Here is a 72,089-nt window from a genome sequence, read left to right as displayed (position 1 = left end):
TGTTGCAACTTGCTGAAAACTGTCCACAGTGTTCCTAACATCCTGATTAAACAGTACTGAAAAAAAATTAACTTCCAGAGTGCATCAAACATGATTTAGAGCTTGTTTATGGAAAAGTGTTTATTTCTGTATTTCAACATGATTTGGAGCTTGTTTTTGGAAAAGTGTCAATTTCTGTATTTCAACATGATTTGAAGCTTGTTTTTGGAAAAGTGTTTATTTCTGTATTTCAATGTTGCAACTTTCTGAAAACTGTCCTTAGTGTTCCTAACATCCTGATTAAACAGTACTGAAAAAAAATTAACTTCCAGAGTGCATCAAACATGATTTAGAGCTTGTTTATGGAAAAGTTTTTATTTCTGTATTTCAACATGATTTGGAGCTTGTTTTTGGAAAAGTGTTTATTTCTGTATTTCAATGTTGCAACTTGCTGAAAACTGTCCACAGTGTTCCTAACATCCTGATTAAACAGTACTGAAAAAAAATTAACTTCCAGAGTGCATCAAACATGATTTAGAGCTTGTTTATGGAAAAGTGTTTATTTTTGTATTTCAACATGATTTGGAGCTTGTTTTTGGAAAAGTGTCAATTTCTGTATTTCAACATGATTTGAAGCTTGTTTTTGAAAAGTGCTTATTTCTGTTTTTCAACATGATTTAGAGCTTGTTTTTGGAAAAGTGTCAATTTCTGTATTTCAACATGATTTGAAGCTTGTTTTTGAAAAGTGCTTATTTCTGTTTTTCAACATGATTTAGAGCATGTTTTTGGAAAAGTGTTTATTTCTGTATTTCAATGTTGCAACTTGCTGAAAACTGTCCACAGTGTTCCTAACATCCTGATTAAACAGTACTGAAAAAAAATAACTTCCAGAGTGCATCAAACATGATTTAGAGCTTGTTTATGGAAAAGTGTCAATTTCTGTATTTCAACATGATTTGGAGCTTGTTTTTGGAAAAGTGTTAATTTCTGTATTTCAACATGATTTAGAGCTTGTTTTTGGAAAAGTGTTTATTTCTGTATTTCAATGTTGCAACTTGCTGAAAACTGTCCACAGTGTTCCTAACATCCTGATTAAACAGTACTGAAAAAAAATTAACTTCCAGAGTGCATCAAACATGATTTAGAGCTTGTTTATGGAAAAGTGTCAATTTCTGTATTTCAACATGATTTGGAGCTTGTTTTTGGAAAAGTGTTAATTTCTGTATTTCAACATGATTTAGAGCTTGTTTTTGGAAAAGTGTTTATTTCTGTATTTCAACATGATTTAGAGCTTGTTTTTGGAAAAGTGTTTATTTCTGTATTTCAATGTTGCAACTTGCTGAAAACTGTCCACAGTGTTCCTAACATCCTGATTAAACAGTACTGAAAAAAAATTAACTTCCAGAGTGCATCAAACATGATTTAGAGCTTGTTTATGGAAAAGTTTTTATTTCTGTATTTCAACATGATTTGGAGCTTGTTTTTGGAAAAGTGTTTATTTCTGTATTTCAATGTTGCAACTTGCTGAAAACTGTCCACAGTGTTCCTAACATCCTGATTAAACAGTACTGAAAAAAAATTAACTTCCAGAGTGCATCAAACATGATTTAGAGCTTGTTTATGGAAAAGTGTTTATTTTTGTATTTCAACATGATTTGGAGCTTGTTTTTGGAAAAGTGTTTATTTCTGTATTTCAACATGATTTGAAGCTTGTTTTTGAAAAGTGCTTATTTCTGTATTTCAACATGATTTAGAGCTTGTTTTTGGAAAAGTGTTTATTTCTGTATTTCAATGTTGCAACTTGCTGAAAACTGTCCACAGTGTTCCTAACATCCTGATTAAACAGTACTGAAAAAAAATTAACTTCCAGAGTGCATCAAACATGATTTAGAGCTTGTTTATGGAAAAGTGTTTATTTCTGTATTTCAACATGATTTGGAGCTTGTTTTTGGAAAAGTGTCAATTTCTGTATTTCAACATGATTTGAAGCTTGTTTTTGGAAAAGTGTTTATTTCTGTATTTCAATGTTGCAACTTTCTGAAAACTGTCCTTAGTGTTCCTAACATCCTGATTAAACAGTACTGAAAAAAAATTAACTTCCAGAGTGCATCAAACATGATTTAGAGCTTGTTTATGGAAAAGTTTTTATTTCTGTATTTCAACATGATTTGGAGCTTGTTTTTGGAAAAGTGCTTATTTCTGTATTTCAATGTTGCAACTTGCTGAAAACTGTCCACAGTGTTCCTAACATCCTGATTAAACAGTACTGAAAAAAAATTAACTTCCAGAGTGCATCAAACATGATTTAGAGCTTGTTTATGGAAAAGTGTTTATTTTTGTATTTCAACATGATTTGGAGCTTGTTTTTGGAAAAGTGTCAATTTCTGTATTTCAACATGATTTGAAGCTTGTTTTTGAAAAGTGCTTATTTCTGTTTTTCAACATGATTTAGAGCTTGTTTTTGGAAAAGTGTCAATTTCTGTATTTCAACATGATTTGAAGCTTGTTTTTGAAAAGTGCTTATTTCTGTTTTTCAACATGATTTAGAGCATGTTTTTGGAAAAGTGTTTATTTCTGTATTTCAATGTTGGAACTTGCTAAAAACTGTCCACAGTGTTCCTAACATCCTGATTAAACAGTACTGAAAAAAAATAACTTCCAGAGTGCATCAAACATGATTTAGAGCTTGTTTATGGAAAAGTGTCAATTTCTGTATTTCAACATGATTTGGAGCTTGTTTTTGGAAAAGTGTTAATTTCTGTATTTCAACATGATTTAGAGCTTGTTTTTGGAAAAGTGTTTATTTCTGTATTTCAACATGATTTAGAGCTTGTTTTTGGAAAAGTGTTTATTTCTGTATTTCAATGTTGCAACTTGCTGAAAACTGTCCACAGTGTTCCTAACATCCTGATTAAACAGTACTGAAAAAAAATTAACTTCCAGAGTGCATCAAACATGATTTAGAGCTTGTTTATGGAAAAGTGTTTATTTTTGTATTTCAACATGATTTGGAGCTTGTTTTTGGAAAAGTGTCAATTTCTGTATTTCAACATGATTTGAAACTTGTTTTTGAAAAGTGCTTATTTCTGTTTTTCAACATGATTTAGAGCTTGTTTTTGGAAAAGTGTTTATTGCTGTATTTCAATGTTGCAACTTGCTGAAAACTGTCCACGGTGTTCCTAACATCCTGATTAAACAGTACTGGAAAAAAATAACTTCCAGAGTGCATCAAACATGATTTAGAGCTTGTTTATGGAAAAGTGTCAATTTCTGTATTTCAACATGATTTGGAGCTTGTTTTTGGAAAAGTGTTAATTTCTGTATTTCAACATGATTTAGAGCTTGTTTTTGGAAAAGTGTTTATTTCTGTATTTCAACATGATTTAGAGCTTGTTTTTGGAAAAGTGTTTATTTCTGTATTTCAATGTTGCAACTTGCTGAAAACTGTCCACAGTGTTCCTAACATCCTGATTAAACAGTACTGAAAAAAAATTAACTTCCAGAGTGCATCAAACATGATTTAGAGCTTGTTTATGGAAAAGTGTTTATTTTTGTATTTCAACATGATTTGGAGCTTGTTTTTGGAAAAGTGTCAATTTCTGTATTTCAACATGATTTGAAGCTTGTTTTTGAAAAGTGCTTATTTCTGTATTTCAACATGATTTAGAGCTTGTTTTTGGAAAAGTGTTTATTTCTGTATTTCAATGTTGCAACTTGCTGAAAACTGTCCACAGTGTTCCTAACATCCTGATTAAACAGTACTGAAAAAAAATTAACTTCCAGAGTGCATCAAACATGATTTAGAGCTTGTTTATGGAAAAGTGTTTATTTCTGTATTTCAACATGATTTGGAGCTTGTTTTTGGAAAAGTGTCAATTTCTGTATTTCAACATGATTTGAAGCTTGTTTTTGGAAAAGTGTTTATTTCTGTATTTCAATGTTGCAACTTGCTGAAAACTGTCCACAGTGTTCCTAACATCCTGATTAAACAGTACTGAAAAAAAATTAACTTCCAGAGTGCATCAAACATGATTTAGAGCTTGTTTATGGAAAAGTGTTTATTTCTGTATTTCAACATGATTTGGAGCTTGTTTTTGGAAAAGTGTCAATTTCTGTATTTCAACATGATTTGAAGCTTGTTTTTGAAAAGTGCTTATTTCTGTTTTTCAACATGATTTAGAGCTTGTTTTTGGAAAAGTGTTTATTTCTGTATTTCAATGTTGCAACTTGCTGAAAACTGTCCACAGTGTTCCTAACATCCTGATTAAACAGTACTGAAAAAAAATTAACTTCCAGAGTGCATCAAACATGATTTAGAGCTTGTTTATGGAAAAGTGTTTATTTCTGTATTTCAACATGATTTGGAGCTTGTTTTTGGAAAAGTGTTAATTTCTGTATTTCAACATGATTTAGAGCTTGTTTTTGGAAAAGTGTTTATTTCTGTATTTCAATGTTGCAACTTGCTGAAAACTGTCCACAGTGTTCCTAACATCCTGATTAAACAGTACTGAAAAAAAATTAACTTCCAGAGTGCATCAAACATGATTTAGAGCTTGTTTATGGAAAAGTGTTTATTTCTGTATTTCAACATGATTTGGAGCTTGTTTTTGGAAAAGTGCTTATTTCTGTATTTCAATGTTGCAACTTGCTGAAAACTGTCCACAGTGTTCCTAACATCCTGATTAAACAGTACTGAAAAAAAATTAACTTCCAGAGTGCATCAAACATGATTTAGAGATTGTTTATGGAAAAGTGTTTATTTTTGTATTTCAACATGATTTGAAGCTTGTTTTTGAAAAGTGCTTATTTCTGTTTTTCAACATGATTTAGAGCTTGTTTTTGGAAAAGTGTTTATTTCTGTATTTCAATGTTGCAACTTGCTGAAAACTGTCCACAGTGTTCCTAACATCCTGATTAAACAGTACTGAAAAAAATTAACTTCCAGAGTGCATCAAACATGATTTAGAGCTTGTTTATGGAAAAGTGTTTATTTCTGTATTTCAACATGATTTGGAGCTTGTTTTTGGAAAAGTGTCAATTTCTGTATTTCAACATGATTTGAAGCTTGTTTTTGAAAAGTGCTTATTTCTGTTATTTCAACATGATTTAGAGCTTGTTTTTGGAAAAGTGTTTATTTCTGTATTTCAATGTTGCAACTTGCTGAAAACTGTCCACAGTGTTCCTAACATCCTGATTAAACAGTACTGAAAAAAATTAACTTCCAGAGTGCATCAAACATGATTTAGAGCTTGTTTATGGAAAAGTGTTTATTTCTGTATTTCAACATGATTTAGAGCTTGTTTTTGGAAAAGTGTTTATTTCTGTATTTCAACATGATTTAGAGCTTGTTTTTGGAAAAGTGTTTATTTCTGTATTTCAATGTTGCAACTTGCTGAAAACTGTCCACAGTGTTCCTAACATCCTGATTAAACAGTACTGAAAAAAAATTAACTTCCAGAGTGCATCAAACATGATTTAGAGCTTGTTTATGGAAAAGTGTTTATTTCTGTATTTCAACATGATTTGGAGCTTGTTTTTGGAAAAGTGTCAATTTCTGTATTTCAACATGATTTGAAGCTTGTTTTTGAAAAGTGCTTATTTCTGTTTTTCAACATGATTTAGAGCTTGTTTTTGGAAAAGTGTTTATTTCTGTATTTCAATGTTGCAACTTGCTGAAAACTGTCCACAGTGTTCCTAACATCCTGATTAAACAGTACTGAAAAAAAATTAACTTCCAGAGTGCATCAAACATGATTTAGAGCTTGTTTATGGAAAAGTGTTTATTTCTGTATTTCAACATGATTTGGAGCTTGTTTTTGGAAAAGTGTTAATTTCTGTATTTCAACATGATTTAGAGCTTGTTTTTGGAAAAGTGTTTATTTCTGTATTTCAACATGATTTAGAGCTTGTTTTTGGAAAAGTGTTTATTTCTGTATTTCAATGTTGCAACTTGCTGAAAACTGTCCACAGTGTTCCTAACATCCTGATTAAACAGTACTGAAAAAAAATTAACTTCCAGAGTGCATCAAACATGATTTAGAGCTTGTTTATGGAAAAGTTTTTATTTCTGTATTTCAACATGATTTGGAGCTTGTTTTTGGAAAAGTGTTTATTTCTGTATTTCAATGTTGCAACTTGCTGAAAACTGTCCACAGTGTTCCTAACATCCTGATTAAACAGTACTGAAAAAAAATTAACTTCCAGAGTGCATCAAACATGATTTAGAGCTTGTTTATGGAAAAGTTTTTATTTCTGTATTTCAACATGATTTGGAGCTTGTTTTTGAAAAGTGTTTATTTCTGTATTTCAACATGATTTAGAGCTTGTTTTTGGAAAAGTGTTTATTTCTGTATTTCAATGTTGCAACTTGCTGAAAACTGTCCACAGTGTTCCTATCATCCTGATTAAACAGTACTGAAATAAAATTAACTTACAGAGTGCATCAAACATGATTTAGAGCTTGTTTATGGAAAAGTGTTTATTTCTGTATTTCAACATGATTTGGAGCTTGTTTTTGAAAAGTGTTTATTTCTGTTTTTCAACATGATTTAGAGCTTGTTTTTGGAAAAGTGTTTATTTCTGTATTCCAATGTTGCAACTTGCTGAAAACCGTCCACAGTGTTCCTATCATCCTGATTAAACAGTACTGAAATAAAATTAACTTACAGAGTGCATCAAACATGATTTAGAGCTTGTTTATGGAAAAGTGTTTATTTCTGTATTTCAACATGATTTGGAGCTTGTTTTTGAAAAGTGTTTATTTCTGTTTTTCAACATGATTTAGAGCTTGTTTTTGGAAAAGTGTTTATTTCTGTATTTCAATGTTGCAACTTGCTGAAAACTGTCCACAGTGTTCCTATCATCCTGATTAAACAGTACTGAAATAAAATTAACTTACAGAGTGCATCAAACATGATTTAGAGCTTGTTTATGGAAAAGTGTTTATTTCTGTATTTCAACATGATTTGGAGCTTGTTTTTGAAAAGTGCTTATTTCTGTATTTCAACATGATTTAGAGCTTGTTTTTGGAAAAGTGTTTATTTCTGTATTCCAATGTTGCAACTTGCTGAAAACCGTCCACAGTGTTACTATCATCCTGATTAAACAGTACTGAAATAAAATTAACTTACAGAGTGCATCAAACATGATTTAGAGCTTGTTTATGGAAAAGTGTTTATTTCTGTATTTCAACATGATTTGGAGCTTGTTTTTGAAAAGTGTTTATTTCTGTATTTCAACATGATTTAGAGCTTGTTTTTGGAAAAGTGTTTATTTCTGTATTTCAATGTTGCAACTTGCTGAAAACTGTCCACAGTGTTCCTATCATCCTGATTAAACAGTACTGAAATAAAATTAACTTACAGAGTGCATCAAACATGATTTAGAGCTTGTTTATGGAAAAGTGTTTATTTCTGTATTTCAACACTGATTTGGAGCTTGTTTTTGGAAAAGTGTTTATTTCTGTATTCCAATGTTGCAACTTGCTGAAAACTGTCCACAGTGTTCCTATCATCCTGATTAAACAGTACTGAAAAAAAATTAACTTCCAGAGTGCATCAAACATGATTTAGAGCTTGTTTATGGAAAAGTGTTTATTTCTGTATTTCAACATGATTTGGAGCTTGTTTTTGGAAAAGTGTTAATTTCTGTATTTCAACATGATTTAGAGCTTGTTTTTGGAAAAGTGTTTATTTCTGTATTTCAACATGATTTAGAGCTTGTTTTTGGAAAAGTGTTTATTTCTGTATTTCAATGTTGCAACTTGCTGAAAACTGTCCACAGTGTTCCTAACATCCTGATTAAACAGTACTGAAATAAAATTAACTTCCAGAGTGCATCAAACATGATTTAGAGCTTGTTTATGGAAAAGTGTTTATTTCTGTATTTCAACATGATTTGGAGCTTGTTTTTGAAAAGTGTTTATTTCTGTATTTCAACATGATTTAGAGCTTGTTTTTGGAAAAGTGTTTATTTCTGTATTCCAATGTTGCAACTTGCTGAAAACTGTCCACAGTGTTCCTATCATCCTGATTAAACAGTACTGAAATAAAATTAACTTACAGAGAGCATCAAACATGATTTAGAGCTTGTTTATGGAAAAGTGTTTATTTCTGTATTTCAACCTGATTTGGAGCTTGTTTTTGAAAAGTGTTTATTTCTGTTTTTCAACATGATTTAGAGCTTGTTTTTGGAAAAGTGTTTATTTCTGTATTCCAATGTTGCAACTTGCTGAAAACCGTCCACAGTGTTCCTATCATCCTGATTAAACAGTACTGAAATAAAATTAACTTACAGAGTGCATCAAACATGATTTAGAGCTTGTTTATGGAAAAGTGTTTATTTCTGTATTTCAACATGATTTGGAGCTTGTTTTTGAAAAGTGTTTATTTCTGTTTTTCAACATGATTTAGAGCTTGTTTTTGGAAAAGTGTTTATTTCTGTATTCCAATGTTGCAACTTGCTGAAAACCGTCCACAGTGTTCCTATCATCCTGATTAAACAGTACTGAAATAAAATTAACTTACAGAGTGCATCAAACATGATTTAGAGCTTGTTTATGGAAAAGTGTTTATTTCTGTATTTCAACATGATTTGGAGCTTGTTTTTGAAAAGTGCTTATTTCTGTATTTCAACATGATTTAGAGCTTGTTTTTGGAAAAGTGTTTATTTCTGTATTCCAATGTTGCAACTTGCTGAAAACCGTCCACAGTGTTACTATCATCCTGATTAAACAGTACTGAAATAAAATTAACTTACAGAGTGCATCAAACATGATTTAGAGCTTGTTTATGGAAAAGTGTTTATTTCTGTATTTCAACATGATTTGGAGCTTGTTTTTGAAAAGTGCTTATTTCTGTATTTCAACATGATTTGGAGCTTGTTTTTGAAAAGTGTTTATTTCTGTATTTCAACATGATTTAGAGCTTGTTTTTGGAAAAGTGTTTATTTCTGTATTTCAATGTTGCAACTTGCTGAAAACTGTCCACAGTGTTCCTATCATCCTGATTAAACAGTACTGAAATAAAATTAACTTACAGAGAGCATCAAACATGATTTAGAGCTTGTTTATGGAAAAGTGTTTATTTCTGTATTTCAACATGATTTGGAGCTTGTTTTTGAAAAGTGTTTATTTCTGTATTCCAATGTTGCAACTTGCTGAAAACTGTCCACAGTGTTCCTATCATCCTGATTAAACAGTACTGAAAAAAAATTAACTTCCAGAGTGCATCAAACATGATTTAGAGCTTGTTTATGGAAAAGTGTCTATTTCTGTATTTCAACATGATTTGGAGCTTGTTTTTGGAAAAGTGTTAATTTCTGTATTTCAACATGATTTGGAGCTTGTTTTTGAAAAGTGTTTATTTCTGTATTTCAACATGATTTAGAGCTTGTTTTTGGAAAAGTGTTTATTTCTGTATTTCAATGTTGCAACTTGCTGAAAACTGTCCACAGTGTTCCTATCATCCTGATTAAACAGTACTGAAATAAAATTAACTTACAGAGAGCATCAAACATGATTTAGAGCTTGTTTATGGAAAAGTGTTTATTTCTGTATTTCAACATGATTTGGAGCTTGTTTTTGGAAAAGTGCTTATTTCTGTATTTCAATGTTGCAACTTGCTGAAAACTGTCCACAGTGTTCCTAACATCCTGATTAAACAGTACTGAAAAAAAATTAACTTCCAGAGTGCATCAAACATGATTTAGAGCTTGTTTATGGAAAAGTTTTTATTTCTGTATTTCAACATGATTTGGAGCTTGTTTTTGAAAAGTGTTTATTTCTGTATTTCAACATGATTTAGAGCTTGTTTTTGGAAAAGTGTTTATTTCTGTATTCCAATGTTGCAACTTGCTGAAAACTGTCCACAGTGTTCCTATCATCCTGATTAAACAGTACTGAAATAAAATTAACTTACAGAGAGCATCAAACATGATTTAGAGCTTGTTTATGGAAAAGTGTTTATTTCTGTATTTCAACATGATTTGGAGCTTGTTTTTGAAAAGTGTTTATTTCTGTTTTTCAACATGATTTAGAGCTTGTTTTTGGAAAAGTGTTTATTTCTGTATTCCAATGTTGCAACTTGCTGAAAACCGTCCACAGTGTTCCTATCATCCTGATTAAACAGTACTGAAATAAAATTAACTTACAGAGAGCATCAAACATGATTTAGAGCTTGTTTATGGAAAAGTGTTTATTTCTGTATTTCAACCTGATTTGGAGCTTGTTTTTGAAAAGTGTTTATTTCTGTTTTTCAACATGATTTAGAGCTTGTTTTTGGAAAAGTGTTTATTTCTGTATTCCAATGTTGCAACTTGCTGAAAACCGTCCACAGTGTTCCTATCATCCTGATTAAACAGTACTGAAATAAAATTAACTTACAGAGTGCATCAAACATGATTTAGAGCTTGTTTATGGAAAAGTGTTTATTTCTGTATTTCAACATGATTTGGAGCTTGTTTTTGAAAAGTGCTTATTTCTGTATTTCAACATGATTTGGAGCTTGTTTTTGAAAAGTGTTTATTTCTGTTTTTCAACATGATTTAGAGCTTGTTTTTGGAAAAGTGTTTATTTCTGTATTCCAATGTTGCAACTTGCTGAAAACTGTCCACAGTGTTCCTATCATCCTGATTAAACAGTACTGAAATAAAATTAACTTACAGAGAGCATCAAACATGATTTAGAGCTTGTTTATGGAAAAGTGTTTATTTCTGTATTTCAACATGATTTGGAGCTTGTTTTTGAAAAGTGCTTATTTCTGTTTTTCAACATGATTTAGAGCTTGTTTTTGGAAAAGTGTTTATTTCTGTATTCCAATGTTGCAACTTGCTGAAAACCGTTCACAGTGTTACTATCATCCTGATTAAACAGTACTGAAATAAAATTAACTTACAGAGAGCATCAAACATGATTTAGAGCTTGTTTATGGAAAAGTGTTTATTTCTGTATTTCAACATGATTTGGAGCTTGTTTTTGAAAAGTGCTTATTTCTGTATTTCAACATGATTTGGAGCTTGTTTTTGAAAAGTGTTTATTTCTGTATTTCAACATGATTTAGAGCTTGTTTTTGGAAAAGTGTTTATTTCTGTATTTCAATGTTGCAACTTGCTGAAAACTGTCCACAGTGTTCCTATCATCCTGATTAAACAGTACTGAAATAAAATTAACTTACAGAGAGCATCAAACATGATTTAGAGCTTGTTTATGGAAAAGTGTTTATTTCTGTATTTCAACATGATTTGGAGCTTGTTTTTGGAAAAGTGTTTATTTCTGTATTTCAATGTTGCAACTTGCTGAAAACTGTCCACAGTGTTCCTAACATCCTGATTAAACAGTACTGAAAAAAAATTAACTTCCAGAGTGCATCAAACATGATTTAGAGCTTGTTTATGGAAAAGTTTTTATTTCTGTATTTCAACATGATTTGGAGCTTGTTTTTGAAAAGTGTTTATTTCTGTATTTCAACATGATTTAGAGCTTGTTTTTGGAAAAGTGTTTATTTCTGTATTCCAATGTTGCAACTTGCTGAAAACTGTCCACAGTGTTCCTATCATCCTGATTAAACAGTACTGAAATAAAATTAACTTACAGAGAGCATCAAACATGATTTAGAGCTTGTTTATGGAAAAGTGTTTATTTCTGTATTTCAACCTGATTTGGAGCTTGTTTTTGAAAAGTGTTTATTTCTGTTTTTCAACATGATTTAGAGCTTGTTTTTGGAAAAGTGTTTATTTCTGTATTCCAATGTTGCAACTTGCTGAAAACCGTCCACAGTGTTCCTATCATCCTGATTAAACAGTACTGAAATAAAATTAACTTACAGAGTGCATCAAACATGATTTAGAGCTTGTTTATGGAAAAGTGTTTATTTCTGTATTTCAACATGATTTGGAGCTTGTTTTTGAAAAGTGTTTATTTCTGTTTTTCAACATGATTTAGAGCTTGTTTTTGGAAAAGTGTTTATTTCTGTATTCCAATGTTGCAACTTGCTGAAAACCGTCCACAGTGTTCCTATCATCCTGATTAAACAGTACTGAAATAAAATTAACTTACAGAGAGCATCAAACATGATTTAGAGCTTGTTTATGGAAAAGTGTTTATTTCTGTATTTCAACATGATTTGGAGCTTGTTTTTGAAAAGTGCTTATTTCTGTATTTCAACATGATTTAGAGCTTGTTTTTGGAAAAGTGTTTATTTCTGTATTCCAATGTTGCAACTTGCTGAAAACCGTCCACAGTGTTACTATCATCCTGATTAAACAGTACTGAAATAAAATTAACTTACAGAGAGCATCAAACATGATTTAGAGCTTGTTTATGGAAAAGTGTTTATTTCTGTATTTCAACATGATTTGGAGCTTGTTTTTGAAAAGTGTTTATTTCTGTATTTCAACATGATTTGGAGCTTGTTTTTGAAAAGTGTTTATTTCTGTTTTTCAACATGATTTAGAGCTTGTTTTTGGAAAAGTGTTTATTTCTGTATTCCAATGTTGCAACTTGCTGAAAACTGTCCACAGTGTTCCTATCATCCTGATTAAACAGTACTGAAATAAAATTAACTTACAGAGAGCATCAAACATGATTTAGAGCTTGTTTATGGAAAAGTGTTTATTTCTGTATTTCAACATGATTTGGAGCTTGTTTTTGAAAAGTGTTTATTTCTGTGATAAAGTGCTTATTTCTGTATTTCAACATGATTTGGAGCTTGTTTTTGAAAAGTGTTTATTTCTGTATTTCAACATGATTTAGAGCTTGTTTTTGGAAAAGTGTTTATTTCTGTATTCCAATGTTGCAACTTGCTGAAAACCGTCCACAGTGTTACTATCATCCTGATTAAACAGTACTGAAATAAAATTAACTTACAGAGAGCATCAAACATGATTTAGAGCTTGTTTTTGAAAAGTGTTTATTTCTGTATTTCAACATGATTTAGAGCTTGTTTTTGGAAAAGTGTTTATTTCTGTATTCCAATGTTGCAACTTGCTGAAAACTGTCCACAGTGTTCCTATCATCCTGATTAAACAGTACTGAAATAAAATTAACTTACAGAGAGCATCAAACATGATTTAGAGCTTGTTTATGGAAAAGTGTTTATTTCTGTATTTCAACATGATTTGGAGCTCGTTTTTGAAAAGTGCTTATTTCTGTATTTCAACCTGATTTGGAGCTTGTTTTTGAAAAGTGTTTATTTCTGTATTTCAACATGATTTAGAGCTTGTTTTTGGAAAAGTGTTTATTTCTGTATTCCAATGTTGCAACTTGATGAAAACTGTCCACAGTGTTCCTATCATCCTGATTAAACAGTACTGAAATAAAATTAACTTACAGAGTGCATCAAACATGATTTAGAGCTTGTTTATGGAAAAGTGTTTATTTCTGTATTTCAACATGATTTGGAGCTTGTTTTTGGAAAAGTGTTTATTTCTGTATTCCAATGTTGCAACTTGCTGAAAACCGTCCACAGTGTTACTATCATCCTGATTAAACAGTACTGAAATAAAATTAACTTACAGAGTGCATCAAACATGATTTAGAGCTTGTTTATGGAAAAGTGTTTATTTCTGTATTTCAACATGATTTGGAGCTTGTTTTTGAAAAGTGCTTATTTCTGTATTTCAACATGATTTGGAGCTTGTTTTTGAAAAGTGTTTATTTCTGTATTCCAATGTTGCAACTTGCTGAAAACTGTCCACAGTGTTCCTATCATCCTGATTAAACAGTACTGAAATAAAATTAACTTACAGAGAGCATCAAACATGATTTAGAGCTTGTTTATGGAAAAGTGTTTATTTCTGTATTTCAACATGATTTGGAGTTTGTTTTTGGAAAAGTGTTTATTTCTGTATTCCAATGTTGCAACTTGCTGAAAACCGTCCACAGTGTTGCTATCATCCTGATTAAACAGTACTGAAATAAAATTAACTTACAGAGTGCATCAAACATGATTTAGAGCTTGTTTATGGAAAAGTGTTTATTTCTGTATTTCAACATGATTTGGAGCTTGTTTTTGAAAAGTGCTTATTTCTGTATTTCAACATGATTTGGAGCTTGTTTTTGGAAAAGTGTTTATTTCTGTATTCCAATGTTGCAACTTGCTGAAAACCGTCCACAGTGTTACTATCATCCTGATTAAACAGTACTGAAATAAAATTAACTTACAGAGAGCATCAAACATGATTTAGAGCTTGTTTATGGAAAAGTGTTTATTTCTGTATTTCAACATGATTTGGAGCTTGTTTTTGAAAAGTGCTTATTTCTGTATTTCAACATGATTTGGAGCTTGTTTTTGAAAAGTGTTTATTTCTGTATTTCAACATGATTTAGAGCTTGTTTTTGGAAAAGTGTTTATTTCTGTATTTCAATGTTGCAACTTGCTGAAAACTGTCCACAGTGTTCCTATCATCCTGATTAAACAGTACTGAAATAAAATTAACTTACAGAGAGCATCAAACATGATTTAGAGCTTGTTTATGGAAAAGTGTTTATTTCTGTATTTCAACTTGATTTGGAGCTTGTTTTTGGAAAAGTGTTTATTTCTGTATTCCAATGTTGCAACTTGCTGAAAACCGTCCACAGTGTTGCTATCATCCTGATTAAACAGTACTGAAATAAAATTAACTTACAGAGTGCTTCAAACATGATTTAGAGCTTGTTTATGGAAAAGTGTTTATTTCTGTATTTCAACATGATTTGGAGCTTGTTTTTGAAAAGTGCTTATTTCTGTATTTCAACATGATTTAGAGCTTGTTTTTGGAAAAGTGTTTATTTCTGTATTCCAATGTTGCAACTTGCTGAAAACCGTCCACAGTGTTACTATCATCCTGATTAAACAGTACTGAAATAAAATTAACTTACAGAGTGCATCAAACATGATTTAGAGCTTGTTTATGGAAAAGTGTTTATTTCTGTATTTCAACATGATTTGGAGCTTGTTTTTGAAAAGTGCTTATTTCTGTATTTCAACATGATTTGGAGCTTGTTTTTGAAAAGTGTTTATTTCTGTATTTCAACATGATTTAGAGCTTGTTTTTGGAAAAGTGTTTATTTCTGTATTCCAATGTTGCAACTTGCTGAAAACTGTCCACAGTGTTCCTATCATCCTGATTAAACAGTACTGAAATAAAATTAACTTACAGAGAGCATCAAACATGATTTAGAGCTTGTTTATGGAAAAGTGTTTATTTCTGTATTTCAACCTGATTTGGAGCTTGTTTTTGGAAAAGTGTTTATTTCTGTATTCCAATGTTGCAACTTGCTGAAAACCGTCCACAGTGTTACTATCATCCTGATTAAACAGTACTGAAATAAAATTAACTTACAGAGTGCGTCAAACATGATTTAGAGCTTGTTTATGGAAAAGTGTTTATTTCTGTATTTCAACATGATTTGGAGCTTGTTTTTGAAAAGTGCTTATTTCTGTATTTCAACATGATTTGGAGCTTGTTTTTGAAAAGTGTTTATTTCTGTTTTTCAACATGATTTAGAGCTTGTTTTTGGAAAAGTGTTTATTTCTGTATTCCAATGTTGCAACTTGCTGAAAACCGTCCACAGTGTTACTATCATCCTGATTAAACAGTACTGAAATAAAATTAACTTACAGAGTGCATCAAACATGATTTAGAGCTTGTTTATGGAAAAGTGTTTATTTCTGTATTTCAACATGATTTGGAGCTTGTTTTTGAAAAGTGCTTATTTCTGTATTTCAACATGATTTGGAGCTTGTTTTTGAAAAGTGTTTATTTCTGTTTTTCAACATGATTTAGAGCTTGTTTTTGGAAAAGTGTTTATTTCTGTATTCCAATGTTGCAACTTGATGAAAACTGTCCACAGTGTTCCTATCATCCTGATTAAACAGTACTGAAATAAAATAAAATTACAGAGTGCATCAAACATGATTTAGAGCTTGTTTATGGAAAAGTGTTTCTTTCTGTATTTCAACCTGATTTGGAGTTTGTTTTTGGAAAAGTGTTTATTTCTGTATTCCAATGTTGCAACTTGCTGAAAACCGTCCACAGTGTTGCTATCATTCTGATTAAACAGTACTGAAATAAAATTAACTTACAGAGAGCATCAAACATGATTTAGAGCTTGTTTATGGAAAAGTGTTTATTTCTGTATTTCAACATGATTTGGAGCTTGTTTTTGAAAAGTGCTTATTTCTGTATTTCAACATGATTTGGAGCTTGTTTTTGGAAAGTGTTTATTTCTGTATTCCAATGTTGCAACTTGCTGAAAACCGTCCACAGTGTTACTATCATCCTGATTAAACAGTACTGAAATAAAATTAACTTACAGAGTGCGTCAAACATGATTTAGAGCTTGTTTATGGAACAGTGTTTATTTCTGTATTACAACATGATTTGGAGCTTGTTTTTGAAAAGTGCTTATTTCTGTATTTCAACATGATTTGGAGCTTGTTTTTGAAAAGTGTTTATTTCTGTTTTTCAACATGATTTAGAGCTTTTTTTTGGAAAAGTGTTTATTTCTGTATTACAATGTTGCAACTTGATGAAAACTGTCCACAACGTTCCTATCATCCTGATTAAACAGTACTGAAATAAAATAAAATTACAGAGTGCATCAAACGTGATTTAGAGCTTGTTTATGGAAAAGTGTTTATTTCTGTATTTCAACCTGATTTGGAGTTTGTTTTTGGAAAAGTGTTTATTTCTGTATTCCAATGTTGCAACTTGCTGAAAACCGTCCACAGTGTTGCTATCATTCTGATTAAACAGTACTGAAATAAAATTAACTTACAGAGTGCGTCAAACATGATTTAGAGCTTGTTTATGGAACAGTGTTTATTTCTGTATTTCAACATGATTTGGAGCTTGTTTTTGAAAAGTGCTTATTTCTGTATTTCAACATGATTTAGAGCTTGTTTTTGGAAAAGTGTTTATTTCTGTATTCCAATGTTGCAACTTGCTGAAAACCGTCCACAGTGTTACTATCATCCTGATTAAACAGTACTGAAATAAAATTAACTTACAGAGAGCATCAAACATGATTTAGAGCTTGTTTATGGAAAAGTGTTTATTTCTGTATTTCAACATGATTTGGAGCTTGTTTTTGAAAAGTGCTTATTTCTGTATTTCAACATGATTTGGAGCTTGTTTTTGAAAAGTGTTTATTTCTGTTTTTCAACATGATTTAGAGCTTGTTTTTGGAAAAGTGTTTATTTCTGTATTCCAATGTTGCAACTTGCTGAAAACTGTCCACAGTGTTCCTATCATCCTGATTAAACAGTACTGAAATAAAATTAACTTACAGAGAGCATCAAACATGATTTAGAGCTTGTTTATGGAAAAGTGTTTATTTCTGTATTTCAACCTGATTTGGAGCTTGTTTTTGGAAAAGTGTTTATTTCTGTATTCCAATGTTGCAACTTGCTGAAAACCGTCCACAGTGTTGCTATCATCCTGATTAAACAGTACTGAAATAAAATTAACTTACAGAGTGCTTCAAACATGATTTAGAGCTTGTTTATGGAACAGTGTTTATTTCTGTATTTCAACATGATTTGGAGCTTGTTTTTGAAAAGTGCTTATTTCTGTATTTCAACATGATTTGGAGCTTGTTTTTGGAAAGTGTTTATTTCTGTATTTCAACATGATTTAGAGCTTTTTTTTGGAAAAGTGTTTATTTCTGTATTCCAATGTTGCAACTTGATGAAAACTGTCCACAATGTTCCTATCATCCTGATTAAACAGTACTGAAATAAAATTAAATTACAGAGTGCATCAAACATGATTTAGAGCTTGTTTATGGAAAAGTGTTTATTTCTGTATTTCAACCTGATTTGGAGCTTGTTTTTGGAAAAGTGTTTATTTATGTAATCCAATGTTGCAACTTGCTGAAAACCGTCCACAGTGTTGCTGTCATCCTGATTAAACAGTACTGAAATAAAATTAACTTACAGAGTGCGTCAAACATGATTTAGAGCTTGTTAATGGAACAGTGTTTATTTCTGTATTTCAACATGATTTGGAGCTTGTTTTTGAAAAGTGCTTATTTCTGTATTTCAACATGATTTGGAGCTTGTTTTTGAAAAGTGTTTATTTCTGTATTCCAATGTTGCAACTTGCTGAAAACCGTCCACAGTGTTGCTATCATCCTGATTAAACAGTACTGAAATAAAATTAACTTACAGAGTGCGTCAAACATGATTTAGAGCTTGTTTATGGAACAGTGTTTATTTCTGTATTACAACATGATTTGGAGCTTGTTTTTGAAAAGTGCTTATTTCTGTATTTCAACATGATTTGGAGCTTGTTTTTGAAAAGTGTTTTTTTTCTGTTTTTCAACATGATTTAGAGCTTGTTTTTGGAAAAGTGTTTATTTCTGTATTCCAATGTTGCAAATTGATGAAAACTGTCCACGGTGTTCCTATCATCCTGATTAAACAGTACTGAAATAAAATTAAATTAAAGAGTGCATCAAACATGATTTAGAGCTTGTTTATGGAAAAGTGTTTATTTCTGTATTTCAACCTGATTTGGAGCTTGTTTTTGGAAAAGTGTTTATTTCTGTATTCCAATGTTGCAACTTGCTGAAAACCGTCCACAGTGTTGCTATCATCCTGATTAAACAGTACTGAAATAAAATTAACTTACAGAGTGCTTCAAACATGATTTAGAGCTTGTTTATGGAACAGTGTTTATTTCTGTATTTCAACATGATTTGGAGCTTGTTTTTGAAAAGTGCTTATTTCTGTATTTCAACATGATTTGGAGCTTGTTTTTGGAAAGTGTTTATTTCTGTTTTTCAACATGATTTAGAGCTTTTTTTTGGAAAAGTGTTTATTTCTGTATTCCAATGTTGCAACTTGATGAAAACTGTCCACAATGTTCCTATCATCCTGATTAAACAGTACTGAAATAAAATTAAATTACAGAGTGCATCAAACATGATTTAGAGCTTGTTTATGGAAAAGTGTTTATTTCTGTATTTCAACCTGATTTGGAGCTTGTTTTTGGAAAAGTGTTTATTTATGTAATCCAATGTTGCAACTTGCTGAAAACCGTCCACAGTGTTGCTGTCATCCTGATTAAACAGTACTGAAATAAAATTAACTTACAGAGTGCGTCAAACATGATTTAGAGCTTGTTAATGGAACAGTGTTTATTTCTGTATTTCAACATGATTTGGAGCTTGTTTTTGAAAAGTGCTTATTTCTGTATTTCAACATGATTTGGAGCTTGTTTTTGAAAAGTGTTTATTTCTGTATTCCAATGTTGCAACTTGCTGAAAACCGTCCACAGTGTTGCTATCATCCTGATTAAACAGTACTGAAATAAAATTAACTTACAGAGTGCGTCAAACATGATTTAGAGCTTGTTTATGGAACAGTGTTTATTTCTGTATTACAACATGATTTGGAGCTTGTTGTCAGAGCTTCTAGGAGTGTTGGGTGGAATGGAGTCAAACGCAGAGAGCACAGTTAAGGTACGTGGATTTATTTTCCAATACACGGGAAATCCTGCCCTAACACATACGGGCACATCAGAAAAGTCCAACTAACACCAGACTAAACTGTTCCGAGGAAACTAATAAAATCCACTACAAGAATCCTACACCAACGTAACAGTAAGTAAGCCCGCACAACAGCCAGCGGGCTACCTAACCTTATATATCCTACCCAACCAACCTAAACTAAAACAGGTGCACCCAATCAACCCAAATTAACAGAAACCAAAACGAAAGAAACGATGGCAGCTAGTAGGCCGGTGACGACGACCGCCGAGCCCCGCCCGAACAGGAAGAGGCACCATCCTCGGCGGGATTCGTGACAGTACCCCCCCCCTGACGCGCGGCTCCCGCAGCGCGCCGACCCCGGCCTCGAGGACGACCCGGAGGGCGAGGCGCAGGACAATCCGGGTGGCGACGGTGGAAATCAGCCAAGAGGGAAGGATCTAAAATATCCTTCCCAGGTACCCAGCACCTCTCCTCCGGACCGTACCCCTGCCAGTCAACGAGGTACTGCAGGCCCCTCACCCGGCGTCTCGAGTCCAGAATAGCTCGTACAGCGTACGCCGGGGACCCCTCGATATCCAGAGGGGGCGGAGGGACCTCCGGCACCTCACCTTCCTGAAGGGGACCAGCTACCACCGGCCTGAGGAGAGACACATGAAACGAGGGGTTAATACGATAATAAGAGGGGAGTTGTAATCTATAACACACCTCGTTTATCCTCCTCAGGACTTTAAATGGCCCTACACACTGCGGCCCCAGCTTCCGGCAGGGCAGGCGGAGGGGCAGGTTTCGGGTCGAGAGCCAGACCCTGTCCCCTGGTGCGAACACAGGGGCCTCACTGCGGTGGCGGTCAGCGCTCCTCTTCTGACGCTCACTGGCCTGCCTGAGAGAGGCCTGGACTGCCCGCCAGGTCTCTCTAGAGCGCTGGACCCACTCCTCCACCGCAGGAGCTTCGGTCTGGCTCTGATGCCACGGAGCCAGGACCGGCTGGTACCCCAATACGCACTCGAATGGCGACATGTTAGTTGAGGAGTGGCGGAGTGAATTCTGGGCCAACTCCGCCCACGGAACATACCTTGCCCATTCTCCAGGCCGGTCCTGGCAATACGACCTCAGAAACCTACCCACTTCCTGGTTCACCCGTTCTACCTGCCCATTACTTTCAGGGTGATACCCAGAGGTAAGGCTGACCGAGACCCCCAGACGCTCCATAAACGCCCTCCATACCCGGGACGTGAACTGGGGACCTCGATCAGATACGATGTCCTCTGGCACCCCGTAATGCCGGAAGACATGAGTAAAAAGAGCCTCCGCAGTCTGTAGGGCCGTAGGGAGACCAGGCAATGGAAGGAGACGACAGGACTTAGAAAACCGATCCACAACGACCAAAACGGTAGTGTTCCCCTGAGAAGGAGGAAGATCAGTCAGGAAATCTACCGATAAATGAGACCATGGCCGTTGTGGAACCGGGAGGGGTTGTAACTTCCCTCTCGGTAGGTGCCTAGGAGCCTTACTCTGTGCGCATACCGAGCAGGAAGAGACATAGAGTCTCACGTCCTTAGCCAAGGTGGGCCACCAGTATTTCCTCCTAAGATCCCGCACTGTTCTCTCAATCCCCGGATGACCCGAAGAAGGTAGTGTATGAGCCCACCGAATCAAACGATCACGAACACCAAGCGGTACGTACTTACGGCCAGTAGGACACTGGGAGGGCACAGGTTCTACCCTTAACGCCCGCTCGATGTCCGCGTCCACCTCCCATACCACCGGGGCCACCAGACACGAGGCTGGAAGGATGGGAGTCGGATCGATGGACCGGTCATCCGTGTCATACAGACGTGACAGCGCGTCAGCCTTGGTGTTAAGGGAACCTGGTCGGTAAGAGATCTTAAATCTAAAACGAGTAAAAAACATGGCCCACCTAGCCTGACGCGGACTCAGTCTCTTCGCCTCTCGGATATACTCCAGATTTCGGTGGTCAGTCCAGATGAGAAAAGGGTATTTGGCCCCCTCAAGCCAGTGTCTCCACACTTTCAGGGCTTTTACCATAGCTAGTAACTCCCGATCCCCCACATCATAGTTCCGCTCCGCCGGCTCCAGCTTCTTAGAAAAAAAAGCACAGGGACGGAGCTTCGGTGGCGCGCCCGAGCGCTGGGATAGCACGGCTCCAACACCAGCCTCGGACGCATCCACCTCCACTATGAACGCTAACGAAGGGTCCGGATGCGCCAACACGGGAGCTTCAGTAAACCTTGCCTTCAACTGGTTGAAGGCTCCATCTGCCTCAGCCGACCACCGTAAACGCACCGGCCCCCCCTTTAGCAGTGAGGTAATTGGTGCCGCCACTTGACCAAAACCCCGGATAAACCTCCGGTAGTAATTGGCAAACCCTAAAAACCGCTGCACCTCCTTTACCGTGGTTGGAGTCGGCCAATTACGCACGGCGTTTACGCGGTCACACTCCATCCTCACCCCCGAGGTGGAAATGCGATAACCCAGGAAGGAAACGGCTGGTTTGGAGAACACACATTTCTCAGCCTTGACGTATAAGTCATGCTCCAGCAGTCGCCCAAGCACCCTGCGCACCAAGGAGACATGAGCAGCGCGTGTGGCCGAATAGATCAAGATGTCATCAATATATACTACCACACCCAGCCCCTGCAAGTCTCTGAGAATCTCATCTACAAAGGATTTGAAAACGGCTGGAGCATTCTTTAACCCATTCGGCATGACGAGGTACTCATAGTGGCCTGATGTGGTACTAAACGCTGTTTTCCACTCGTCTCCTCCCCGAATACGCACCAGATTATACGCGCTCCTGAGATCCAGTTTTGTGAAAAAACGCGCTCCGTGGAATGATTCCATCGCCGTAGCGATAAGAGGTAGTGGATAACTAAATCCCACTGTGATTGAGTTTAGACCTCGATAATCAATGCACGGACGCAGTCCTCCCTCCTTTTTTCTCACAAAAAAGAAACTCGAGGAAGCGGGTGACATGGAGGGCCGAATGAACCCCTGTCCCAGAGCTTCCGTGACATATGTCTCCATAGCCAACGTCTCCTCCTGTGACAAAGGGTACACGTGACTCCTGGGAAGTGCAGCGTTCTCCTGAAGGTTTATCACGCAATCCCACAGTCGATGAGGGGGTAATTTAGTCGCTTCCTTCTTACTAAAAGCGATAGCCAAATCGGCATATTCTGGGGGAATGCGCACAGTGGAAACCTGGTCTGAACTCTCCACCGATGTGGCACCGATGGAAACTCCCACACACCTACCTGAACACTCGTCTGACCACCCCTGAAGAGCTCCCTGTCGCCAGGAAATGAGGGGATTGTGAATGGCTAGCCAGGGAATCCCCAATACCACTGGAAAACCAGGTGAATCAATAAGGTAAAAACTGATCTGCTCCCTATGATTCCCCTGGGTTACCATGTCCAGCGGAATCGTGGCCTCCCTGACCAGTCCTGACCCTAACGGTCGGCTATCTAGGGAGTGCACAGGGAAAGGAGGGTCTATCTGCACCAACGGAATACCCAACCTACGGGCGAGTCCGCGATCCATAAAACTCCCAGCTGCGCCTGAGTCGACTAGCGCCTTATGCTGAAGAGAGGGGAAAAACGCAGGGAAAAAAATAACCAAAAACATATGACCTACAGGGAGCTCTGGGTGAGTCTTGTGCCTACTCACCTGAGGTGGCCGAGGAGTATTCCGCCTGCCATCCCGACTCCCAGATGGACTCCTCCAGCACCGGTCCGAAGTGTGTCCTCTCCGGCCACAGTAGGTGCAGGAAGAGCCACCTCCTCCGGTCCCCCTAGATGCAGCTCCTCCCAACTCCATTGGAGTTGGAGCGGGAGAGCTGGGAGGTGGAATGGACAGGACCCCCTCTGAACGCCCGCGGGCAGCTAGCAGGTTATCCAGTCGAATCGACATGTCGATCAGTTCATCTAGAGATAGTGTGGTGTCCCGACAAGCTAGCTCCCGACGGACGTCCTCCCGAAGGCTACAACGGTAATGATCTATTAAGGCCCTGTCATTCCACCCCGCTCCAGCAGCCAAAGTCCGGAACTCTAAAGCGAACTCCTGGGCGCTCCTCGTCTCCTGTCTCAGGTGGAACAGACGCTCACCCGCCGCTCGGCCCTCTGGTGGGTGGTCGAACACAGCCCGAAACCGACGGGTGAACTCTGCATAATGGTCCCGAGCAGAGTCTGGGCTGTTCCATACCGCGTTGGCCCAGTCCAGGGCTCTCCCCGATAAACAGGAGACAAGGAGGCTTACCCTCTCTTCCTCCGAGGGAGTCGGACGCACGGTAGCCAGGTATAGCTCAAGCTGGAGCAAAAACCCCTGGCAACCAGCCGCTGCTCCATCGTACTCCTTCGGTGGGGTGAGACGCAAAGAGCTGGTCCCAGCCGATGACCCTGTGGGAGTGGGTTGTGTCGTCTGCAGGGGAGCTGTAGGGGGCGTCGGGAGACCACTCCTCTCCCATCGTTCCATCCTCTCCATCATCATGTCCATCGCTGATCCGATACGCTGAAGTACAGCTGTATGATGCTGGACACGCTCCTCCATAGTTGGGAGAGGGGTGGTCGTGGCTCCTGCTGACTCCATAGGTGGTGCGGGCTTCTGTCAGAGCTTCTAGGAGTGTTGGGTGGAATGGAGTCAAACGCAGAGAGCACAGTTAAGGTACGTGGATTTATTTTCCAATACACGGGAAATCCTGCCCTAACACATACGGGCACATCAGAAAAGTCCAACTAACACCAGACTAAACTGTTCCGAGGAAACTAATAAAATCCACTACAAGAATCCTACACCAACGTAACAGTAAGTAAGCCCGCACAACAGCCAGCGGGCTACCTAACCTTATATATCCTACCCAACCAACCTAAACTAAAACAGGTGCACCCAATCAACCCAAATTAACAGAAACCAAAACGAAAGAAACGATGGCAGCTAGTAGGCCGGTGACGACGACCGCCGAGCCCCGCCCGAACAGGAAGAGGCACCATCCTCGGCGGGATTCGTGACACTTGTTTTTGAAAAGTGCTTATTTCTGTATTTCAACATGATTTGGAGCTTGTTTTTGAAAAGTGTTTATTTCTGTTTTTCAACATGATTTAGAGCTTGTTTTTGGAAAAGTGTTTATTTCTGTATTCCAATGTTGCAAATTGATGAAAACTGTCCACAGTGTTCCTATCATCCTGATTAAACAGTACTGAAATAAAATTAAATTAAAGAGTGCATCAAACATGATTTAGAGCTTGTTTATGGAAAAGTGTTTATTTCTGTATTTCAACCTGATTTGGAGCTTGTTTTTGGAAAAGTGTTTATTTCTGTATTCCAATGTTGCAACTTGCTGAAAACCGTCCACAGTGTTGCTATCATCCTGATTAAACAGTACTGAAATAAAATTAACTTACAGAGTGCTTCAAACATGATTTAGAGCTTGTTCATGGAACAGTGTTTATTTCTGTATTTCAACATGATTTGGAGCTTGTTTTTGAAAAGTGCTTATTTCTGTATTTCAACATGATTTGGAGCTTGTTTTTGGAAAGTGTTGAAAAACAGAAATAAGCACTTTTCAAAAACAAGCTCCAAATCATGTTGAAATACAGAAATAAGCACTTTTCAAAAACAAGCTCCAAATCATGTTGAAATACAGAAATAAACACTGTTCCATAAACAAGCTCTAAATCATGTTTGACGCACTCTGTAAGTTAATTTTATTTCAGTACTGTTTAATCAGGATGATAGTAACACTGTGGACGGTTTTCAGCAAGTTGCAACATTGGAATACAGAAATAAACACTTTCCAAAAACAAGCTCCAAATCATGTTGAAATACAGAAATAAGCACTTTTCAAAAACAAGCTCCTAATCATGTTGAAATACAGAAATAAACACTTTTCCATAAACAAGCTCTAAATCATGTTTGATGCAATCTGTAAGTTAATTTTATTTCAGTACTGTTTAATCAGGATGATAGGAACACTATGGACAGTTTTCATCAATTTGCAACATTGTAATACAGAAATAAACACTTTTCCAAAAACAAGCTCTAAATCATGTTGAAAAACAGAAATAAACACTTTTCAAAAACAAGCTCCAAATCATGTTGAAATACAGAAATAAGCTCTTTTCAAAAACAAGCTCCAAATCATGTTGAAATACAGAAATAAACACTGTTCCATAAACAAGCTCTAAATCATGTTTGACGCACTCTGTAAGTTAATTTTATTTCAGTACTGTTTAATCAGGATGATAGTAACACTGTGGACGGTTTTCAGCAAGTTGCAACATTGGAATACAGAAATAAACACTTTTCCAAAAACAAGCTCCAAAACAGGTTGAAATACAGAAGTAAACACTTTTCCATAAACAAGCTCTAAATCATGTTTGATACACTCTGTAATTTTATTTTATTTCAGTACTGTTTAATCAGGATGATAGGAACACTGTGGACAGTTTTCATCAAGTTGCAACATTGGAATACAGAAATAAACACTTTTCCAAAAACAAGCTCTAAATCATGTTGAAATACAGAAATAAACACTTTTCAAAAACAAGCTCCAAATCATGTTGAAATACAGAACTAAGCACTTTTCAATAAACAATCTCTAAATCATGTTTGATGCACTCTTTAAGTTAATTTTATTTCAGTACTGTTTAATCAGGATGATAGGAACACTGTGGACAGTTTTCATCTAGTTGCAACATTGGAACATTGGAATCTTAGCCGTCAGCCTGCCATGAGCGTCGAGAGCCGTCAACCTGCCATGAGCGTCGAGAGCCATCAGCCTGCCATGAGCGTCGAGAGCCGTCAGCCTGCCATGAGCGTCGAGAGCCGTCAGCCTGCCATGAGCGTCGAGAGCCGTCAGCCTGCCATGAGCGTCGAGAGCCGTCAGCCTGCCATGAGCGTCGAGAGCCGTCAGCCTGCATAGACCTGCCAGAGTCCCTCAGCCAGGATCTGCCAGAGTATATCAGCCGGGACCTGCCCCTTGTCCCGGTGTTGCCCCTTGTCCCGGTGCTGCCCTTTGTCCCGGTGCTGCCCCTTGTCCCGGTGCTGCCTCTTGTCCCGGTGCTGCCCCTTATCCCGGTGCTGGTCTTTATCCTGGTGCTGCCCCTTATCCTGGTGCTGCCCCTTGTCCTCGGTGCTGCCCCTTGTCCCGGTGCTGCCCCTTGTCCCGGTGCTGCCCTTTGTCCCGGTGCTGCCCCTTCTCCTGGTGCTGGCCGTTTATTTAGGGGATGTGAGTTTTAGGGTGGGCATTGGGAGGGGAAGACAGAAACGGGGAGTGACTATGGTGGTGTGGGGACAGCGTCCAGAGCCGGAGCCACCACCGTGGTCAATTGCCCACCCAGACCCTCCCCTGGACTTTGTGCTGGTGCGCCCGGAGTTCGCACCTTGAGGGGGGGGGGGTTCTGTAACGGTCCTGACCAGTTTTATGTTGTTTTTGTATGTGTAATTGGTCAGGGCGTTAGTGTTGGGTGGGCAGTCTATGTTATCTGTTTCTATGTTGGTTTTGGTTGCCTGGTATGGCTCTTAATTAGAGGCAGGTGTTTTGCGTTCTCCTCTAATTAAGAGTCATATTTAGGTAGGGTGTTCTCACTGTTTGTTTGTGGGTGATTGTCTCCTGTGTCTGTGTCGATGTTACACCATACGGGAATGTTTCGGTTTGTTCGTGCGTTTATGTAGTCTGTTCCTGTGTCAGCGTGCTTCTTGTATTTGTAAGTTTGTTTGTTCAGGTCTGTCTACATCGTTTTGTTATTTTGTTAGTTATATCAAGTATAGTTCGTTTTCGTCTTTGTCTGTTTTGTTTATTTAATAAATCATCATGTATTCACAACCCGCTGCGCCTTGGCTCGATCACTACTCCACCTCTTCTTATGAAGAGAGAGAGGAACGCCGTTACATATATTGAGATGATATCAGAATGTATTGGGAAAGCCAAAAGACAGCAGTTAATGGAGGAGAATATGGGGTTGTGGTGGGAGGAGCTGAAAATCAAATGTAAGGAATTGACTATAAAATATGCAGTTAAGAGGAATTCTTTTTTGAAAAAGAAGGAGAGGGAACTACGTAAGAAGGTTCAACATGAACTTGAGTGTATAGAAAAGGATGAAGATCATGGGGTGGAGGATTATTTACTGGCTAAGGATGCACTTGATGAATATGAGAAGAAGAAATGTTATGCGGCGATTGTAAGGAGAAGAGTGCAATATGCGATAGAGGGGGAAAGGTGTACTTCATTTTTCTTGAATTTAGAAAAAAGAAGGCAAGAGAAGATTTATATTACGGAGTTAATTAATGATAAAGGGGAAAAGGTTAATGATTTGGTGGGTATTCTGGATACGGTCGAGAGATATTATGAATGTTTATTTAAAAAAGAAGAGGTTAATGATTCATGTATGGATAAGGTGCTTGATCATGTGGATACAAAGTTAACAGAAGGGGAAAAAACATGTGTGATGAAGATATGAGTCTAACTGATATTAAGGAGGCCATATTAGCTGCTAATAGCAATAGGAGTCCGGGGTCTGATGGCCTAACTGTGGAATTTTATAAAGCTTTTGCAGATTTGTTGGCTCCACTTTTAAGAAAACTGTATGAATATATTGAAAAGACTCAAGTGGTGCCAGATTCGCTGGCCACAGGAGTTTTAACCATACTGTATAAAAATAAAGGGAGTCGTGTAAATTTGGATAATTATCGACCGTTGACACTTTTAAATTGTGATTATAAGATCTTAGCCAAGGTCTTAGCTAATAGAGTTAAGAAAGTTATGGGAGGAGTAATAGCAGAGACACAAGGATATAGTGTACCAGGGAGGGATATTTCTGACACAGTGGGAACAATAAGGGATGTGATAAAGCATATGGGGGAGGAAGGGGGGTTTGTGATGAGTTTGGATCTAAATAAGGCTTTTGATAGAGTTGATCATTCCTTTTTATTACGTACACTTGGGAAATTTGGTTTTGGTGAAAGAATGATAGGTTGGATTAGATTACTGAATGGATCTGCAAGGAGCAGAGTAAAATGTAATGGGATTTTAACAGATTCTTTTCCTCTGGAGAGATCTGTTAGGCAGGGATGTCCATTATCGGCTGCTCTTTATAGTTTATCGATGGAGCCGTTTGCAGCAATGATTAAAGCAAACAAATTAATTCGAGGTATACGGATACCGGATGGGGGGGAGAGTGTTATACAGCAATATGCGGATGATACTACATGTACTGTGATAGATGTTGAAAGTGTGAAGAATGTAATGGAGTGTTTTGAGGTATATGGCAAGGCATCAGGGGCAAAACTTAATGTTGAAAAATCTGAAATAATGTATGTGGGGATAGATGAAAAAGTGGACTGTGGATTCCCTTTCAAAAAGGCTGAAGGTTATATAAAGACTTTAGGGGTGGTTTTGGGGGTGGATAAAGAAGGGACGAGAGATGAGACATGGACTGGGGTTTTGAATAAAATAAAACATACTCTATCCTATTGGAAGGCAAGAAAACTGTTTTTGAGGGGGAAAGTGGTGGTGATTAATTCATTGGTGGCATCCAAATGTATTTATGTTTTAGGTTCGTTGGATATGCCACAATGGGTGTTAAAAGAATTCAATGGTTTGGTTACAGAATTCCTATGGGAAGGAAAGGGGACTAGGATTGCAAGGGCAACTCTTATCTCGGATTTAAAGGATGGGGGGTTGAAATTGGTGGATTTGGATGTGAAGAGAAAAGCAATGAGAATAAAAACTGTGCAAAAATACTTATATGGGGAGGTAGATTATGGATGGAAAAGGTTCTTTAAATATTTTTTGTACAGAAGTGGGGGTTGTGAAGAAAGTGGATTATTGATGTCATGGAAGAAGGATATGTTGGAGGGTTTGCCTGAGTTCTATAAGGAGGTGTTCTTGGCATGGGGGAATTTCTTCCTCAGGTTGAGTACACATGTACAAATAAGGACAACATATTTAATCAACCTGTGTTTTTGAATCCAAAAATAGAGAGTGGTGGGAAGGTGTTGTACAACAAATTGTTTATGAAGGCGGGGTTAATATTGGTAAAAGATTTTCTTTATGAGGTTATACCTGTTTTTTTAAGGGGGCAGGCAATTCTAGATACTGTGTGGGAGTTTGATGATACAGTGGAGAGAAATGTAATATTAAAGATATACGAAAGAATTAAATTATGCATTCCGGGTGAGTGGATAAAAGTGATAAATGGGGAGGGGGAATATGAGGACTTGTATGTGATGCCAAGTCTCTATGTGGGTAAAGGATTGGGGAAACAATTATTATCAAAAGTAACACAGAAAAGAATGTACAAGTGTATGTTGAAGTCTGTGTGTGTGAGGCCTGCGGCTGAGAGGATGTGGAGAAAAATGTTTATTGATTTGGATGTTTCTTTGCTGTGGGACAATTTGGTTTTGTTTGGGAATAAACGAAATTGTGAGAACATGGATTTTATGTTACGGCATAATCGTATATACACAAATATTATTTTACATCAGATAAACCGCGATGTACGGCGGGAATGTGATGTGTGTATGATGAAGCCAGAGTCTTTGATGCATTTATTTGTTGATGTCCATGTCTGACAGATTTTTTCAATAAAGTAAAACTTTTGTTGTGTAGGCACTGGAGAAAAGAGTTTATAGAAAGTTTTGAATGGGATAGATTAATATTATTTGGAGTAGTGGGGAAATGTTTGGGTGTGAATGTGTACCTGTTGAATTTTGTTTTGAGTTTTGTGAGGTATGCAATTTACTGTAGAAGGAATATGAAACATTTTGAAGGGAAAAAGGTGAATGTTTGGGTAATCTTTAAAGCAGGTTTAATTAAGAAAGCAGGTGGAATTAATGTATAATCAAAACTAGAGAAATTTGAAAGTATGTTTATAAAGGGGAGTACTTTGGTGTCTATGGAGGAGGGAGGAGGGGGATTTAGGGTTAACTTCTGAAATGGTGTATGTATAATGTTTATTAGATTATGTAATTTAAGTTGATTAGTGAATAAGGATGGTGGAATTATGTTTTATTTGTTGTAATGTATTGTTGATTTTTTTTTTTTTGTAATATGGGTTGTTGGTGTTTTGGAAAATTGGTTTTGTTTCTGATGTACAGGGAGTGAAATTGGTTGAAGGATTGTTGGTGGTTATGTGATTTGGTTGTAAATTACTTTGACATTTTTTATAATAAAAAATAAATAAAAAATAAAATAAAAAAATACGCCCGATCTCGTCTGATCTCAGAAGCTAAGCAGGGTCGGGCCTGGTTAGTACTTGGATGGGAGACTGCCTGGGAATACCAGGTACTGTAATCATTTTGTCCACTAGGGTGTCCTCTTGCATTATTTCATCAGCATCGCTGCCTTGTAGTAAGCATTTGATGCCGAATTGACTAAATGCAGCTTCTATTGGCTAGTCTCCCATGCCCTTTTAATACAATCAAAGTTCCTTGTGCTGCCAGGGAGCATCTGCCTTTTATTTATAAGACAAATAAGAATATTGTTACTGAATGCAGCTTGTGTGTGCTTTGTGCTCCCTCACCCTGTTCAAATGATTAAAGGAAATACTGCTGGTGAGGAGTGGAACTGGACTGGTGTCTGATGGCCCTGTGTTTTCCATGGTGGAATTACAACCCTTCTTTTAACGGTGTAAATCAAAAGTACAAGAGAATGTGAGATGTTATCGATAATAAATCAATTGGTTTCATGCATTTGTCTGTGTGTGTGTGTGTGTGTGTGTGTGTGTGTGTGTGTGTGTGTGTCTGAATGTGATTGTATTTCGTCATATCGCATACATTTGTGATATAAGACAGGTTAAGATATTCAAAAGCTATTGGTGATTTTTTTACAGTGTTGCATGATGGGAATCTAGTGGTTCACTGATATAATCTAGGAAACAAAATAAACTACTTTTTCACCACTCTGTCTGCAAGTGCATTCCTAAACGGCATTTAACGCAGGTCGATGTGATGTGGTATGATCAGAACACAAAGTGGTTACCTTCAGCCGAAAATGTTGTCACTGGAGAGACTTGCCCTCCACCGATGTGTGTAACTCATACTTACCTGGCAAGGGAGACACCGTGATCAAGAAGGCGGTTCACCCAGGGCGAGGCTCAGCCATTGCACTCTGGCTGTGCTGACCCCTGCGAATTTCCCAAATGTGGAAATCTCGATTGCATAATTTATGGTAGTGGGGGACTGCGTCCGCGCTCTCCCCTGATCGCTTGTTTAATGACAAACCGTTGCTTGGCGCCAGGCTTGAGGATGACTTGAGTCAATTGCCCGTGCTTATGGAGATCTTTCAAGTCAGTTGAGAAAGACACTTTGTGGACCAATTGAAAGGTAGAAACATTTGTTTGTAGCAAAACATTGTTGACATTTTGTGGAAACATCATGTTGCGAAATGCATGACTTTATGTGGTGTACCAAGAGTTGTTCCTTCGCTTACGGCCATACCAGCCTGAATGCGCATTTCCTGATTGGAGAAGTGACGACAGGTGCGAGTGTTTGAGCTGTGAGTAAGTGTTTGCTGGAGAGTGTTTGCTCGAGAGCTATTTTTGTTAATTAATTGGTTTTTGCAATATAATTTTTTTGTTCTTGCATTTGAATACTTTTAAGTTTGGTTAGTCTTCCCCCTTGCAGTTTTGCTGCTTGGGGGAGAGTTTTTTTTTTTTTTTTTTCTTTTCGGATTCATATTTTTTTGAATTGCTATGACGGACAACATGGAAACGATAAACGGAATGGACAAGGACAACGAAAATGCGCAACGGAAGAAAAATGAAGGTAAAGAAGGAATGAAATATGGAAAAGAATACACGGTGGCAATTGAGTTGGAAGGAGAAGACAAAGTGACGACAATGGAACTACTGCGAGCAATTAAGGAGGTGTGTGGAGAGGTGGTGGGATGCCGAATGAAAGGAGAAAAGAAGTATGAAGTTACGATGAGGAATGAAAAAGGAAAAGAACGGCTAATGGATGGAATACGGATAAAGGACACCAAGATACTGGCGAGAGATATTAATGTGAAGGAAGTGGTGGTGTCGTTCATGAATCTCCCAGTATATGTAGAAGATGGTGTGATACTGGGCAAGCTGAGTAGCTGGGGAGTGGAGGCTGTCTCGGAGATAAGGAGGAGAGTTTGGCCAGGAACGGAGGTGGTTGACGGGACACGTTTCTGCAAGGTCAAGTTCACAGGAAAAGTGACATCATTACCTTATTCTACAAGAATTGAGACGTTGGAGGGAGCAGAATATTTCAGAGTCATTCATGACAAACAGGTCAGAGTGTGTCGTATGTGTATTCAACCAGGGCACATAGTTAAAGACTGCCCGGAATTTAAGTGCTTTAAGTGTGGCAATCAAGGACACTATGCGAGAGAATGTGATGGAGAGAAGGAAAGGAATTTTTGTGGTAGATGCAGAAAGAGATTGGCGGAGTGCAACTGTGGAGAGGTTATGGCTGAAGAGGGGAGTCAAGCACTATTCGAGGAAGCAGTGGTATTGACGCAAGAAGGAGAAGAAGATGGAGGTGAGGACGTGGTGGAAGGCGGAGAGACGGAGGAAGGAAGAAGGAAGAAGGACCAGAAGATAAATGAAATTGGGAGCAGTATGGACTCAGAAATAAGAAGAGGGAGTTTTCAGGAGGAGGGGGGGAGTGGACTGGGGGACAGCACGGGGGACTCACAGGGTTTGGGGGAAAGCACAGCACTAACAAGTAGCTCGGGGGGTGAAGAAATGGAGGGGGTTATGGAGTTGATGACAATAACAGAGACGGCGATGAGCACGGGGAGCACAAAGACTATACAAGAAACGGAGATGAATACGGGGAGCACAACGGATGTGGATGTCAAGGGGGTGAGTTGGCTGGAAAACATGGACTTGGAGGATATATCGGATACGGATGATGGAGAAAAGATTGAAAGACAAAGGGAAGGATACAGGAAGAGGAAAGCGGCGGGAAGAGGGGGAGAGAAAGGGTGGAAGAGGAAATGAAACTGGATAACAGGTAGAGGTTAATGAAATTATATATATATATTTTTTATTTTTATTTATTAGAATGGTTAATATATTGTCATTAAATGCAAATGGTTTGAGGACAATGGAAAAATTTAATAGAATAGTAAAAATGAAGAATTCAGATATTTTATGTATTCAAGAGACACACTGGGATAATGTATGTGTTTTAGAAGTAAAAAAAATATGGAGGGATTTTATTTATGTAAATAATGGCAGAGGGAATTCAAGTGGGGTTGCTATTTTATTGAGGAAGGATGTGGTGGATAATGTGAAACAGATATATAATGATAATAATGGGAGGATTTTAATTGTAGATTTTGAATATATGAGTATGGTTTTTAGAATTATAAATATTTATGCGCCTAATACTGAAATAGAGCGCAAAATTTTTTTTTTAGAAATAGGGAAATGGTGTGAGGGGAACTGTATTGTAGTTGGAGATTTTAATGTTAAAATGGATAGACTGGATATGACAAGAGGAGCTATTTTTAGAAATGATGTATCTAGGGGGGTTTTAAAGAAGATGATGTTAGAAAAAGGAATAATTGATATATGGAGAGAGGAAAATCCAGAAAAAAGAGAATTTTCTAGAAGGCAGGTGGTTTTAGGGGTTTTAAAACAAACGAGGATAGATCTGGTTTTAGTAAAAGAAGGTTTAAGAAATTTTATGAAAGATATTAAGTATGTTTTTACAACTTTTAGTGATCATGCAGGTTTAACATTTTCAGTGGGATTAGATAAGGAAAGAACAGGGGGTGGAATATGGTGTATGAATGCAGGGGATTTGGGAGATGAGGAATATGGGAAACAACTTAAATCTTTGATAGAATGTGAAATGGAGGATAAGCAGAAAGAGAATGATAAGTGTTCATGGTGGGATAAGGTTAAGGAAAAAATAAAAGTTTTTAGTATAGGATATGCAAGGAAAAAGAGAGGTAGGATGAAAAGAGAAGAAAATGAGTTGAGGGCTAAATTGGATAAAGAAATGAGGAAGTGTGACAGTGAACCTAATTATAATATAGGAAAGTTTTTGGAATTAAAAGCACAATTGACTAAATATGAAATAGATAAGTGTAAGGGTGCAATTATAAGAAGTAAGGCAAAGTATGTTTTGGAGGGGGAGAAATGTACTTCATTTTTTCTTGGTTTAGAGAAGAATAAACAGAGGAGAACATATATTAGAGAGATCGAAAATATAAAGGGTGAAGTTGTCAATGATTATGTAGAGGTTTTAGAAACAGTGCAGAATTTTTATAAGGATTTATTTAAGAAAGGGGAGGTGAATGAGGGGTGTGTAAAGGAGATATTGGATAGTGTGGATGTGCAAATTAAGGAAGAGGATAAACAAATGTGTGATGGGAAGATAACATTGAATGAAGTTAAAGATGCGATTAAGGGTTTACAAGTAAATAAGAGTCCTGGAGTAGATGGAATAATTGCAGAGTTTTATAAAATATATGCCAGTTTTTTAGCACCTATTTTATTGGAAGTTTATCAATATATGGAGGATAATGATAGTATTTCTGAATCTATGGTGACAGGGCTGATAACGATTTTATATAAAAATAAGGGCAGTAAATTAAAACTGGAGAATTATAGGCCAATTAGTTTATTAAATTCGGATTATAAGATTTTAGCTAAGGTACTGGCAAATAGAATGAAGCAAGTTTTAAATGATATTATAGCACCTACACAGAATTATAGTGTGCCTGGTAGAGATATTGCGGATACAATTAATACAATTAGAGATGTGATAAATAAAATGAATCATGATAAGATGGGGGGCATTGTTTTAAGCATAGATTTAAATAAAGCTTTTGATAGGGTGGAACATGATTTTATGTTTAGGGTAATGGATAAATATGGTTTTGGTAATAGAATAATAGGATGGATAAAATTATTATATAAGAAGGCAAAAAGTAGGGTGAAATGTAATGGGGTTTTAACCGATTCTTTTATTCTTGAGAGATCTGTGAGACAGGGCTGTCCTTTATCAGCTTTATTATTCGTTTTATCGGTAGAACCTTTAGCAGCATTTCTTAAAAGAGATAATCTTATAAATTGTGTAGAGACTCCGCAAGGAGGTTTTAGTTTGATACATCAATACGCAGATGATACCACTATAACAGTTAGAGATGAGGGTAGTGTAAAAAGGGTGATGGAGTATTTTAAAGTATATGGACAAGCATCGGGTGCAAAGGTTAACATGGAGAAGTCAGTAGTAATGTATATTGGGAAGATTAATGAGGGGAATTTTCCTTTTAAAGTGGTTAAAGATTATTTTAAGGTATTAGGAGTGTTTTTAGGGGTGAAAGAAATGGAAGCTAGGGATTTGACATGGAGTGGTGTAATAAATAAAGTTAGAAAGGTGGTAAATATGTGGAGGGGGAGGTATTTGAAATTAAAAGGGAAAGTAATTGTCATAAATTCATTGTTGATGTCAATTTTTATTTATGTAATGAATGTTTTGGATATGCCAGAGTGGGTTTTATCTGAAATGAATAAAATTGTAGTTGATTTTTTATGGGAAGGGAAGGGGGTGAGAATAGCTTTTAAAACTTTGATTGCAGGTTATGAGGAGGGGGGTTTGAAGTTGGTAGATTTAAGTGTAAGGAAAACAGCAATTAGAGTAAAAATGGTACGGAAATATTTATTTGGTGAATTGGATTATGGGTGGAAAAGGTTTTTTAAAGAGTATTTGCAGGAGGTTGGGAGGATGGGGGACAATGGTTTATTGATGAGTATGAAGAAGGAAATGTTAGGTAATATACCTTTGTTTTACAGAGAAGTGTTTGAGGCTTGGGGGCGGTTTTTACCAAATATTTATTATGAATGTACCAGTTTAGAAAATATTTTAAATCAGCCGATATTTTTAAATCCAAAGATAAAGTGCAATAATATGATGTTGTTTTGTAAATATTTTATGAGGGCTGGGATGAGGCAGATAGGTGACATAGCATATGAGGTAATTCCTGGGTTTCTTCCATTTCAGGCTATATATGACAATGTGGTTGAAGTAGATGAAGAAATAAGTAAAACTACTGTGGAGAATATGTATAAGAAAATATTAGGATGTATTCCCGGAGAGTGGGTGATTTTAATAAACAAAGAGGTGGTTAAAAGATCTAGGGCTTTACCAGTTTTATATTATGAAAGTAATGGGGAGAAACATGATTTATCAGGTCTAAAAGTTAAAATGGTTTATAGAAAATGTATTTTAAAAGAGATAAAAAGTCCTGCTGCGGAGAAAGTGTGGTCTAGGGTGTTTCCAAACATGGATGTAAAATCAATATGGAAGAATGGAAATGTAAAATATAATTTTATAGAATGTGAAGACAATGATTTTAAATTGAAACATAATAGGATTTTTACAAATGTGGTTTTGCATCAAATAAATAGGGATATTAAAAGAGAATGTGATATTTGTGGTACGGGGGTGGAAAATTTGATGCACTTTTTTATTGAATGTAGTAGGTTGAAAGATTTTCATGAGTTTTTAAAAGGGCTTTTAGTAAAACATTGGGGAAAAGAGATTTTTACTGGGTTGGAGTGGAGGAGGTTGTTTCTTTTTGGTTTAACCTGTTGGGGATGGGGGCGCTGTTTAGACTACTTATGCTAATTTGGCTAATTTTTTAAACGGCTTCCCACAAAATCCTTGATCGTACAATATGCATATTATTATTATTATTGGATAGAAAACAGTCTATAGTTTCTATAGGAGTTGAAATTTTGTCTCTAAGTGGAACAGAGCCCATTCTACAGCAATTTCCCTGACATGGAGTCAGATTTGAGAAATGTTGGCCACTCTTCTGAAGTCATTTAAAAGGGCACTGTCGTTGCTATGACTATACGGACACTTCTTACGTCTTCCCCTGGATGCCTTTACGTGATGACGATTCCAACGGGGTCGATTGCGCGTTCACAGGCCCTACAAATGAAAAAACCCTGAAGCTAGTCATTCTTTGGGAGCTGCGTCATGAGCCAAGAGGACACCGGCGCGCACCTGTTCCAAGCGTTAGTTTAGCCTGTTATATTTCTCCGGTCATCTTTTCACTCGTTATAGGAGTTAAAAACATCATAAAGTAGTTAATTTAAAGCGTTTTATAGCAATTTATATCCGTTTAGTGCGATTTTGGGACATTTATTTTTGCAACGATGTGAAAAGTTGGGCACGCTTTTCAGTTCATCCCGAACGCAGTTGACATTTCCACATGGCAAGAGGACAGCTTTCCACCAAAAGACGATTTCTCCCAAGAAAGGATCCTTTGCCCAAGATACTGATGGAAGAACAGCTCAAGGTAGGACATTTTTATTATGATAAATCGTGTTTCTGTCGAAACATTTTAGTGGCTTAGGACGCCATGTTTTTTGACGTAGCTTCGCTTGGCGCAAACTGTATTGAAAAGTAAGGATAAATTAAAAAATGTAATAACGCAATTGTATTAAGAATTAAATTGTCTATCAATCCCTGTCCACCCTGTATTTTTTAGTCACGTTTATGAGTATTTATGTATAAGAGTAGATCACTGTCTAAGTGGCGCAAGGACTTTTTCTTTACCAGCTTGTCTACATTTCACATTGTCTAACCATGATTTTGGTGGCTAAATATAAACATTTTCGATCAAACTGTATATGCATGTTGTAATGTGATGTTACAGGAGTGTCATCGGAAGAATTCTGAGAAGGTTAGTGAAAAAATTAATATCTTTTGGCGATGTTGACTTTTATCGCTCACTTTGGCTAGAATCAATGCTGGGCTGCTATGTGCTATGTGCTAAGCTAATATAACGATTTATTGTGTTTTCGCTGTAAGACACTTAGAAAATCTGAAATATTGTCTGTATTCACAGGATCTGTGTCTTTCGATTCGTGTATGCTGTGTATTTTTACGAAATGTTTGATGATTAGTAGTTAGGTAAACACGTTGCTCATTGTAATTATTCAATTCCATTTGTGATGGTGGGTGCAATTGTAAACTATGCCATCTACCTGAAATATGCACTTTTTTCTAACAAAACCTATCCCATACCATAAATATGTTATCAGACTGTCATCTAATGAGTTTTTTTGTTGGTTAGGGGCTATAAATATCTTAGTTTAGCCGAATTGGTGATGGCTACTGGTGTTGGTGGACAAATAAAAGATGGTGGATTATGCTAATGTGTTTTTAGGTAATAGATGTACATCTTTACATATTGTGTCTTCCCTGTAAAACATTTTAAAAATCGGAAATGTTGACTGGATTCACAAGATCTGTGTCTTTCATTAGCTGTATTGGACTTTAATGTGTGAAAGTTAAATATTTTAAAAGAATATTTTTTTTGAATTTCGCGGCACTGGTTTTTCAGTGGGGGGGGGGGGGTGTGCCGCTAGCGCCACGCTGATCCTAGACAGGTTAAATGGGAAAAGTAAAGTTTTAAATATTAATTTGGTGAATTTTGTAATAAGTCATGCTAGATATGCGATAAGATTAAGAAGGAATTTAGGTCATTATGAAGGGAATGTTGTGAGTGTGGAAGGTTTTTTTAGGAGCATATTAGAGAGAGATATAGAGATAAAATACGGTGGAGGAAATTTTGAAAAATTGTTTGTGTGGGGGAGTACTTTTATTGAAATTCTGTCAAATGGGAAACTTGTATTTCATTATTAAGTGGATTTAGTGGATGATTGTGTTTTTAATAGGTTTTATTTTATTTATTTTAGATTTTTTGATTTTGTAAAAGGATGAATTGTTCATCCTTTTTTATTATTGATTGAATGTTGTAAATATTATGTGTTTTTTCATAATAAAAGATGAAAAAAAAAAAAAAAAAATACGCCCAATCTCGTCTGATCTCGGAAGCTAAGCAGGGTCGGGCCTGGTTAGTACTTGGATGGGAGACCGCCTGGGAATACCAGGTGCTTTAAGCCTTTTGTCCACTAGGGGGTGTGGCATTATTCCATCAGCAACACTGCCTTGTAGTAAGCATTTGTTGCTGAATTGACTAAATGCAGCCTCTATGGGCTAGTCTCCCCTGCCCTTTTAATACGATCAAAGTTCCTAGTGTTGTCAGGGAGCAACTGCCTTTTATTTATAAGACAAATAAGAATATTGTTACTGAATGCAGCTTGTGTGTGCTCTGTGCTCCCTCGCCCTGTTCAAATGATCAAAGGAAATAATGCTGGTGAGGAGTGGAACTGGACTGGTGTCTGATGGCCCTGTGTTTTCCATGTTGGAATTACAACCCTTCTTTTATGGAGTAAATCAAAAGCACAAGGGAATCTGAGATGTTATCGATAATAAATCAATTGGTTTCATGCATTTGTCTGTGTGTGTGTGTGTGTGTGTGTGTGTCTGAATGTGATTGTATTTCGTCATATCGCAAACATTTGTGATATCAGATAGGTTAAGATATTAAAAAGTAATTGGTGATTTTTTCGACAGTGTTGCATGATGGGAATCTAGTGGTTCACTGATATAATCTAGTAAACAAAATAAACTACTTTTTCACTACTCTGTGTGCAAGTGCATTCCTAAACGGCATTTAACGCAGGTCGATGTGATATGATATTATCAGAACAGAAAGTGGTTACCGTTAGCGGAAAATGTTGGCACTGGAGAGACTTTTCCTCCACTAAGCAGAAGACATACCGTAATCAAGAAGGTGGTTCAGCCGGTGTGGGGCTCAGTCATTGCACTCTGGCTGTGCTGACCCCTTGCGAACTTTCCAAATGTGTGAATCTCAATTGCAAAATTTATGGTAGTGCTCGTTTGCGCTTTACCCTGATGTCTTTGTTAATGATAAACCGTTGCATGGTGGCAGGCTTAAAGATGGCTTGAGTCAACTGACTGTGCTTATGGAGATCTTTGAAGTCAGTTGTGAAGGAGACTTTGTGGACCAATCGAAAGGTGGAAACATTTGTTTGTAAAATATTGTTGGCATTTTGTCGAAACATTATGTTGCGAAATGCAGCATTGTATTTATGCCACGCTGGTACTTCAATCAGGAGATAGTTGGGAAGCCACTCTAACCCCCCCCCCGGTCATGATGTGTCATGCGCTTCCAATATGAAATTGTCCATACATGCGTTCCTCCTTAGCACAGAACAATGCAATAGGTTTTCAACATCCAGAGCTTTTGTGTATTTATCGTGGCTAGTAGGATAGCTGCATGGGAAACTGTTGCTGATGATGTATTTGTCAGAAGTCATTGTATTTGTCCGTTTTTTCCCACAAGGCTGAAATATGTGCCCTCGCTTAGAAATGTTTGCAAGGTTTGTTTGTATTTCATCCAACTATCTGTGCTAAAAAGTGATGGCTACAGTATATGTAATTTCTTCCACTTTTTGAGTGAGCCAAAGTTCAAGCTGCTTATCTAATTGGTGAGAATGCAATGTCTGTTTATCAGACTCACTTTGACTTTATATGGTGTGCCAAGAGATGCACCTTCGCTTACGGCCATACCAGCCTGAATACGCCCATCCTGATTGGAGAAGTGACGACAGGTGCGAGTGTTTGAGCTGTGAGTAAGTGTTTGCTGGAGAGTGTTTGCTCGAGAGCTATTTTTGTTAATTATTTGGATTTCGAAAAATAATATTTTTGTTCTTGCATTTGAATACTTTTAAGTTTGGTTAGTCTTCCCCCCCTTGCAGTTTTGCTGCTTGGGGGAGAGTTTTTTTTCGGATTCATTTTTTGAATTGCTATGACGGACAACATGGAAACGACAAACGGAATGGACAAGGACAACGAAAATGCGCAACGGAAGAAAAATGAAGATAAAGAAGGAATGAAATATGGCAAAGAATACACGGTGGCAATTGAGTTGGAAGGAGAAGACAAGGTGACGACAATGGAACTACTACGAGCAATTAAGGAGGTGTGTGGAGAGGTGGTGGGATGCCGAATGAAAGGTGAGAAGAAGTATGAAATTACGATGAGAAACGAAAGAGGAAAAGAACGTCTAATGGATGGACTACGGATAAGGGACACCAGGATTCTGGCGAGAGATGTGAATGTGAAAGAATTGGTGGTGTCTTTCATGAATCTCCCAGTATACGTAGAAGATGGTGTGATAATGGGCAAGCTGAGTAGCTGGGGCGTAACGGCCGTCTCGGAGATAAGGAGGAGAGTTTGGCCAGGAACGGAGGTGGTTGACGGGACACGATTTTGCAAGGTCAAGTTCACAGAAAAAGTAACATCATTGCCATATTCCACAAGAATTGAGACGCTGGAGGGAGCAGAATACTTCAGGGTAATTCATGACAAACAGGTCAGAGTGTGTCGTTTGTGTATTCAACCCGGGCACATAGTTAAAGATTGCCCTGAATTTAAGTGTTTCAAGTGTGGCAATCAAGGCCACTATGCGAGAGAATGTGTCGGAGAGAAGGAAAGGAATTTCTGTGGTGGATGCAGAAAGAGATTGGCGGAGTGCAACTGTGGAGAGGTTATGGCTGAAGAGGGGAGTCAAGCACTGTTCGAGGAAGCAGTTGTATTGTCGCAAGAAGGAGAAGAAGATGGAGGAGAGGATGTGGTGGAGAGTGGAGAGACGGAGGAAAGAAGGGAGAAGAAAGACCAGAAGATGAATGAAATTGGGAGCAGTATGGATTCGGAAATAAGAAGAGGGAGTTTTCAGGAGGAGGGGGGGAGTGGATTGGGGGGAAGCACGGGGGACTCACAGGTTTTGGGGGAAAGCACAGAACTAACAAGTACCTCGGGGGGTGAAGAAATGGAGAGGGGTTCGAGTTTGATGACAATAACAGAAACGACAACGACGGCTACACATGAGACGGAGATGAACACGGGGAGCACAACGGATGTGGGTGTCAAGAAGTTGAGTTGGCTGGATAACATGGTCTTGGAGGAGATATCGGACACGGATGATGGGGAAAAGATTGAAAGAACGAGGGAAGGATACAGAAAGAGGAAAGCGGGGGGAAGAGGGGGAGAGAAAGGGTGGAAGAGGAAAGAAACTGGATAACAGGTAGAGGATAATGAAATTATATTTTCTTATTTTCTTATTTATTGGAATGGTAAATATAATGTCAATAAATGCAAATGGTTTGAGAACAATGGGAAAATTTAATAGAATAGTACAAATGAAGAATTCAGATATTTTATGTATTCAAGAGACGCACTGGGATAATGTATGTGTTTCAGAAGTAAAAAAAATATGGAGGGATTTTATTTATGTAAACAATGGCAGGGGAAATTCAAGTGGGGTTGCAATTTTATTAAGGAAGGATGTAGTAGAAAATGTGAAGAAGATATATAATGATAATAATGGGAGGATTTTAATTTTGGATTTTGAATATATGAATAGGGTTTTTAGGATTATAAATATTTATGCGCCGAATAATGAGATAGAGCGAAAGAATTTATTTTTAGGATTAGGGAAATGGTGCAAGGGTAACTGTATTTTAGTAGGGGATTTTAATGTTAAAATTAATAGACTAGATATGAAAAGAGGAGCTATTTTTAGAAATGACGTTTCTAGGGGGGTCTTAAGGAAGATTATGTTTGAAAACAAGTTGGATTGATATATGGAGGGATGAGAATCCGAACAAGAGAGGCATTTCTAGAAGGCAGGTGGTTTTAGGGGAGTTGAAACAGACGCGAATAGATTTGGTTTTAGTAAATGAAGGGTTAAGGGATTTTATAAAAGATATTAAGTATGTTTTTACAACTTTTAGTGATCATGCTGCGTTGGTATTTTCTTGCGGAGTAAGGACACCTACTAAATCTGGTGGGCTGTGGTGTTTAAATAATAGCTTGCTAGAGGAGGAAAATTATATTGAGATGATAGCAGAATGTATTGGGAAAGCCAAAAGACAGCAGTTAATGGAGGAGAATATGGGGTTGTGGTGGGAGGAGCTGAAAATCAAATGTAAGGAATTGACTATAAAATATGCAGTTAAGAGGAATTCTTTTTTGAAAAAGAAGGAGAGGGAACTACGTAAGAAGCTTCAACATGAACTTGAGTGTTTAGAAAAGGATGAAGATCATGGGGTGGAGGATTATTTACTGGCTAAGGATGCACTTGATGAATATGAGAAGAAGAAATGTTATGCGGCGATTGTAAGGAGTAGAGTGCAATATGCGATAGAGGGGGAAAGGTGTACTTCATTTTTCTTGAATTTAGAAAAAAGAAGGCAAGAGAAGATTTATATTACGGAGTTAATTAATGATAAAGGGGAAAAGGTTAATGATTTGGTGGGGATTCTGGATACGGTCGAGAGATATTATGAATGTTTATTTAAAAAAGAAGAGGTTAATGATTCATGTATGGATAAGGTGCTTGATCATGTGGATACTAAGTTAACAGAAGGGGAAAAAAACATGTGTGATGAAGATATGAGTCTAACTGATATTAAGGAGGCCATATTAGCTGCTAATAGCAATAGGAGTCCGGGGTCTGATGGCCTAACTGCGGAATTTTATAAAGCTTTTGCAGATTTGTTGGCTCCACTTTTAAAAAAACTGTATGAATATATTGAAAAGACTCAAGTGGTGCCAGATTCGCTGGCCACAGGAGTTTTAACCATACTGTATAAAAATAAAGGGAGTCGTGTAAATTTGGATAATTATCGACCGTTGACACTTTTAAATTGTGATTATAAGATCTTAGCCAAGGTCTTAGCTAATAGAGTTAAGAAAGTTATGGGAGGAGTAATAGCAGAGACACAAGGATATAGTGTACCAGGGAGGGATATTTCTGACACAGTGGGAACAATAAGGGATGTGATAAAGCATATGGGGGAGGAAGGGGGGTTTGTGATGAGTTTGGATCTAAATAAGGCTTTTGATAGAGTTGATCATTCCTTTTTATTGCGTACACTTGGGAAATTTGGTTTTGGTGAAAGAATGATAGGTTGGATTAGATTACTGAATGGATCTGCAAGGAGCAGAGTAAAATGTAATGGGATTTTAACAGATTCTTTTCCTCTGGAGAGATCTGTTAGGCAGGGATGTCCGTTATCAGCTGCTCTTTATAGTTTATCGGTGGAGCCGTTTGCAGCAATGATTAAAGCAAACAAATTAATTCGAGGTATACGGATACCGGATGGGGGGGAGAGTGTTATACAGCAATATGCGGATGATACTACATGTACTGTGATAGATGTTGAAAGTGTGAAGAATGTAATGGAGTGTTTTGAGGTATATGGCAAGGCATCAGGGGCAAAACTTAATGTTGAAAAATCTGAAATAATGTATGTGGGGATAGATGAAAAAGTGGACTGTGGATTCCCTTTCAAAAAGGCTGAAGGTTATATAAAGACTTTAGGGGTGGTTTTGGGGGTGGATAAAGAAGGGACGAGAGATGAGACATGGACTGGGGTTTTGAATAAAATAAAACATACTCTATCCTATTGGAAGGCAAGAAAACTGTTTTTGAGGGGGAAAGTGGTGGTGATTAATTCATTGGTGGCATCCAAATGTATCTATGTTTTAGGTTCGTTGGATATGCCACAATGGGTGTTAAAAGAATTCAATGGTTTGGTTACAGAATTCCTATGGGAGGGAAAGGGGACTAGGATTGCAAGGGCAACTCTTATCTCGGATTTAAAGGATGGGGGGTTGAAATTGGTGGATTTGGATGTGAAGAGAAAAGCAATGAGAATAAAAACTGTGCAAAAATACTTATATGGGGAGGTAGATTATGGATGGAAAAGGTTCTTTAAATATTTTTTGTACAGAAGTGGGGGTTGTGAAGAAAGTGGATTATTGATGTCATGGAAGAAGGATATGTTGGAGGGTTTGCCTGAGTTCTATAAGGAGGTGTTCTTGGCATGGGGGGAATTTCTTCCTCAGGTTGAGTACACATGTACAAATAAGGACAACATATTTAATCAACCTGTGTTTTTGAATCCAAAAATAGAGAGTGGTGGGAAGGTGTTGTACAACAAATTGTTTATGAAGGCGGGGTTAATATTGGTAAAAGATTTTCTTTATGAGGTTATACCTGGTTTTTTAAGGGGGCAGGCAATTCTAGATACTGTGTGGGAGTTTGATGATACAGTGGAGAGAAATGTAATATTAAAGATATACGAAAGAATTAAATTATGCATTCCGGGTGAGTGGATAAAAGTGATAAATGGGGAGGGGGAATATGAGGACTTGTATGTGATGCCAAGTCTCTATGTGGGTAAAGGATTGGGGAAACAATTATTATCAAAAGTAACACAGAAAAGAATGTACAAGTGTATGTTGAAGTCTGTGTGTGTGAGGCCTGCGGCTGAGAGGATGTGGAGAAAAATGTTTATTGATTTGGATGTTTCTTTGATGTGGGAGAATTTGGTTTTGTTTGGGAATAAACGAAATTGTGAGAACATGGATTTTATGTTACGGCATAATCGTATATACACAAATATTATTTTACATCAGATAAACCGCGATGTACGGCGGGAATGTGATGTGTGTATGATGAAGCCAGAGTCTTTGATGCATTTATTTGTTGAATGTCCATGTCTGACAGATTTTTTCAATAAAGTAAAACTTTTGTTGTGGAGGCACTGGAGAAAAGAGTTTATAGAAAGTTTTGAATGGGATAGATTAATATTATTTGGAGTAGTGGGGAAATGTTTGGGTGTGAATGTGTACCTGTTGAATCTTGTTTTGAGTTTTGTGAGGTATGCAATTTACTGTAGAAGGAATATGAAACATTTTGAAGGGAAAAAGGTAAATGTTTGGGTAATCTTTAAAGCGGGTTTAAGAAAGCAGGTAGAATTAATGTATAATGCAAAACTAGAGAAATTTGAAAGTATGTTTATAAAGGGGAGTACTTTGGTGTCTATGGAGGAGGGAGGAGGGGGATTTAGGGTTAACTTCTGAAATGGTGTATGTATAATGTTTATTAGATTATGTATTTTAAGTTGATTAGTGAATAAGGATGGTGTAATTATGTTTTATTTGTTGTAATGTATTGTTGATTTTGTTTTTTTGTAATATGTGTTGTTGGTGTTTTGGAAAATTGGTTTTGTTTCTGATGTACAGGGAGTGAAATTGGTTGAAGGATTGTTGGTGGTTATGTGATTTGGTTGTAAATTACTTTGACATTTTTTATAATAAAAAAAAAAAAAAAAAAAAAATACGCCCGATCTCGTCTGATCTCGGAAGCTAAGCAGGGTAGGGCCTGGTTAGTACTTGGATGGGAGACCGCCTGGGAATACCAGGTGCTGTAAGCCTTTTGTCCACTAGGGGGTGTGGCATTATTTCATCAGCAACACTGCCTTGTAGTAAGCATTTGTTGCTGAATTGACTAAATGCAGCCTCTATGGGCTAGTCTCCCCTGCCCTTTTAATACGATCAAAGTTCCTAGTGTTGTCAGGGAGCAACTGCCTTTTATTTATAAGACAAATAAGAATATTGTTACTGAATGCAGCTTGTGTGTGCTCTGTGCTCCCTCGCCCTGTTCAAATGATCAAAGGAAATAATGCTGGTGAGGAGTGGAACTGGACTGGTGTCTGATGGCCCTGTGTTTTCCATGTTGGAATTACAACCCTTCTTTTATGGAGTAAATCAAAAGCACAAGGGAATCTGAGATGTTATCGATAATAAATCAATTGGTTTCATGCATTTGTCTGTGTGTGTGTGTGTGTGTGTGTGTCTGAATGTGATTGTATTTCGTCATATCGCAAACATTTGTGATATCAGATAGGTTAAGATATTAAAAAGTAATTGGTGATTTTTTTCGACAGTGTTGCATGATGGGAATCTAGTGGTTCACTGATATAATCTAGTAAACAAAATAAACTACTTTTTCACTACTCTGTGTGCAAGTGCATTCCTAAACGGCATTTAACGCAGGTCGATGTGATATGATATTATCAGAACAGAAAGTGGTTACCGTTAGCGGAAAATGTTGGCACTGGAGAGACTTTTCCTCCACTAAGCAGAAGAGATACCGTAATCAAGAAGGTAGTTCAGCCGGTGTGGTGCTCAATCATTGCACTCTGGCTGTGCTGACCCCTTGTGAATTTTCCAAATGTGTGAATCTTGATTGCAAAATTTATGGTAGTGCTCGTTTGTGCTTTACCCTGATGTCTTTGTTAATGATAAACCGTTGCATGGCGGCAGGCTTAAGGATGACTTGAGTCAACTGACTGTGCTTATGGAGATCTTTGAAGTCAGTTGTGAAGGAGACTTTGTGGACCAATCGAAAGGTGGAAACATTTGTTTGTAAAATATTGTTGGCATTTTGTCGAAACATTATGTTGCGAAATGCAGCATTGTGTTTATGCCACGCTGGTACTTCAATCAGGAGATAGTTGGGAAGCCACTCTAACCCCCCCCCCGGTCATGATGTGTCATGCGCTTCCAATATGAAATTGTCCATACATGCATTCCTCCTTAGCACAGAACAATGCAATAGGTTTTCAACATCCAGAGCTTTTGTGTATTTATCGTGGCTAGTAGGATAGCTGCATGGGAAACTGTTGCTGATGATGTATTTGTCAGAAGTCATTGTATTTGTCCGTTTTTTCCCACAAGGCTGAAATATGTGCCCTCGCTTAGAAATGTTTGCAAGGTTTGTTTGTATTTCATCCAACTATCTGTGCTAAAAAGTGATGGCTACAGTATATGTAATTTCTTCCACTTTTTGAGTGAACCAAAGTTCAAGCTGCTTATCTAATTGGTGAGAATGCAATGTCTGTTTATCAGACTCACTTTGACTTTATATGGTGTGCCAAGAGATGCACCTTCGCTTACGGCCATACCAGCCTGAATACGCCCGATCTCGTCTGATCTCGGAAGCTAAGCAGGGTAGGGCCTGGTTAGTACTTGGATGGGAGACCGCCTGGGAATACCAGGTGCTGTAAGCCTTTTGTCCACTAGGGGGTGTGGCATTATTTCATCAGCAACACTGCCTTGTAGTAAGCATTTGTTGCTGAATTGACTAAATGCAGCCTCTATGGGCTAGTCTCCCCTGCCCTTTTAATACGATCAAAGTTCCTAGTGTTGTCAGGGAGCAACTGCCTTTTATTTATAAGACAAATAAGAATATTGTTACTGAATGCAGCTTGTGTGTGCTCTGTGCTCCCTCGCCCTGTTCAAATGATCAAAGGAAATAATGCTGGTGAGGAGTGGAACTGGACTGGTGTCTGATGGCCCTGTGTTTTCCATGTTGGAATTACAACCCTTCTTTTATGGAGTAAATCAAAAGCACAAGGGAATCTGAGATGTTATCGATAATAAATCAACTGGTTTCATGCATTTGTCTGTGTGTGTGTGTGTGTGTGTCTGAATGTGATTGTATTTCGTCATATCGCAAACATTTGTGATATCAGATAGGTTAAGATATTAAAAAGAACTTGGTGATTTTTTTCGACAGTGTTGCATGATGGGAATCTAGTGGTTCACTGATATAATCTAGTAAACAAAATAAACTACTTTTTCACTACTCTGTGTGCAAGTGCATTCCTAAACGGCATTTAACGCAGGTCGATGTGATATGATATTATCAGAACAGAAAGTGGTTACCGTTAGCGGAAAATGTTGGCACTGGAGAGACTTTTCCTCCACTAAGCAGAAGAGATACTGTAATCAAGAAGGTAGTTCAGCCGGTGTGGTGCTCAATCATTGCACTCTGGCTGTGCTGACCCCTTGTGAATTTTCCAAATGTGTGAATCTTGATTGCAAAATTTATGGTAGTGCTCGTTTGTGCTTTACCCTGATGTCTTTGTTAATGATAAACCGTTGCATGGCGGCAGGCTTAAGGATGACTTGAGTCAACTGACTGTGCTTATGGAGATCTTTGAAGTCAGTTGTGAAGGAGACTTTGTGGACCAATCGAAAGGTGGAAACATTTGTTTGTAAAATATTGTTGGCATTTTGTCGAAACATTATGTTGCGAAATGCAGCATTGTATTTATGCCACGCTGGTACTTCAATCAGGAGATAGTTGGGAAGCCACTCTAACCCCCCCCCCGGTCATGATGTGTCATGCGCTTCCAATATGAAATTGTCCATACATGCATTCCTCCTTAGCACAGAACAATGCAATAGGTTTTCAACATCCAGAGCTTTTGTGTATTTATCGTGGCTAGTAGGATAGCTGCATGGGAAACTGTTGCTGATGATGTATTTGTCAGAAGTCATTGTATTTGTCCGTTTTTTCCCACAAGGCTGAAATATGTGCCCTCGCTTAGAAATGTTTGCAAGGTTTGTTTGTATTTCATCCAACTATCTGTGCTAAAAAGTGATGGCTACAGTATATGTAATTTCTTCCACTTTTTGAGTGAGCCAAAGTTCAAGCTGCTTATCTAATTGGTGAGAATGCAATGTCTGTTTATCAGACTCACTTTGACTTTATATGGTGTGCCAAGAGATGCACCTTCGCTTACGGCCATACCAGCCTGAATACGCCAGATCTCGTCTGATCTCGGAAGCTAAGCAGGGTTGGGCCTGGTTAGTACTTGGATAGGAGACCGCCTGGGAATACCAGGTGCTGTAAGCCTTTTGTCCACTAGGGGTTGTGGCATTATTTCATCAGCAACACTGCCTTGTAGTAAGCATTTGTTGCTGAATTGACTAAATGCAGCCTCTATGGGCTAGTCTCCCCTGCCCTTTTAATACGATCAAAGTTCCTAGTGTTGTCAGGGAGCAACTGCCTTTTATTTATAAGACAAATAAGAATATTGTTACTGAATGCAGCTTGTGTGTGCTCTGTGCTCCCTCGCCCTGTTCAAATGATCAAAGGAAATAATGCTGGTGAGGAGTGGAACTGGACTGGTGTCTGATGGCCCTGTGTTTTCCATGTTGGAATTACAACCCTTCTTTTATGGAGTAAATCAAAAGCACAAGGGAATCTGAGATGTTATCGATAATAAATCAATTGGTTTCATGCATTTGTCTGTGTGTGTGTGTGTGTGTGTCTGAATGTGATTGTATTTCGTCATATCGCAAACATTTGTGATATCAGATAGGTTAAGATATTAAAAAGTAATTGGTGATTTTTTTCGACAGTGTTGCATGATGGGAATCTAGTGGTTCACTGATATAATCTAGTAAACAAAATAAACTACTTTTTCACTACTCTGTGTGCAAGTGCATTCCTAAACGGCATTTAACGCAGGTCGATGTGATATGATATTATCAGAACAGAAAGTGGTTACCGTTAGCGGAAAATGTTGGCACTGGAGAGACTTTTCCTCCACTAAGCAGAAGACATACCGTAATCAAGAAGGTGGTTCAGCCGGTGTGGGGCTCAGTCATTGCACTCTGGCTGTGCTGACCCCTTGTGAATTTTCCAAATGTGTGAATCTCGATTGCAAAATTTATGGTAGTGCTCGTTTGTGCTTTACCCTGATGTCTTTGTTAATGATAAACCGTTGCATGGCGGCAGGCTTAAGGATGACTTGAGTCAACTGACTGTGCTTATGGAGATCTTTGAAGTCAGTTGTGAAGGAGACTTTGTGGACCAATCGAAAGGTGGAAACATTTGTTTGTAAAATATTGTTGGCATTTTGTCGAAACATTATGTTGCGAAATGCAGCATTGTATTTATGCCACGCTGGTACTTCAATCAGGAGATAGTTGGGAAGCCACTCTAACCCCCCCCCCCCGGTCATGATGTGTCATGCGCTTCCAATATGAAATTGTCCATACATGCGTTCCTCCTTAGCACAGAACAATGCAATAGGTTTTCAACATCCAGAGCTTTTGTGTATTTATCGTGGCTAGTAGGATAGCTGCATGGGAAACTGTTGCTGATGATGTATTTGTCAGAAGTCATTGTATTTGTCCTTTTTTTCCCACAAGGCTGAAATATGTGCCCTCGCTTAGAAATGTTTGCAAGGTTTGTTTGTATTTCATCCAACTATCTGTGCTAAAAAGTGATGGCTACAGTATATGTAATTTCTTCCACTTTTTGAGTGAGCCAAAGTTCAAGCTGCTTATCTAATTGGTGAGAATGCAATGTCTGTTTATCAGACTCACTTTGACTTTATATGGTGTGCCAAGAGATGCACCTTCGCTTACGGCCATACCAGCCTGAATGCGCATTTCCTGATTGGAGAAGTGACGACAGGTGCGAGTGTTTGAGCTGTGAGTAAGTGTTTGCTGGAGAGTGTTTGCTCGAGAGCTATTTTTGTTAATTAATTGGTTTTTGCAATATAATTTTTTTATTATTATAATTATTTTTTTTGTTCTTGCATTTGAATACTTTTAAGTTTGGTTAATCTTCCCCCCTTGCAGTTTTGCTGCTTGGGGGAGAGTTTTTTTTTTCGGATTCATTTTTTTTTAAATTGCTATGACGGACAACATGGAAACAACAAACGGAATGGACAAGGACAACGAAAATGCGCAACGGAAGAAAAATGAAGATAAAGAAGGAATGAAATATGGAAAAGAATACACAGTGGCAATTGAGTTGGAAGGAGAAGACAAAGTGACGACAATGGAACTACTGCGAGCAATTAAGGAGGTGTGTGGAGAGGTGGTGGGATGCCGAATGAAAGGAGAAAAGAAGTATGAAGTTACGATGAGGAATGAAAAAGGAAAAGAACGGCTAATGGATGGAATACGGATAAAGGACACCAAGATACTGGCGAGAGATATTAATGTGAAGGAAGTGGTGGTGTCGTTCATGAATCTCCCAGTATATGTAGAAGATGGTGTGATACTGGGCAAGCTGAGTAGCTGGGGAGTGGAGGCTGTCTCGGAGATAAGGAGGAGAGTTTGGCCAGGAACGGAGGTGGTGTACGGGACACGTTTCTGCAAGGTCAAGTTCACAGGAAAAGTGACATCATTACCTTATTCTACAAGAATTGAGACGTTGGAGGGAGCAGAATATTTCAGAGTCATTCATGACAAGCAGGTCAGAGTATGTCGTATGTGTATTCAACCAGGGCATATAGTTAAAGACTGCCCGGAATTTAAGTGCTTTAATGAATCTGCTAACTTCTGACATTTTTTACCGAAGCCAGAAAAACAGGCGAAGGGTTACAAAAATAGCTCTAGTTACAGATTGGTAGACCTGATTTGAAATCCGACTTTTTGCTTGAAAATCTGAAGATTAGGGGTAGATTTTATATAGAAAACATTGTTTTCTGTAAAATGTTGGGAAAGGGGTCAAAACGGCAGTTTTTGTGAAAGTTGTTTTGAATTTAATGAATCTGCTAACTTCTGACATTTTTTACCGAAGCCAGAAAAACAGGCGAAGGGTTACAAAAATAGCTCTAGTTACAGATTGGTAGACCCGATTTGAAATCCGACTTGTTGCTTGAAAATATGAAGATTAGGGGTAGATTTTATATAGAAAACATCGTTTTCTGTAAAATTTTGGGAAAGGGGTTAAAACGGCAGTATTTGTGAAAGTTGTTTTGAATTTAATGAATCTGCTAACTTCTGAAATTTTTTACCGAAGCCAGAAAAACAGGCGAAGGGTTACAAAAATAGCTCTAGTTACAGATTGGTAGACCCGATTTGAAATCCGACTTGTTGCTTGAAAAGCTGAAGATTAGGGGTAGATTTTATATAGAAAACATTGTTTTCTGTAAAATGTTGGGAAAGGGGTCAAAACGGCAGTTTTTGTGAAAGTTGTTTTGAATTTAATGAATCTGCTAACTTCTGACATTTTTTACCGAAGCCAGAAAAACAGGCGAAGGGTTACAAAAATAGCTCTAGTTACAGATTGGTAGACCCGATTTGAAATCCGACTTGTTGCTTGAAAAGCTGAATATTAGGGGTAGATTTTATATAGAAAACATTGTTTTCTGAAAAATGTTGGGAAAGGGGTCAAAACGGCAGTTTTTGTGAAAGTTGTTTTGAATTTAATGAATCTGCTAACTTATGACATTTTTTACCGAAGCCAGAAAAACAGGCGAAGGGTTACAAAAATAGCTCTAGTTACAGATTAGTAGACCCGATTTGAAATCCGACTTGTTGCTTGAAAAGCTGAAGATTATGGGTAGATTTTATATAGAAAACATTGTTTTCTGTAAAATTTTTGGGAAAGGGGTTAAAACGGCAGTATTTGTGAAAGTTGTTTTGAATTGAATGAATCTGCTAACTTCTGACATTTTTTACCGAAGCCGGAAAAACAGGCGAAGGGTTACAAAAATAGCTCTAGTTACAGATTGGTAGACCCGATTTGAAATCCGACTTGTTGCTTGAAAAGCTGAAGATTAGGGGTAGATTTTATATAGAAAACATTGTTTTCTGAAAAATGTTGGGAAAGGGGTCAAAACGGCAGTTTTTGTGAAAGTTGTTTTGAATTTAATGAATCTGCTAACTTATGACATTTTTTACCGAAGCCAGAAAAACAGGCGAAGGGTTACAAAAATAGCTCTAGTTACAGATTAGTAGACCCGATTTGAAATCCGACTTGTTGCTTGAAAAGCTGAAGATTATGGGTAGATTTTATATAGAAAACATCGTTTTCTGTAAAATTTTTGGGAAAGGGGTTAAAACGGCAGTATTTGTGAAAGTTGTTTTGAATTGAATGAATCTGCTAACTTCTGACATTTTTTACCGAAGCCAGAAAAACAGGCGAAGGGTTACAAAAATAGCTGTAGTTACAGATTGGTAGACCCGATTTTAAATCCGACTTGTTGTTTGAAAAGCTGAAGATTAGGGGTAGATTTTATATAGAAATCATTGTTTTCTGTAAAATTTTGGGAAAGGGGTTAAAACGGCAGTATTTGTGAAAGTTGTTTTGAATTGAATGAATCTGCTAACTTCTGACATTTTTTACCGAAGCCAGAAAAACAGGCGAAGGGTTACAAAAATAGCTCTAGTTACAGATTGGTAGACCCGATTTGAAATCCGACTTGTTGCTTGAAAAGCTGAAGATTAGGGGTAGATTTTATATAGAAAACATCGTTTTCTGTAAAATTTTGGGAAAGGGGTTAAAACGGCAGTATTTGTGAAAGTTGTTTTGAATTTAATGAATCTGCTAACTTCTGAAATTTTTTACCGAAGCCAGAAAAACAGGCGAAGGGTTACAAAAATAGCTCTAGTTACAGATTGGTAGACCCGATTTGAAATCCGACTTGTTGCTTGAAAAGCTGAAGATTAGGGGTAGATTTTATATAGAAAACATTGTTTTCTGTAAAATGTTGGGAAAGGGGTCAAAACGGCAGTTTTTGTGAAAGTTGTTTTGAATTTAATGAATCTGCTAACTTCTGACATTTTTTACCGAAGCCAGAAAAACAGGCGAAGGGTTACAAAAATAGCTCTAGTTACAGATTGGTAGACCCGATTTGAAATCCGACTTGTTGCTTGAAAAGCTGAATATTAGGGGTAGATTTTATATAGAAAACATTGTTTTCTGAAAAATGTTGGGAAAGGGGTCAAAACGGCAGTTTTTGTGAAAGTTGTTTTGAATTTAATGAATCTGCTAACTTATGACATTTTTTACCGAAGCCAGAAAAACAGGCGAAGGGTTACAAAAATAGCTCTAGTTACAGATTAGTAGACCCGATTTGAAATCCGACTTGTTGCTTGAAAAGCTGAAGATTATGGGTAGATTTTATATAGAAAACATTGTTTTCTGTAAAATTTTTGGGAAAGGGGTTAAAACGGCAGTATTTGTGAAAGTTGTTTTGAATTGAATGAATCTGCTAACTTCTGACATTTTTTACCGAAGCCGGAAAAACAGGCGAAGGGTTACAAAAATAGCTCTAGTTACAGATTGGTAGACCCGATTTGAAATCCGACTTGTTGCTTGAAAAGCTGAAGATTAGGGGTAGATTTTATATAGAAAACATTGTTTTCTGAAAAATGTTGGGAAAGGGGTCAAAACGGCAGTTTTTGTGAAAGTTGTTTTGAATTTAATGAATCTGCTAACTTATGACATTTTTTACCGAAGCCAGAAAAACAGGCGAAGGGTTACAAAAATAGCTCTAGTTACAGATTAGTAGACCCGATTTGAAATCCGACTTGTTGCTTGAAAAGCTGAAGATTATGGGTAGATTTTATATAGAAAACATCGTTTTCTGTAAAATTTTTGGGAAAGGGGTTAAAACGGCAGTATTTGTGAAAGTTGTTTTGAATTGAATGAATCTGCTAACTTCTGACATTTTTTACCGAAGCCAGAAAAACAGGCGAAGGGTTACAAAAATAGCTGTAGTTACAGATTGGTAGACCCGATTTTAAATCCGACTTGTTGTTTGAAAAGCTGAAGATTAGGGGTAGATTTTATATAGAAATCATTGTTTTCTGTAAAATTTTGGGAAAGGGGTTAAAACGGCAGTATTTGTGAAAGTTGTTTTGAATTGAATGAATCTGCTAACTTCTGACATTTTTTACCGAAGCCAGAAAAACAGGCGAAGGGTTACAAAAATAGCTCTAGTTACAGATTGGTAGACCCGATTTGAAATCCGACTTGTTGCTTGAAAAGCTGAAGATTAGGGGTAGATTTTATATAGAAAACATCGTTTTCTGTAAAATTTTGGGAAAGGGGTTAAAACGGCAGTATTTGTGAAAGTTGTTTTGAATTTAATGAATCTGCTAACTTCTGAAATTTTTTACCGAAGCCAGAAAAACAGGCGAAGGGTTACAAAAATAGCTCTAGTTACAGATTGGTAGACCCGATTTGAAATCCGACTTGTTGCTTGAAAAGCTGAAGATTAGGGGTAGATTTTATATAGAAAACATTGTTTTCTGTAAAATGTTGGGAAAGGGGTCAAAACGGCAGTTTTTGTGAAAGTTGTTTTGAATTTAATGAATCTGCTAACTTCTGACATTTTTTACCGAAGCCAGAAAAACAGGCGAAGGGTTACAAAAATAGCTCTAGTTACAGATTGGTAGACCCGATTTGAAATCCGACTTGTTGCTTGAAAAGCTGAAGATTAGGGGTAGATTTTATATAGAAAACATTGTTTTCTGTAAAATGTTGGGAAAGGGGTTAAAACGGCAGTATTTGTGAAAGTTGTTTTGAATTGAATGAATCTGCTAACTTCTGACATTTTTTACCGAAGCCAGAAAAACAGGCGAAGGGTTACAAAAATAGCTCTAGTTACAGATTGGTAGACCCGATTTGAAATCCGACTTGTTGCTTGAAAAGCTGAAGATTAGGGGTAGATTTTATATAGAAAACATTGTTTTCTGTAAAATTTTGGGAAAGGGGTTAAAACGGCAGTATTTGTGAAAGTTGTTTTGAATTTAATGAATCTGCTAACTTCTGACATTTTTTACCGAAGCCAGAAAAACAGGCGAAGGGTTACAAAAATAGCTCTAGTTACAGATTGGTAGACCCGATTTGAAATCCGACTTGTTGCTTGAAAAGCTGAAGATTAGGGGTAGATTTTATATAGAAAACATTGTTTTCTGTAAAATGTTGGGAAAGGGGTCAAAACGGCAGTTTTTGTGAAAGTTGTTTTGAATTTAATGAATCTGCTAACTTCTGACATTTTTTACCGAAGCCAGAAAAACAGGCGAAGGGTTACAAAAATAGCTCTAGTTACAGATTGGTAGACCCGATTTGAAATCCGACTTGTTGCTTGAAAAGCTGAAGATTAGGGGTAGATTTTATATAGAAAACATTGTTTTCTGTAAAATGTTGGGAAAGGGGTTAAAACGGCAGTATTTGTGAAAGTTGTTTTGAATTGAATGAATCTGCTAACTTCTGACATTTTTTACCGAAGCCAGAAAAACAGGCGAAGGGTTACAAAAATAGCTCTAGTTACAGATTGGTAGACCCGATTTGAAATCCGACTTGTTGCTTGAAAAGCTGAAGATTAGGGGTAGATTTTATATAGAAAACATTGTTTTCTGTAAAATGTTGGGAAAGGGGTCAAAACGGCAGTTTTTGTGAAAGTTGTTTTGAATTTAATGAATCTGCTAACTTCTGACATTTTTTACCGAAGCCAGAAAAACAGGCGAAGGGTTACAAAAATAGCTCTAGTTACAGATTGGTAGACCCGATTTGAAATCCGACTTGTTGCTTGAAAAGCTGAATATTAGGGGTAGATTTTATATAGAAAACATTGTTTTCTGAAAAATGTTGGGAAAGGGGTTAAAACGGCAGTATTTGTGAAAGTTGTTTTGAATTGAATGAATCTGCTAACTTCTGACATTTTTTACCGAAGCCAGAAAAACAGGCGAAGGGTTACAAAAATAGCTCTAGTTACAGATTGGTAGACCCGATTTTAAATCCGACTTGTTGTTTGAAAAGCTGAAGATTAGGGGTAGATTTTATATAGAAAACATTGTTTTCTGTAAAATTTTGGGAAAGGGGTTAAAACGGCAGTATTTGTGAAAGTTGTTTTGAATTGAATGAATCTGCTAACTTCTGACATTTTTTACCGAAGCCAGAAAAACAGGCGAAGGGTTACAAAAATAGCTCTAGTTACAGATTGGTAGACCCGATTTGAAATCCGACTTGTTGCTTGAAAAGCTGAAGATTAGGGGTAGATTTTATATAGAAAACATCGTTTTCTGTAAAATTTTGGGAAAGGGGTTAAAACGGCAGTATTTGTGAAAGTTGTTTTGAATTTAGTGAATCTGCTAACTTCTGAATTTTTTTACCGAAGCCAGAAAAACAGGCGAAGGGTTACAAAAATAGCTCTAGTTACAGATTGGTAGACCCGATTTGAAATCCGACTTGTTGCTTGAAAAGCTGAATATTAGGGGTAGATTTTATATAGAAAACATTGTTTTCTATAAAATGCTGGGAAAGGGGTCAAAACGGCAGTTGTTTGTGAAAGTTTAAAAAACACATGGTAGTGCATTTCGTAAAACGGCTGTAATGTAAATTCCATACTGAATAAACCTTCTCCGCATTTGACAAGCAGAGAAGTAGAGGGAAGTTTTAATCCAATATATTTTTGTCAAACTCTTTGGTTTACTGGTCAAAATGATAGTTGTTTTGAATTTAATGAATCTGCTAACTTCTGACATTTTTTACCGAAGCCAGAAAAACAGGCGAAGGGTTACAAAAATAGCTCTAGTTACACATTGGTAGACCCGATTTGAAATCCGACTTGTTGCTTGAAAAGCTGAAGATTAGGGGTAGATTTTATATAGAAAACATTGTTTTCTGTAAAATGTTGGGAAAGGGGGCAAAACGGCAGTTTTTGTGAAAGTTGTTTTGAATTTAATGAATCTGCTAACTTCTGACATTTTTTACCGAAGCCAGAAAAACAGGCGAAGGGTTACAAAAATAGCTCTAGTTACAGATTGGTAGACCCGATTTGAAATCCGACTTGTTGCTTGAAAAGCTGAAGATTAGGGGTAGATTTTATATAGAAAACATTGTTTTCTGTAAAATGTTGGGAAAGGGGTCAAAACGGCAGTTTTTGTGAAAGTTGTTTTGAATTTAATGAATGTGCTAACTTCTGACATTTTTTACCGCAGCCATAAAAACAGGCGAAGGGTTACAAAATTAGCTCTAGTTACAGATTGGTAGACCCGATTTGAAATCCGACTTGTTGTTTGAAAAGCTGAAGATTAAGGGTAGATTTTATATAGAAAACATTGTTTTCTGTAAAATGTTGGGAAAGGGGTCAAAACGGCAGTTGTTTGTGAAAGTTTGAAAAACAAGTGTTAGTGCATTTTGCAAAACGGCTGTAATGTAAATTCCATACTGAATAAACCTTCTCCGCATTTGACAAGCAGAGAAGTAGAGGGAAGTTTTAATCCAATATATTTTTGTCAAACTCTTTGGTTTACTGGTCAAAATGATAGTTGTTTTGAATTTAATGAATCTGCTAACTTCTGACATTTTTTACCGAAGCCAGAAAAACAGGCGAAGGGTTACAAAAATAGCTCTAGTTACACATTGGTAGACCCGATTTGAAATCCTACTTGTTGCTTGAAAAGCAGAAGATTATGGGTAGATTTTATATAGAAAACAATGTTTTCTGTAAAATGTTGGGAAAGGGGTCAAAACGGCAGTTGTTTGTGAAAGTTTAAAAAACACATGGTAGTGCATTTCGTAAAACGGCTGTAATGTAAATTCCATACTGAATAAACCTTCTCCGCATTTGACAAGCAGAGAAGTAGAGGGAAGTTTTAATCTAATATATTTTTGTCAAAGTCTTTGGTTTAGTGGTCAAAATGATAGTTGTTTTGAATTTAATGAATCTGCTAACTTCTGACATTTTTTACCGAAGCCAGAAAAACAGGCGAATCGTTACAAAAATAGCTCTAGTTACAGATTGGTAGACCCGATTTGAAATCCGACTTGTTGCTTGAAAAGCTGAAGATTAGGGGTAGATTTTATATAGAAAACATTGTTTTCTGTAAAATGTTGGGAAAGGGGTCAAAACGGCAGTTTTTGTGAAAGTTGTTTTGAATTTAATGAATGTGCTAACTTCTGACATTTTTTACCGCAGCCATAAAAACAGGCGAAGGGTTACAAAATTAGCTCTAGTTACAGATTGGTAGACCCGATTTGACATCCGACTTGTTGCTTGAAAAGCTGAAGATTAGGGGTAGATTTTATATAGAAAACATTGTTTTCTATAAAATGCTGGGAAAGGGGTCAAAACGGCAGTTGTTTGTGAAAGGTTGAAAAACAAGTGGTAGTGCATTTTGCAAAACGGCTGTAATGTAAATTCCATACTGAATAAACCTTCTCCGCATTTGACAAGCAGAGAAGTAGAGGGAAGTTTTAATCCAATATATTTTTGTCAAACTCTTTGGTTTACTGATCAAAATGATAGTTGTTTTGAATTTAATGAATCTGCTAACTTCTGACATTTTTTACCGAAGCCAGAAAAACAGGCGAAGGGTTACAAAAATAGCTCTAGTTACACATTGGTAGACCCGATTTGAAATCCGACTTGTTGCTTGAAAAGCTGAAGATTAGGGGTAGATTTTATATAGAAAACATTGTTTTCTTTAAAATGTTGGGAAAGGGGTCAAAACGGCAGTTTTTGTGAAAGTTGTTTTGAATTTAATGAATGTGCTAACTTCTGACATTTTTTACCGCAGCCATAAAAACAGGCGAAGGGTTACAAAATTAGCTCTAGTTACAGATTGGTAGACCCGATTTGAAATCCGACTTGTTGTTTGAAAAGCTGAAGATTAGGGGTAGATTTTATATAGAAAACATTGTTTTCTGTAAAATGTTGGGAAAGGGGTCAAAACGGCAGTTGTTTGTGAAAGTTTGAAAAACAAGTGTTAGTGCATTTTGCAAAACGGCTGTAATGTAAATTCCATACTGAATAAACCTTCTCCGCATTTGACAAGCAGAGAAGTAGAGGGAAGTTTTAATCCAATATATTTTTGTCAAACTCTTTGGTTTACTGGTCAAAATGATAGTTGTTTTGAATTTAATGAATCTGCTAACTTCTGACATTTTTTACCGAAGCCAGAAAAACAGGCGAATCGTTACAAAAATAGCTCTAGTTACAGATTGGTAGACCCGATTTGAAATCCGACTTGTTGCTTGAAAAGCTGAAGATTAGGGGTAGATTTTATATAGAAAACATTGTTTTCTGTAAAATGTTGGGAAAGGGGTCAAAACGGCAGTTTTTGTGAAAGTTGTTTTGAATTTAATGAATGTGCTAACTTCTGACATTTTTTACCGCAGCCATAAAAACAGGCGAAGGGTTACAAAATTAGCTCTAGTTACAGATTGGTAGACCCGATTTGACATCCGACTTGTTGCTTGAAAAGCTGAAGATTAGGGGTAGATTTTATATAGAAAACATTGTTTTCTATAAAATGCTGGGAAAGGGGTCAAAACGGCAGTTGTTTGTGAAAGGTTGAAAAACAAGTGGTAGTGCATTTTGCAAAACGGCTGTAATGTAAATTCCATACTGAATAAACCTTCTCCGCATTTGACAAGCAGAGAAGTAGAGGGAAGTTTTAATCCAATATATTTTTGTCAAACTCTTTGGTTTACTGATCAAAATGATAGTTGTTTTGAATTTAATGAATCTGCTAACTTCTGACATTTTTTACCGAAGCCAGAAAAACAGGCGAAGGGTTACAAAAATAGCTCTAGTTACACATTGGTAGACCCGATTTGAAATCCGACTTGTTGCTTGAAAAGCTGAAGATTAGGGGTAGATTTTATATAGAAAACATTGTTTTCTTTAAAATGTTGGGAAAGGGGTCAAAACGGCAGTTTTTGTGAAAGTTGTTTTGAATTTAATGAATGTGCTAACTTCTGACATTTTTTACCGCAGCCATAAAAACAGGCGAAGGGTTACAAAATTAGCTCTAGTTACAGATTGGTAGACCCGATTTGAAATCCGACTTGTTGTTTGAAAAGCTGAAGATTAGGGGTAGATTTTATATAGAAAACATTGTTTTCTGTAAAATGTTGGGAAAGGGGTCAAAACGGCAGTTGTTTGTGAAAGTTTGAAAAACAAGTGTTAGTGCATTTTGCAAAACGGCTGTAATGTAAATTCCATACTGAATAAACCTTCTCCGCATTTGACAAGCAGAGAAGTAGAGGGAAGTTTTAATCCAATATATTTTTGTCAAACTCTTTGGTTTACTGGTCAAAATGATAGTTGTTTTGAATTTAATGAATCTGCTAACTTCTGACATTTTTTACCGAAGCCAGAAAAACAGGCGAAGGGTTACAAAAATAGCTCTAGTTACAGATTGGTAGACCCGATTTGAAATCCGATTTGTTGCTTGAAAAGCTGAAGATTAGGGGTAGATTTTATATAGAAAACATTGTTTTCTGTAAAATGTTGGGAAAGGGGTCAAAACGGCAGTTTTTGTGAAAGTTGTTTTGAATTTAATGAATCTGCTAACTTCTGACATTTTTTACCGAAGCCAGAAAAACAGGTGAATGGTTACAAAAATAGCTCCAGTTACAGATTGGTAGACCCGATTTGAAATCCGACTTGTTGCTTGAAAAGCTGAAGATTAGGGGTAGAGTTTATATAGAAAACATTGTTTTCTGTAAAATGTTGGGAAAGTGGTCAAAACGGCAGTTTTTGTGAAAGTTGTTTTGAATTTAATGAATCTGCTAACTTCTGACATTTTTTACTGAAGCCAGAAAAACAGGCGAAGGGTTACAAAAATAGCTCTAGTTACAGATTGGTAGACCCGATTTGAAATCCGACTTGTTGCTTGAAAAGCTGAAGATTAGGGGTAGATTTTATATAGAAAACATTGTTTTCGGTAAAATGTTGGGAAAGGGGTAAAACGGCAGTTGTTTGTGAAAGTTTAAAAAACACATGGTAGTGCATTTAGTAAAACTGCTGTAACGTAAATTCCATACTGAATAAACCTTCTCCGCATTTGACAAGCAGAGAAGTAGAGGGAAGTTTTAATCTAATATATTTTTGTCAAAGTCTTTGGTTTAGTGGTCAAAATGATAGTTGTTTTGAATTTAATGAATCTGCTAACTTCTGACATTTTTTACCGAAGCCAGAAAAACAGGCGAAGGGTTACAAAAATAGCTCTAGTTACAGATTGGTAGACCCGATTTGAAATCCGACTTGTTGCTTGAAAAGCTGAAGATTAGGGGTAGAGTTTATATAGAAAACATTGTTTTCTGTAAAATGTTGGGAAAGTGGTCAAAACGGCAGTTTTTGTGAAAGTTGTTTTGAATTTAATGAATCTGCTAACTTCTGACATTTTTTACCGAAGCCAGAAAAACAGGCGAATGGTTACAAAAATAGCTCCAGTTACAGATTGGTAGACCCGATTTGAAATCCGACTTGTTGCTTGAAAAGCTGAAGATTAGGGGTAGAGTTTATATAGAAAACATTGTTTTCTGTAAAATGTTGGGAAAGTGGTCAAAACGGCAGTTTTTGTGAAAGTTGTTTTGAATTTAATGAATCTGCTAACTTCTGACATTTTTTACTGAAGCCAGAAAAACAGGCGAAGGGTTACAAAAATAGCTCTAGTTACAGATTGGTAGACCCGATTTGAAATCCGACTTGTTGCTTGAAAAGCTGAAGATTAGGGGTAGATTTTATATAGAAAACATTGTTTTCGGTAAAATGTTGGGAAAGGGGTAAAACGGCAGTTGTTTGTGAAAGTTTAAAAAACACATGGTAGTGCATTTAGTAAAACTGCTGTAACGTAAATTCCATACTGAATAAACCTTCTCCGCATTTGACAAGCAGAGAAGTAGAGGGAAGTTTTAATCTAATATATTTTTGTCAAAGTCTTTGGTTTAGTGGTCAAAATGATAGTTGTTTTGAATTTAATGAATCTGCTAACTTCTGACATTTTTTACCGAAGCCAGAAAAACAGGCGAATGGTTACAAAAATAGCTCCAGTTACAGATTGGTAGACCCGATTTGAAATCCGACTTGTTGCTTGAAAAGCTGAAGATTAGGGGTAGAGTTTATATAGAAAACATTGTTTTCTGTAAAATGTTGGGAAAGTGGTCAAAACGGCAGTTTTTGTGAAAGTTGTTTTGAATTTAATGAATCTGCTAACTTCTGACATTTTTTACTGAAGCCAGAAAAACAGGCGAAGGGTTACAAAAATAGCTCTAGTTACAGATTGGTAGACCCGATTTGAAATCCGACTTGTTGCTTGAAAAGCTGAAGATTAGGGGTAGATTTTATATAGAAAACATTGTTTTCGGTAAAATGTTGGGAAAGGGGTAAAACGGCAGTTGTTTGTGAAAGTTTAAAAAACACATGGTAGTGCATTTAGTAAAACTGCTGTAACGTAAATTCCATACTGAATAAACCTTCTCCGCATTTGACAAGCAGAGAAGTAGAGGGAAGTTTTAATCTAATATATTTTTGTCAAAGTCTTTGGTTTAGTGGTCAAAATGATAGTTGTTTTGAATTTAATGAATCTGCTAACTTCTGACATTTTTTACCGAAGCCAGAAAAACAGGCGAAGGGTTACAAAAATAGCTCCAGTTACAGATTGGTAGACCCGATTTGAAATCCGACTTGTTGCTTGAAAAGCTGAAGATTAGGGGTAGAGTTTATATAGAAAACATTGTTTTCTGTAAAATGTTGGGAAAGTGGTCAAAACGGCAGTTTTTGTGAAAGTTGTTTTGAATTTAATGAATCTGCTAACTTCTGACATTTTTTACTGAAGCCAGAAAAACAGGCGAAGGGTTACAAAAATAGCTCTAGTTACAGATTGGTAGACCCGATTTGAAATCCGACTTGTTGCATGAAAAGCTGAAGATTAGGGGTAGATTTTATATAGAAAACATTGTTTTCGGTAAAATGTTGGGAAAGGGGTCAAAACGGCAGTTGTTTGTGAAAGTTTAAAAAACACATGGTAGTGCATTTAGTAAAACTGCTGTAACGTAAATTCCATACTGAATAAACCTTCTCCGCATTTGACAAGCAGAGAAGTAGAGGGAAGTTTTAATCTAATATATTTTTGTCAAAGTCTTTGGTTTAGTGGTCAAAATGATAGTTGTTTTGAATTTAATGAATCTGCTAACTTCTGACATTTTTTACCGAAGCCAGAAAAACAGGCGAAGGGTTACAAAAATAGCTCTAGTTACAGATTGGTAGACCCGATTTGAAATCCAAATTGTTGCTTGAAAAGCTGAAGATTAGGGGTAGATTTTATATAGAAAACATTGTTTTCTGTAAAATGTTGGGAAAGTGGTCAAAACGGCAGTTTTTGTGAAAGTTGTTTTGAATTTAATGAATCTGCTAACTTCTGACATTTTTTACTGAAGCCAGAAAAACAGGCGAAGGGTTACAAAAATAGCTCTAGTTACAGATTGGTAGACCCGATTTGAAATCCGACTTGTTGCTTGAAAAGCTGAAGATTAGGGGTAGATTTTATATAGAAAACATTGTTTTCGGTAAAATGTTGGGAAAGGGGTAAAACGGCAGTTGTTTGTGAAAGTTTAAAAAACACATGGTAGTGCATTTAGTAAAACTGCTGTAACGTAAATTCCATACTGAATAAACCTTCTCCGCATTTGACAAGCAGAGAAGTAGAGGGAAGTTTTAATCTAATATATTTTTGTCAAAGTCTTTGGTTTAGTGGTCAAAATGATAGTTGTTTTGAATTTAATGAATCTGCTAACTTCTGACATTTTTTACCGAAGCCAGAAAAACAGGCGAAGGGTTACAAAAATAGCTCCAGTTACAGATTGGTAGACCCGATTTGAAATCCGACTTGTTGCTTGAAAAGCTGAAGATTAGGGGTAGAGTTTATATAGAAAACATTGTTTTCTGTAAAATGTTGGGAAAGTGGTCAAAACGGCAGTTTTTGTGAAAGTTGTTTTGAATTTAATGAATCTGCTAACTTCTGACATTTTTTACCGAAGCCAGAAAAACAGGTGAATGGTTACAAAAATAGCTCCAGTTACAGATTGGTAGACCCGATTTGAAATCCGACTTGTTGCTTGAAAAGCTGAAGATTAGGGGTAGAGTTTATATAGAAAACATTGTTTTCTGTAAAATGTTGGGAAAGTGGTCAAAACGGCAGTTTTTGTGAAAGTTGTTTTGAATTTAATGAATCTGCTAACTTCTGACATTTTTTACTGAAGCCAGAAAAACAGGCGAAGGGTTACAAAAATAGCTCTAGTTACAGATTGGTAGACCCGATTTGAAATCCGACTTGTTGCTTGAAAAGCTGAAGATTAGGGGTAGATTTTATATAGAAAACATTGTTTTCGGTAAAATGTTGGGAAAGGGGTAAAACGGCAGTTGTTTGTGAAAGTTTAAAAAACACATGGTAGTGCATTTAGTAAAACTGCTGTAACGTAAATTCCATACTGAATAAACCTTCTCCGCATTTGACAAGCAGAGAAGTAGAGGGAAGTTTTAATCTAATATATTTTTGTCAAAGTCTTTGGTTTAGTGGTCAAAATGATAGTTGTTTTGAATTTAATGAATCTGCTAACTTCTGACATTTTTTACCGAAGCCAGAAAAACAGGCGAAGGGTTACAAAAATAGCTCTAGTTACAGATTGGTAGACCCGATTTGAAATCCAAATTGTTGCTTGAAAAGCTGAAGATTAGGGGTAGATTTTATATAGAAAACATTGTTTTCTGTAAAATGTTGGGAAAGTGGTCAAAACGGCAGTTTTTGTGAAAGTTGTTTTGAATTTAATGAATCTGCTAACTTCTGACATTTTTTACTGAAGCCAGAAAAACAGGCGAAGGGTTACAAAAATAGCTCTAGTTACAGATTGGTAGACCCGATTTGAAATCCGACTTGTTGCTTGAAAAGCTGAAGATTAGGGGTAGATTTTATATAGAAAACATTGTTTTCGGTAAAATGTTGGGAAAGGGGTAAAACGGCAGTTGTTTGTGAAAGTTTAAAAAACACATGGTAGTGCATTTAGTAAAACTGCTGTAACGTAAATTCCATACTGAATAAACCTTCTCCGCATTTGACAAGCAGAGAAGTAGAGGGAAGTTTTAATCTAATATATTTTTGTCAAAGTCTTTGGTTTAGTGGTCAAAATGATAGTTGTTTTGAATTTAATGAATCTGCTAACTTCTGACATTTTTTACCGAAGCCAGAAAAACAGGCGAAGGGTTACAAAAATAGCTCCAGTTACAGATTGGTAGACCCGATTTGAAATCCGACTTGTTGCTTGAAAAGCTGAAGATTAGGGGTAGAGTTTATATAGAAAACATTGTTTTCTGTAAAATGTTGGGAAAGTGGTCAAAACGGCAGTTTTTGTGAAAGTTGTTTTGAATTTAATGAATCTGCTAACTTCTGACATTTTTTACCGAAGCCAGAAAAACAGGTGAATGGTTACAAAAATAGCTCCAGTTACAGATTGGTAGACCCGATTTGAAATCCGACTTGTTGCTTGAAAAGCTGAAGATTAGGGGTAGAGTTTATATAGAAAACATTGTTTTCTGTAAAATGTTGGGAAAGTGGTCAAAACGGCAGTTTTTGTGAAAGTTGTTTTGAATTTAATGAATCTGCTAACTTCTGACATTTTTTACTGAAGCCAGAAAAACAGGCGAAGGGTTACAAAAATAGCTCTAGTTACAGATTGGTAGACCCGATTTGAAATCCGACTTGTTGCTTGAAAAGCTGAAGATTAGGGGTAGATTTTATATAGAAAACATTGTTTTCGGTAAAATGTTGGGAAAGGGGTAAAACGGCAGTTGTTTGTGAAAGTTTAAAAAACACATGGTAGTGCATTTAGTAAAACTGCTGTAACGTAAATTCCATACTGAATAAACCTTCTCCGCATTTGACAAGCAGAGAAGTAGAGGGAAGTTTTAATCTAATATATTTTTGTCAAAGTCTTTGGTTTAGTGGTCAAAATGATAGTTGTTTTGAATTTAATGAATCTGCTAACTTCTGACATTTTTTACCGAAGCCAGAAAAACAGGCGAAGGGTTACAAAAATAGCTCTAGTTACAGATTGGTAGACCCGATTTGAAATCCGACTTGTTGCTTGAAAAGCTGAAGATTAGGGGTAGAGTTTATATAGAAAACATTGTTTTCTGTAAAATGTTGGGAAAGTGGTCAAAACGGCAGTTTTTGTGAAAGTTGTTTTGAATTTAATGAATCTGCTAACTTCTGACATTTTTTACCGAAGCCAGAAAAACAGGCGAATGGTTACAAAAATAGCTCCAGTTACAGATTGGTAGACCCGATTTGAAATCCGACTTGTTGCTTGAAAAGCTGAAGATTAGGGGTAGAGTTTATATAGAAAACATTGTTTTCTGTAAAATGTTGGGAAAGTGGTCAAAACGGCAGTTTTTGTGAAAGTTGTTTTGAATTTAATGAATCTGCTAACTTCTGACATTTTTTACTGAAGCCAGAAAAACAGGCGAAGGGTTACAAAAATAGCTCTAGTTACAGATTGGTAGACCCGATTTGAAATCCGACTTGTTGCTTGAAAAGCTGAAGATTAGGGGTAGATTTTATATAGAAAACATTGTTTTCGGTAAAATGTTGGGAAAGGGGTAAAACGGCAGTTGTTTGTGAAAGTTTAAAAAACACATGGTAGTGCATTTAGTAAAACTGCTGTAACGTAAATTCCATACTGAATAAACCTTCTCCGCATTTGACAAGCAGAGAAGTAGAGGGAAGTTTTAATCTAATATATTTTTGTCAAAGTCTTTGGTTTAGTGGTCAAAATGATAGTTGTTTTGAATTTAATGAATCTGCTAACTTCTGACATTTTTTACCGAAGCCAGAAAAACAGGCGAATGGTTACAAAAATAGCTCCAGTTACAGATTGGTAGACCCGATTTGAAATCCGACTTGTTGCTTGAAAAGCTGAAGATTAGGGGTAGAGTTTATATAGAAAACATTGTTTTCTGTAAAATGTTGGGAAAGTGGTCAAAACGGCAGTTTTTGTGAAAGTTGTTTTGAATTTAATGAATCTGCTAACTTCTGACATTTTTTACTGAAGCCAGAAAAACAGGCGAAGGGTTACAAAAATAGCTCTAGTTACAGATTGGTAGACCCGATTTGAAATCCGACTTGTTGCTTGAAAAGCTGAAGATTAGGGGTAGATTTTATATAGAAAACATTGTTTTCGGTAAAATGTTGGGAAAGGGGTAAAACGGCAGTTGTTTGTGAAAGTTTAAAAAACACATGGTAGTGCATTTAGTAAAACTGCTGTAACGTAAATTCCATACTGAATAAACCTTCTCCGCATTTGACAAGCAGAGAAGTAGAGGGAAGTTTTAATCTAATATATTTTTGTCAAAGTCTTTGGTTTAGTGGTCAAAATGATAGTTGTTTTGAATTTAATGAATCTGCTAACTTCTGACATTTTTTACCGAAGCCAGAAAAACAGGCGAAGGGTTACAAAAATAGCTCCAGTTACAGATTGGTAGACCCGATTTGAAATCCGACTTGTTGCTTGAAAAGCTGAAGATTAGGGGTAGAGTTTATATAGAAAACATTGTTTTCTGTAAAATGTTGGGAAAGTGGTCAAAACGGCAGTTTTTGTGAAAGTTGTTTTGAATTTAATGAATCTGCTAACTTCTGACATTTTTTACTGAAGCCAGAAAAACAGGCGAAGGGTTACAAAAATAGCTCTAGTTACAGATTGGTAGACCCGATTTGAAATCCGACTTGTTGCATGAAAAGCTGAAGATTAGGGGTAGATTTTATATAGAAAACATTGTTTTCGGTAAAATGTTGGGAAAGGGGTCAAAACGGCAGTTGTTTGTGAAAGTTTAAAAAACACATGGTAGTGCATTTAGTAAAACTGCTGTAACGTAAATTCCATACTGAATAAACCTTCTCCGCATTTGACAAGCAGAGAAGTAGAGGGAAGTTTTAATCTAATATATTTTTGTCAAAGTCTTTGGTTTAGTGGTCAAAATGATAGTTGTTTTGAATTTAATGAATCTGCTAACTTCTGACATTTTTTACCGAAGCCAGAAAAACAGGCGAAGGGTTACAAAAATAGCTCTAGTTACAGATTGGTAGACCCGATTTGAAATCCAAATTGTTGCTTGAAAAGCTGAAGATTAGGGGTAGATTTTATATAGAAAACATTGTTTTCTGTAAAATGTTGGGAAAGTGGTCAAAACGGCAGTTTTTGTGAAAGTTGTTTTGAATTTAATGAATCTGCTAACTTCTGACATTTTTTACTGAAGCCAGAAAAACAGGCGAAGGGTTACAAAAATAGCTCTAGTTACAGATTGGTAGACCCGATTTGAAATCCGACTTGTTGCTTGAAAAGCTGAAGATTAGGGGTAGATTTTATATAGAAAACATTGTTTTCGGTAAAATGTTGGGAAAGGGGTAAAACGGCAGTTGTTTGTGAAAGTTTAAAAAACACATGGTAGTGCATTTAGTAAAACTGCTGTAACGTAAATTCCATACTGAATAAACCTTCTCCGCATTTGACAAGCAGAGAAGTAGAGGGAAGTTTTAATCTAATATATTTTTGTCAAAGTCTTTGGTTTAGTGGTCAAAATGATAGTTGTTTTGAATTTAATGAATCTGCTAACTTCTGACATTTTTTACCGAAGCCAGAAAAACAGGCGAAGGGTTACAAAAATAGCTCCAGTTACAGATTGGTAGACCCGATTTGAAATCCGACTTGTTGCTTGAAAAGCTGAAGATTAGGGGTAGAGTTTATATAGAAAACATTGTTTTCTGTAAAATGTTGGGAAAGTGGTCAAAACGGCAGTTTTTGTGAAAGTTGTTTTGAATTTAACTTCTTGAGAATACAGGGGGTGCTGTTTCGCATTAGCATAATTGCCTCTACAGACTAAACTGCCTCTTATTCAATTATTGCTGTTACTATATGCATATAACCATATAGCATTGGATAGAAAACAAGCTATGGTTTCTAAAACCGTTCCAATTGAGTCTCTGAGTCAAACACAGGTCATTTCACAGCACTTTCCCTGAGCCAGAAAAAGATTGCAAGATGTGTATGCTCGCTTCAAAGCTCTGCCTATATATGGTCACGCGACCTATGACCCGAATGACACTTCCTTCTTCTTCCTCTGGGTGTCTGGAAGACGTCAGAGGAGAAATTTTTTGTTTATCTTGTACTGACGTGAAATAAGATCTATTTCTTTAGCGTGACCGACAACTTCCGGTTTCTGAGATGCGCGTTTTCAGAGGTGGCATTGTCTTTTGTTATGCTGACGTTACGGATGAAAACTATCTCCGTGTCGAAGTTTGTTTGATACATGTGACCATATCACCGTAATGTATGTTTTTTCAATATAGTTTAATCAGATTATTAGAATTTTTTCGGGAGTTTTGCCGTGTTCCGTTCTTTGAGTTTTTTAACTTTGGACATGGACCGTGCCAGTCGACCAGTACCCAGGCTAAATGAAGAGGGGAAGTTGCCATTGTGAATGGATTGAACGACTCATCAGGACTAAGGACACCTTGATCAACATTCTGATGAAAGACCAGCAATAGTAAGACCCAATTTACGATGTTATTTCATATATCTGTCGTGCATGTGAACTGGTCGCGCGCGTCCAGCTGGTTTTGGCTGGCCTGGTTATGCTAATTAGCTAGTTATGCTAATTTCGCTATAAAACATTTAAAAAATCTGAAATATTGTTTGGATTCACCAGATGTTGGGCTTTCAATGTCTGTACGCTGTGTATTTTTTCTGAAATGTTTTAAGACAAGTAATTAGTTATATAACGTTGGTCTCTGTAATTGTTCTAGCTGCATCAGCACTATATCAGATTGCAGCTGCAATGTAGAACTGTGATTTATACCTGAAAAATGCACATTTAAAAAAAAAAAACTATGCTATACCATAAATATGTTATCAGACTGTCATCTTAAGAATTTTTTTGTTGGTTAGTGGCTATCAATATCTTAGTTTAGCCGAATTGGTGATAGCACCTGATGGAGTAAGAAACTGTTGGAGTAAGAAAATGGTGTCATTTTGCTAACGTGTTTAGCTAATAGATTTACATATTGTGTCTTCCCTGTAAAACATTTAAAAAATCTGAAATGGTGGTTTTATTCACAAGATCTGTGTCTTTCATTGGGTGTCTTGGACTTGTGATTTAATGATATTTAGATGCTACTATTTAATTGTGACGCTATGCTAGCGATGCTAATCAGTGTGGGGGGTGTGGGGGGTGCTCCCGGATCCGGGTTAGGTACTCTGTAGAGGTTAATGAATCTGCTAACTTCTGACATTTTTTACTGAAGCCAGAAAAACAGGCGAAGGGTTACAAAAATAGCTCTAGTTACAGATTGGTAGACCCGATTTGAAATCCGACTTGTTGCTTGAAAAGCTGAAGATTAGGGGTAGATTTTATATAGAAAACATTGTTTTCTGTAAAATGTTGGGAAAGGGGGCAAAACGGCAGTTTTTGTGAAAGTTGTTTTGAATTTAATGAATCTGCTAACTTCTGACATT

The 72,089-nt window shown here is 36.8% G+C and overlaps 3 non-coding genes across 3 annotated transcripts; all 3 read left to right on the top strand.

The window, feature by feature from the left end:
* Positions 1-31,502: 31,502 nt before the first annotated feature.
* LOC129846373 (U1 spliceosomal RNA) lies at positions 31,503-31,666 on the top strand. Its single transcript, XR_008758236.1, has one exon. It is a non-coding gene; the product is annotated as a U1 spliceosomal RNA (small nuclear RNA).
* Positions 31,667-48,142: 16,476 nt separating this feature from the next.
* Positions 48,143-48,261, top strand: LOC129846372 (5S ribosomal RNA). The gene has a single exon (XR_008758235.1). It is a non-coding gene; the product is annotated as a 5S ribosomal RNA (ribosomal RNA).
* Positions 48,262-49,776: 1,515 nt separating this feature from the next.
* Positions 49,777-49,895, top strand: LOC129846374 (5S ribosomal RNA). Its single transcript, XR_008758237.1, has one exon. It is a non-coding gene; the product is annotated as a 5S ribosomal RNA (ribosomal RNA).
* Positions 49,896-72,089: the final 22,194 nt, after the last annotated feature.

The sequence above is a fragment of the Salvelinus fontinalis genome, unplaced genomic scaffold (genome assembly GCF_029448725.1).
Source record: "Salvelinus fontinalis isolate EN_2023a unplaced genomic scaffold, ASM2944872v1 scaffold_0510, whole genome shotgun sequence".
NCBI classification, from domain to species: Eukaryota; Metazoa; Chordata; class Actinopteri; order Salmoniformes; family Salmonidae; genus Salvelinus; species Salvelinus fontinalis.
Note: the sequence above shows the minus strand (reverse complement) of the source record. Positions and strands in the feature narration are given on the sequence as shown.